At 42.3% G+C, this 60,445-nt stretch overlaps 3 protein-coding genes across 8 annotated transcripts; all 3 read left to right on the top strand.

Moving 5' to 3' along the window:
• Nucleotides 1-3,623: 3,623 nt before the first annotated feature.
• LOC120048262 (arginine/serine-rich protein PNISR-like) lies at nt 3,624-16,368 on the top strand. 6 transcript variants are annotated; one of them, XM_038994103.1, is made up of 12 exons: nt 3,624-3,671; nt 4,478-4,599; nt 4,773-4,955; nt 6,430-6,674; nt 6,771-6,933; nt 7,184-7,377; nt 7,566-7,718; nt 11,058-11,157; nt 11,807-11,860; nt 12,368-12,553; nt 14,354-15,551; nt 16,028-16,368. In XM_038994103.1, the coding sequence occupies exons 2-12, from the start codon at nt 4,512-4,514 to the stop codon at nt 16,056-16,058; spliced, it is 2,595 nt and encodes an 864-aa protein (XP_038850031.1). In that variant the 5' UTR covers nt 3,624-3,671; nt 4,478-4,511; the 3' UTR covers nt 16,059-16,368. The 6 variants fall into 6 exon arrangements, 5 of the variants coding, with proteins under 5 accessions (XP_038850031.1, XP_038850029.1, XP_038850028.1 ...); XM_038994101.1 differs by having other exon boundaries at nt 7,118-7,377; nt 14,357-15,551; XM_038994100.1 differs by having other exon boundaries at nt 7,118-7,377.
• Nucleotides 16,369-18,632: 2,264 nt separating this feature from the next.
• Nucleotides 18,633-34,820, top strand: LOC120048261 (ubiquinone biosynthesis O-methyltransferase, mitochondrial-like). Its single transcript, XM_038994099.1, has 6 exons — nt 18,633-18,880; nt 23,792-23,929; nt 28,340-28,439; nt 31,937-32,188; nt 32,867-33,026; nt 33,340-34,820. Exons 1-6 carry the CDS (start codon nt 18,708-18,710, stop codon nt 33,534-33,536), a joined length of 1,020 nt encoding a protein of 339 aa, XP_038850027.1. The 5' UTR covers nt 18,633-18,707; the 3' UTR covers nt 33,537-34,820.
• A 1,407-nt stretch (nt 34,821-36,227) lies between these two features.
• LOC120047108 (failed axon connections homolog) lies at nt 36,228-58,075 on the top strand. Its single transcript, XM_038992648.1, has 6 exons — nt 36,228-36,475; nt 40,267-40,402; nt 40,638-40,834; nt 47,237-47,454; nt 57,128-57,244; nt 57,723-58,075. Exons 1-6 carry the CDS (start codon nt 36,369-36,371, stop codon nt 58,073-58,075), a joined length of 1,128 nt encoding a protein of 375 aa, XP_038848576.1. The 5' UTR covers nt 36,228-36,368.
• The last annotated feature ends 2,370 nt before the right edge of the window (nt 58,076-60,445 follow it).

Genomic DNA, 60,445 nt, shown 5'->3' with positions numbered 1-60,445 from the left:
AAATGCGATTAAATTACAAGTTGAACTACATGTAGTTCACTACTCCCTTGTAATGTATATAAGGATATGAATTTAAGGATATGAATATATCAATAGCGTGTAAATAGTATTTTTGTTTTCTGTTGGTTTCTTTCCTATATCTAACTTGTTTGATTTTTAAATTTAATGTATATTATGCTGTTCGTCTATTACTGTTCTGTACTTTGTCATATATTTGTACATTTTATATCGATCCCAGGAACAGTAGCTGCTGCATGTGCAGTAGCTAATGGGGATCCTAATAAACTAAACTCCCCAACACTGCCTTCAGACCACCGGTGTGTGTGAAACTCACGATAAGATTCCACCTACTGAGTCCTCTCTCCCTGGGTAGGCTGCAGTATCAACCTCTTAGTCTTACACATAAAAAGTTCCCCACTAGTTTAGTCTATATGCAATATAGAGGTCTACAAACTTACTGACAATAGCCTCCATGGCTGTGGCCCAAATGACACCCTATTCCCTGTAGAGACAATGGCTGCGTTTACACAGGCAACCCAACTCTATTTTTTCACTAATTGGTCTGTAAAAGATCTGATGTGAAAAGATCAAAATCAAATTGTATTTGTCACATTCCCTGAATACAACAAAGTACCTTACAGTAGAATGCTTACAAGTTAAGAAAAATAAGTGTTAAGTAAAAAATTGAAAATACAAAATAAGTAACAAATATTTAAACATCAATAAAATATCATTATGCACATAAAGTCGGAAATGTACATACACCTTAGCCAAGTACAATTAAAAACTCAGTTTTTCACAATTCCTGACATTTAATCCTAGTAAAAATTCCCTATCTTAGGTCAGTTAGAACCACCACTTTATTTTAAGAATGTGAAATGTCAGAATAAGAGAGAATTATTTATTTCAGCCTTTATTTATTTCATCACATTGCCAGTGGGTCAGAAGTTTACATACACTCAATTTGTATTTGGTAGCATGGCCTTTAAATTGTTTAACTTGGGTCAAACGTTTCGGGTAGCCTTCCACAAGCTTCCCACAATAAGTTGGGTGAATTTTGGCCCATTCCTCCTGACAGAGCTGGTGTAACTGAGTCATGGTTATAGGCCTCCTTGCTCGCACATGCTTTTTCAGTTTTGCCCACACATTTTCTATAGGATTGAGGTCAGGGCTTTGTGATGGCCACTCCAATACCTTGACTTTGATGTCCTTAAGCTATTTTGCCACAACTTTGGAAGTATGCTTGCGGTCATTGTTCATTTGGTAGACCCATTTGCTACCAAGCTTCAACTTCCTGACTGATGTCTTGAGATGTTGCTTCAATATATACACAAAATGTTCCCTCCTCATGATGCCATCTATTTTGTGAAGTGCACCAGTCCCTCCTGCAGCAAAGCACCCCCACAACATGATGCTGCCACCCCCGTGCTTCACGGTTAGGATGGTGTTCTTTGGCTTGCAAGCCTCCCCCTTTTTCCTCCAAACATAACGATGGTAATTATGGCCAAACAGTTCTATTTTTGTTTCATCAGACCAGAGGACATTTCGCCATAAAGTACGATCTTTGTCCCCATGTGCAGTTGCAAACCGTAGTCTGGCTTTTTTATGCTAGCCTTTCAGGTTACGTCAATATAGGACTCGTTTTACTGTGGATATAAATACTTTCGTACCGGTTTCCTCCAGCATCTTCACAAGGTCCTTTGCTGTTGTTATGGGATTGATTTGCACTTTTCGCACCAAAGTACGTTCATCTCTAGGAGACAGAACGCATCTCCTTCCTGAGCGGTATGACGGCTGCGTAGTCCCATGGTGTTTATACTTGCGTACTATTGTTTGTACAGATGAACGTGGTACCTTCAGGTGTTTGGAAATTGCTCCCAAGGATGAACCAGACTTGTGGAGGTCTACAATTCTTTTTCTGAGGTCTTGGCTGATTTCTTTTAATTTTCCCATGATGCCAAGCAAAGAGGAGCTGAGTTTGAAGGTAGGCCTGGAAATACATGAACAAGTACACCTCCAATTGACTCAAATTATGTCAATTAGCCTATCAGAAGCTTCTAAAGCCATGACATCCTTTTCTGGAATTTTCCAAGCTGTTTAAAGGCACAGTCAACTTAGTGTATGTAAACTTCTGACCCACTGGAATTGTGATGCAGTGAATTATAAGTGAAATAATCTGTCTGTAAACAATTGTTGGAAATATTACTTGCGTCATGCACAAAGTAGATGTCCTAACTGACTTGCCAAAACTATAGTTTGTTAACAAGAAATTTGTGGAGTGGTTGAAAAACCAGTTTTAATGACTCCAACCTAAGTGTACTTCTGACTTTAAATGTACATGTAGGTAGAGTTAAAGTGACTATGCATAGATAATAAACAAAGAGTAGCCGCAGTGTAAAAGAGGGGTCTGGGTAGCCCTTCGATTAGCTGTTCAGGTGTAAACACAGCCTAAGACCAGCACAACTGTGGTCAGACAAATTCAATTTCATAAAAACATTCACTTTAAAATATTTACAATTACTCTACTAAATCAAATTTGTGACACATATTACAGGCTATTTCCAAGTAACAATTTATCAGAAGAATGACATTACATCATTTCTGCAGAATTGTTTTAACCCTCCTGTTGTGTTCGTTTCATGTTAATTATTTCTGTGTTCCCGGTCCAAAATCACCACCCCATTATAGCTGATTATAAATCCATAACAATACATATATTATCACCTAAAGTTGTGTTCGATCTTTTTCTCAACTTAAGTTCTTGTGAACATTACAAGTTTTGAACTTATATTTGCTGTTTATGGCCTGTAAGGCCTCATTGACCTGAGCTCATACAACTCGTTTGAGTAAAAAAAGCATAATGTATGGATTATTTTGACAATAACAAATACTCAGATGAAACATATTGTTCTATTTATCACAGACTACTTTTTGTCAAAGTTTAACAAGGACTCTCTCCTCCTCACTAGTGTCATGATCAAAGATATGATCAAGAGCCTCGTTTGGTCATTGTGCTGCCACAGAATGAATTGTGAGCAAGGCCTCAAAAAAGCTTTATATACCAGAGTTGCTAGAAAAGTTCTATATATTATTGAATTAATGTTGCAATAGTTTGAGAGAATGCCAACAGGTGTGGTTCCTATGGGGGAAAGGTTCCTGTGGGGGTTGCCATGGAAGCCAAGAAGGGGAGTGAGGTGTATGTGTGCTCAAACACACATGCTTGTGGGGGTCTGGGAGAGGAAGTGTGTCCATCTGATGAATGGGCATGAGCCTGAACTCAATTTTATACACTAATTGTAGTCTCACCCATTAATTTCTAATGACCGGTCATTTTTGACCGGGAACACCACAGGTCTACAAAAGTTAAATAAAACACTCAAAATGTAATGAAAATCATCAAATTTGATTGTGTGTGTTCAGATGTCCTGTGTGGACAAAGTCATGGAACCTTATGACAATCAGATTAAATGAACTACATTTTTCAGAGAGAAAACTTGTAAATCGGTCCAATATGATATTTGGCCCTAATTTACTATCAGTAGGCCTACTTTTGGCCCCATAGAGCCCACAATGGTTTGTGACGAGGGTTGCCTCTGTGGCTGTCAGCCAGACTACTTCCAGGTCGTAGCCATTTTGAGTGCTCGACGGTGAAGAAGAACCAAGTTCGAGAGGTGGGAATCGCTCAAGCGTGTTATGATGTTTAGTTTGTGTCCATTCTCCTGATGCTATAGTAGATGATGTTAGCTGCTGTCCTTTGAAGCATTATTCCAAACTATAGCTAGCAATGTTTTTACTTTCCAACCTAAATCTTGAAAACAAGCACGCTGACGCTAGCTAAGTGTTAGCTGGCTAACGTTAGCCAGTTTAATTTCGCACTGAGCCCGGGGAATTTGGAAAATATTGACTGAAGAAGCAGACGAGTAATGCACAATACTTTAGATAAACATGCTCACGTTATATAATTTTATCTAAATAGATATCACAAATTAAGTGCATGCAATGTAAATTAAATACATTTGTAGCATGAAGTGCAAACGTTCGCTAGCTAGCACCACCCAGCAAACATCCATAGCCAGCTGAGCTAACTTAGCTAACGAACATTCATGTCCCTAACTCCCACTAGCTAGCCACAATTACGCAGATCTCAATTAGCTATCAAGGTTAGCAATTTAGCTTAGCTTTTTTATTAGCTGGTTTCTGTACTGTCAACAAAAAGCATCTGCATCGATATCAAACAAACGTTACTTGTTTGATCCGAAGCCATTTCTAGCCGTTCTGATTTCTAAACAACCGCTGGCTACATAACTAGCTTGCTAACACTTATTTATATTTATTTAACTAGACAAGTCAGTTAAGAACAAATTCTTATTTTACAATGACGTCCTACCGCGGCTATTCATCATGATAATTACAGTTCACATTGAGAATATCATTATTCACTCACAATACTGTCATATCATGCTTCTGTCCCACATAGGCAGGCTCCAGGCGTAGGAACTACAGGGTGAGAGATGTGGGACCAGGGTGGACAGCCCTGGCCACAATGGCCAATGAACCAGCAGCAGTGGATGCAGTCCTTCCAGCACCAGCAAGATCCAAGTGGGTGACATCACCTGTATGCATGGAGCTCTGTTCAAGTGGAAATGATCCAAGATTGGATTGGTGTAACATTGCTTTGACCATGCAGAATGACAGCTCAATCATTGCATTATTTACAATTTTACAAAATGACACCCCAAGCAATGCTTCTCTTGTCTTTCTGTGTTGTGCAGGCCAAGTGGACTGGGCAGCACTGGCCCAGGCCTGGATTGCTCAGAAAGAGTCTACAGGCCCTACAGTGGACCAGCAGAACATTCATCCTAATGGACAGGACATCCCTGGCATGGATCCTGTGATGCCCAATAACCATGGCTCCTTCCAGGGTGACACCAATTTTGGCAGAATGTGGCAACCTGGTAAACTCTAAACATAATTTTCTGGGGATGGAGAATATGCAAGGCTTATGTCCGTGATCTGTTTTCTCACGTTGCAAAACCATCATGCTTGCTATGCTCAGTCTGTACATAATTTGTCTTTATATCTCAGGGATGGTGTGACGTTACCGATGTACTCCAACAAACATGTCATGGGCGAATTTCACATCCACCACATTAACATAGCTGTGCCCCAATCAACTTAGTTCCCCTGCAGTCCAGTAGTTTAATGTTAGAATAGCTTGACTGCAAGTGTACGTTTTGATTTTTGAATGGTCTCTTGTAACACAAGCCTTTTGGTGGGCTTAACCTTTCTAGGACACACGTTCCGCTAGCGGAACCCCCCCACAACATTCCGCTGAAAAGGCAGCGCGGGAAATTCAAAAATATTTTTTTGAAATATGTAACTTTCACACATATGTAACTTTCACACAATACAGCAAATGAAAGATAAACATCAGAAATGTTCAGAAATGCCTCCAAAATATCTGGAGAAATTGCAGAGAGCCACATCAAATAACAGAAATACTCATCATAAACTTTGATGAAAGATACATGTTTTTACATAGAATTAAAGATACACTTGTTCTTAATGCAAACTTTACGGAAAAAGCACACCATGCAATAATCTGCCATGTTGGAGTCAACAGAAATACGAAATTACATCATAAATATTCCCTTACCTTTGATGATCTTCATCAGAATGCACTCCCAGGAATCCTAGTTCCACAATAAATTGTTGTTTTGTTCGATAATGTCAATTATTTATGTCCAAGTAGCTACTTTTGCTAGCGCGTTTAGTACACATTTCCAAACGCTCGTGCAAGTCCCGCATAACGTCGGAAGAAAACTTCAAGTTATATCACAGGTCGAATAAACTTGTCAAACTAAGTAGAGAATCAATCTTCAGGATGTTGGTATCATATATATCCAATAACGTTCCAACCGGAGCATTCCTTCGTGTCTGTAGAAGTTATGGAGTGCAAGACGATATCATGAGGAAAACGTGTGACCAGGAACTGGCAATCTGCCAGACCACTGACTCATTCCCCTCTCATCCGGCCTCACAACACAGCATAAACTTCATTCAACGTTCTACAGACTGTTGACATCTAGTGGAAGGCATAGGAAGTGCAAACAGATCCATATCTTACAGGGATTTGAACAGGCGATGAGTTGAATATCGACCAGCCTCAGAATTTCCACTTCCTGTTTGGAAGTTTGCCTGCCATATGAGTTATGTTATACTCACAGACATAATTCAAACAGTTTTAGAAACTTCAGAGTGTTTTCTATCCAATAGTAATAATAATATGCATATATTAGCATCTGGGACAGAGTAGGAGGCAGTTCAATTTGGGCACGCTATTCTTCCAAAGTGAAAATGCTGCCCCCTATCCCTAAAAAGTTAGAGAGATCTTAATGAACAATAACAATGCACTTGTGTTGTTTACAGAATGGGGGATGCACGGTCAGCCCCCTCCTCCTCCCATAGACCAGGCATGGATCCCCCCAGGAACAGGACCCATGGGGACTGGACCTATGGATGTGGTGGCTCCCTCTGAGGACAGCAACAGCCAGGACAGTCTGGAGTTCTCTGAAGGCCACCACAGGGTCTTCCCCCAGAACAGCCACGGCTTCGGGGGTCAGCCCGACAACTACGCCATGACCCCAATGGCCATAAACCAGTTTGATTATCAGGTACACACACCACACACTTACAGTAGAGTTCCATGGCTGCTCTGTCATTCAACTAGTTTGGATGGTCCTCATTTCTCATTGTCTCGCTCTCTGTAGCACGGGGCGGCTGCCACCTACGGCCCCACTCCCACAGGGTTCCACCCGCCATACTGGCAGCAGGGTCCCCCACAGAACAGACGGGACAGGCCCCCAGGATTTAGGGACCGCCAGAGATCCCCCATCCAGATCCTCAAACAAGATGCTCCTGCTGCTGCCCTCGGTGAGCATCTTCACCAACACTTTGGTACAAAAACGTCCTCATTAAATGGGTGGTGATCAGGATTTCATCCTTGGACACTTACTGCTGTAACAGAGGCACAGGGTTGCTTCAACTCTCTTGCCGTTCATACCCACACCATCCAAAATGTTGTATCTCAGTGTTGCTCTCTACTTTTTTTAATTAGCTTTCCCAGGCACGCAGGAAAACAGACACGCACACACATCATCCAATGACCTGGCTCTCCTCTCAGATGCGGTGAAGAGGCGCACCCTGCCGGCCTGGATCCGAGAGGGCTTGGAGAAGATGGACAGAGAGAAACAGAAGAAGCTGGAGAAGGAGCGCATGGAGAAACAGCGTGCCGAAATGGCTAAAGATGAAGACAAAGAGAGCGACACAGTGGACGAGGGAGGCGATGGGCCTCGTTTACCCCGCAAGAGTAAATTTGTAAGCATCAACCTTTTTGTTTCCATGGCGTCATGAATCCCATTAACCTTATGAATAATGAGTTTAAAAATCCCCAAAATAATTTCATTATATTCCTGTAAAACTGTGACACTGGTGAACTTTCAGGAGGTCCTGTTGTCGTGTCTTTGTATATCTGACCTACCACCCCTTTACCTCCCCTGTAATAGGATAGTGATGATGAAGAGGGTGATGAAGAGGAGAGGGAAGATGAGGACCGGGTCCTGACCAGGAAGCAGGAGCTGGCCAGCAGGAGCCCGTCACCTCCCCTGGAGGACCAGAGCGAACCAGAGATGACCGAGGAGGAGAGAGAGTTCCAGCTGGTTAGTTTTGGCCTACAGCTACCATTCTGACACATTGGGGTGGGTGTAGGGCTGGGCGATATATCAAATTGATGTTCTTGCGCAATCTTCTAAATGCCTGCATCGCAAGAATCTATTTTTTTGTAGGCTACTCGTGTCTTCTTCTTTTTTTCCGTCTCTTTTGCTCCTGTGCTGTGTGCACCTTCCCATTTACACCAGAGATCTGTATATAATGACGAGATTCTCATGTCTGCTCCCTAACAATGGGAATCGTCCCAAGGGCGGGAAGGCATGTGACAAGCTTATGTCTAAAATAAGCCCATAGTAACGCATTGGGCTGATTTTGGACAGAGCGAAACCTCTCGCTTCGCATCTTCCTCTGTGTTTACACACACACACCAAGCCCCTCCGCCAGCCACTCACAACAACAAACATGAGCGGTCACTTCTTCCTCTCTGACAAGCGGTTTCAACTTACTATTTCGATATGAGGTTTGGTCTGACAGAATCGGTCATATGGACACCGAAACACATTATTTTACTGTAATATAGAAGTTAACCTATCTAACAATAACCTTTTTATGTCTTAACTCCTCAAATTGCATGTAGACTACTAATTAATTGAATTAAAACATAAGTTAGTTGAAATCAAATCAAATAATTTAAATATAGTTAGACATTGTTAGTTTGGCAAAAAAAAAACTAAGCCAACATATTTGTGGGTTACATCTTTTGTCCAATGGAAAATAATTGCCAAAAAGGCAGATGACCTATGTAGCAAATTAGGCTAAAGTATCATTTGAGGGTTCACAAATTAATGCTCAGTATGTAGGCGTGGCATTGCGGTATCACTAGCAGCATTTTAGCCAAATACCATTATACTAACTGTCTAGTCTGTGTTTTATACATTTGCAATAAGCATAAAACACTAGTTATATTACAAATTGGCAATTTGTTCTCATTCTGAGAAATAAGGTATGCCATTCTGAACAAAATGGACAGGCTAGCACGCTGTTCAAACATTTGGAGACGGACAGACGTGTGTTTATAGCAATTCAACTGTTCTGCATTGTTAGCTAGAAAATAGATCCAAGTTGACTTGAAATAGAAAGATGAGCTAGCTACTCACTAGCACGTGGGCTTGTGCTTGAGACATTCTTTTAGACCTGCGTTCATTTTCTATAATGCCTGCTACAAGAAGTTAGTCATTTTTAGTGAATGTTTATTATGCATGGTTCTGGTTAAATTTGTAACAAAAATGACATTTTAATAGACAGACTTGAACGCCAGATCAGTTATTATTGCAGAAAAGCAAGTTACACTCTTGATAAAATATTGAAATTATTAGTGGGTTGTGGAAGGCTTTACATTTAGCCTAGGTATAATTTCACAAGCCATGAATTCATTAGATCAATGTATTGGACCTTTAATTGTGCAACAAAGTTTATTTGGAGAAAACATAAACAAAAAACAACTAGATATACAGTTGAAGTCGGAGGTTTACATACACTTAGGTTGGAGTCATTAAAACTCGTTTTTCAACCACTCCACAAATTTCTTGTTAACAAACTATAGTTTTGGCAAGTCGGTTAGGACATCTACTTTGTGCATGACGCAAGTAATATTTCCAACAATTGTTTACAGACAGATTATTTCACGTATAATTCACTGTATCACAATTCCAGTGGGTCAGAAGTTTACATACACTAAGTTGACTGTGCCTTTAAACAGCTTGGAAAATTCCAGAAAATTGTGTCATGGCTTTAGAAGCTTCTGATAGGCTAATTGACATAATTTGAGTCAATTGGAGGTGTACCTGTGGATGTATTTCAAGGCATACCTTCAAACTCAGCGCCTCTTTGCTTGACATCATGGGAAAATCAAAAGAAATCAGCCAAGACCTCAGGAAAAAAATTGTAGACCTCCACAAGTCTGGTTCATCCTTGGGAGCAATTTCCAAACGCCTGAAGGTACCACGTTCATCTGTACAAACAATAGTACGCAAGTATAAACACCATGGGACTACGCAGCCGTCATACCGCTCAGGAAGGAGATGCATTCTGTCTCCTAGAGATGAACGTACTTTGGTGCGAAAAGTGCAAATCAATCCCATAACAACAGCAAAGGACCTTGTGAAGATGCTGGAGGAAACCGGTACAAAAGTATCTATATCCACAGTAAAACGAGTTCTATATCGACATAACCGGAAAGGCCGCTCAGCAAGGAAGAAGCCACTGCTCCAAAACCGCCATAAAAAAGCCATACTACGGTTTTCAACTGCACATGGGGACAAAGATTGTACTTTTTGGAGAAATGTCCTCTGGTCTGATGAAACAAAAATAGAACTGTTTGGCCATAATGACCATCGTTATGTTTGGAGGAACACCAACCCAAAGAACACCATCCCAACCGTGAAGCACGGGGGTGGCAGAATCATGTTGTGGGGGTGCTTTGCTGCAGGAGGGACTGGTGCACTTCACAAAATAGATGGCATCATGAGGAGGAAAATGATGTGCATATATTGAAGCAAAATCTCAAGACATCAGTCAGGAAGTTGAAGCTTGGTTGCAAATGGGTCTTCCAAATGGACAATGACCCCAAGCATACTTCCAAAGTTGTGGCAAAATGGCTTAAGGACAACAGTCAAGGTATTGGAGTGGCCATCACAAAGCCCTGACCTCAATCCTATAGAAGATTTGTGGGCAGAACTGAAAAAGGCCTACAAACCTGACTCAGTTACATCAGCTCTGTCAGGAGGAATGGGCTAAAATTCACCCAACTTATTATGGGAAGCTTGTGGAAGGCTACCCGACACGTTTGACCCAAGTTAAACAATTGAAAGGAAATGCTACCAAATACTAATTGAGTGTGTAAACTTCTGACCCACTGGGCATGTGATGAAAGAAATAAAAGCTGAAATAAATCATTCTCTACTATTATTCTGACATTTCACGTTCTTAAAATAAAGTGGTGATTCTAACTGACCCAAGATAGGGAATTTTACTCGGATTAAATGTCAGGAATTATGAAACTGAGTTTAAATGTATTTGGCTAAGGTGTATGTAAACTTCAGACTTCACCTGTATATGTTGTGAATCGCCTATAAATTTGAAAAAAAAATCTATATATAATTTTTCGGCCATATCGCCCAGCCTTATGAGGTTTGTCTTTTGTTATACATTTTTTTCTGTTATGTTATAGAGCCCTGATGCTCAAATGGCAGCTCTGAAATTGGTGGCCCTGTTCACTATTTTCAATATATAAGAACCATCCTATTCAAGACTGCAAAAATAGCCCTCTTGACAAACAAATGATTAACATTAACTCATGTCAGAGCCTTTTCTCACATTTCTCTCCAAAGATGATTGTGACTAAAACTCTGCTGACGGAAATCCTACTGGAGGTCACCAACGAAGAGATCCAAACTGTGGCCAAAGAGACTCACCGCAAAGCCACCAAAGGTCTGCTTACCTCCGTCTCCTCGAGCCCACGCATCATCTGTGCCTTTCACAAAGACATGTTTAAGCCTGTTTTATGTAGTCTGAAAACGTCACTCAATTCATCTCCGTGAGTCAGGGTAATTGTGTGGCAAACTTGGGAGTATTTTCAAAATGTGATCATATGCATCTTCAACCATTCTCTGCTAATGCAACGGAAGACAAAGAAAATGTCCCTGGTAAAAAAGACAGCAGAGCAGCTGGTGTATTTAAAACAAAACAACAGTAACCTAAACGGTTTTCCCTGGTTCCTGCTCCTGAAGGTCCTCCTGAATGACTGTGTTTCTGAACCCATTGACTTCATAACAAATGCTCACCTAAAGATCAGATTCAAGTGACTTGTCCCTGTTTATCTGACACTAGTGCATTAGTACAGAGTGGTTCTGATCCCCCATTCCAACTGTTGACTTTGAATGTGTGTGACAGACGTTGTTTGTTAACCCCTTCTCTTCTCTCCGTTTGTCTCCTTTTTTATTTTTTGGGGGCCAAAGACCGCTCTTGTGAATAGTGCATTATCTGTGCCCCCTTCTCTAGAGACTTCTCTATGGTGGCTGTCTCTATGGTGGCTCTATGTGTTTTAACATGTTGTTCCTGTTGTTGATGTGAATCAAAGCTCCTGCCAAACAGCTGGCACAGTCAAGTGCACTGACTTCTCTGATCGGCATTGGTGAGTTCCCCCTCTTTTCTTCCAGGCGGGGGGGGTAAGAATCAGAGCTCAAACCCCTGTCCCCTCACTGCTTTAGTAGCTCAGAAGAGTGACTGAGGCAGCCGAAGGGAAGGGTCCACCTCACAGCTAGGGTTGCAAAATTCCCAAAACATTTCCAAAAATATATATTTTTTATTCCAGTTGGAAGGGAATAAGCTGTCTGTGAGGGAATCCTCCTACCTGGAATTGTTCTACTGGGACTTCTGATAAAACTGGGAATTTGGGGAACGTTTCTGAAATTTTGCAACCCTTCACAGCACAGTTTGAGTGTCTTAGCCTTACTAAGTCATTTCTTATCAGAACACTAAAGAGCATGCCATCTCACAGTAAGTGGAGTGTCAGTGGGTTTCAAGTGTGTAGTTAAGTTGAAAACATAGACAGTGGCTGCGTCTTTGACGGGAAGCTTGGTTGGTTGTATGGCTAGTTGCTGCGGTCTTGCTCAAAAAGCTGGGGGCTCTGTTGTGGCAGGTGGACTTGGCGACTATGGCTCGGACTTGAGTGAGAACGAGGAGGAGCACAGCGCCCAGGCGTCCGAATCCTCCGACACAGACGAGGAGGAGCTGCACCACCGTATCCGGGAGAAGATAGACGCCTTCCGACGCAAGGAGAGGGAGCTGCAGGAGAGACAAGCGCAGGAGGCGCAGCACGCACGTGGTGAGGGAACTAAACTAGAGGTCGACAGATTAATCGGAATGGCCGTTTTAATTCATGCCGATTTCAAGTTTTCATAACAATCGAAAATCGGTTTTAAAAAATGTACACCTTTATTTAACTAGGCAAGTCAGTTAAGAACACATTCTTATTTTCAATGACGGCCTAGGAACGGTGGGTTAACTGCCTTGTTCAGGGGCAGAACGACAGATTTTTACCTTGTCAGCTCAGGGATTCAATCTTGCAACCTTACAGTTAACTAGTCCAACGCTCTAACCACCTGCCTCACGAGGAGCCCGCCTGTTACGAATGCAGTAAGTTGCTAGCTAGCATTAAACTTATCTTATAAAAAACAATCAATCAATCATAATCACTAGTTATAACTACCCATGGTTGATGATATTACTAGTTTATCTAGCGTGTCCTGCGTTGCATATAATCGATGCAGTGCGCATTCGCGAAAAGGACTGTCGTTGCTCCAACGTGTACCTAACCATAAACATCAATGCCTTTCTTAAAATTATACACAGAAGTATATATTTTGAAACCTGCATATTTAGCTAAAAGAAATCCAGGTTAGCAGGCAATATTAACCAGGTGAAATTGTGTCACTTCTCTTGCGTTCATTGCATGCAGAGTCAGGATATGTGCAACAGTTTGGGCCGCCTGGCCCATTGAGAACTAATTTGCCAGAATTCTACGTAATTATGACATAACATTGAAGGTTGTGCAATGTAACAGGAATATTTAGATTGATGGATGCCACCCGTTAGATAAAATACGTAACGGCTCCGTATTTCACTGAAAGAATAAATGTTTTGTTTTCGAGATGATAGTTTCCGGATTCGACCATATTAATGACCTAAGGCTCGTATTTCTGTGTGTTATTATGTTATAATTAAGTCTATGATTTGATAGAGCAGTCTGACTGAGCGATGGTGGGCACCAGCAGGCTCGTAAGCATTCATTCAAACAGCACTTTCGTGCGTTTTGCCAGCAGCTCTGCTGTTTATGAATTCAAGCCTATCAACTCCTGAGATTAGGCTGGTGTAACCGATGTGAAATGGCTAGCTAGTTAGCGGGGTGTGCGCTAATAGCGTTTCAAACGTCACTCGCTCTGAGACTTGGAGTAGTTGTTCCCCTTGCTCTGTATGGGTAATGCTGCTTCGAAGGTGGCTGTTGTCGATGTGTTCCTGGTTCGAGCCCAGGTAGGAGCGAGGAGAGGGACGGAAGCTATACTGTTACACTGGCAATACTAAAGTGCCTATAAGAACATCCATTTGTCAAAGGTATACGAAATACAAATGGTATAGAGAGAAATAGTCCTATAATTCCTATAATAACTACAACCTAAAACTTCTTACCTGGGAATATTGAAGACTCATGTTAAAAGGAACCACCAGCTTTCATATGTTCTCATGTTCTGAGCAAGGAACTTAAACGTTAGCTTTTTTACATGGCACATATTGCACTTTTACTTTCTTCTCCAACATTTTGTTTTTGCATTATTTAAACCAAATTGAACATGTTTCATTATTTATTTGAGGCTAAATTGATTTGATTGATGTATTATATTACGTTAAAATAAATGTTCATTCAGTATTGTTGTAATTGTCATTATTACAAATACATTTTTTTTAATCGGCCGATTAATTGGTTATCGGCTTTTTTTGTCCTCCAATAATCGGTATCGGCGTTGAAAAATCATAATCGGTCGACCTCTAAACTAAACGCAAGATCAATAAGCAGTGGTGACGTTGTCTTTGAGTTTAACAAATGTTTTGTTTTCTGTGTGTCTCCCAGAAGAGATGGCGCTGGACAGAGTGAGCAGAGAGAGGGGGGATTATGACGAGGGCCAGTTAGAGAGCCTCCACAAACAGGAAGTGAGAGAGAGGGAGGCGGAACCCACAGCAGAGAGACGCAGATCCCGCAGTGAGCCTAAGGTTATCAGCGAGGTCAGGCAGGCGGGCCGGGGTAAGGAGCGTGGCGCAGGGCGGGGCACCAGTGGTTCCCCCAGCAACGAACGCAGCAGCAGCTCCCATTCCAGCTCCAGCAGCGCCAGCAGCCAATCGTCTTCCTTCTCCTCATCATCGTCGACCTCCACACGTTCCTCTTCGCGCTCCTCCTCACCCCGGAGGAAGAGGAGGCGCAGCCGCTCCTCCTCACACAGGGCCCGCGGTGGTGGCCTGCGTAGCCACAGTCGCAGCTCCCACAGACGTCACGGGGAGCGCAGCGTCGACAAGGCCCGAGAGAGGAGGAAGGGCAGCCGGAACCACAGCACAGAGCGCTTAACCCGCCACCGGAACCGTAGCCACTCTCGAGAGCGAAGGGTCAGCAGAGGAGGCAAGAGCAGGTCCAAGGACAGGGCCAGCCACAGCAAGAGCAGGGACAAGGAGAGGGACAGAGACCGGAAGAGGAGTAGGGAGCGCAGGGACAGTCACAGCCGCAGCAAGAGCAGGGACAAGGAGAGGGACAGAGACAGGAAGAGGAGCAGGGAGCGCAGGGACAGCCGCAGCAGCAAGCACAAGCAGAAAGCCTCCAGCAAGGATAGGGACAGGAAGAAAGACCGGAGCGGCAGCCACGACAAGAAGGAGAGAGAGAAGGAGAAAGAGTCAGATAGGAAGAAGCAGAAAGCCAAAGAGAAAGAGAGGGAAAAGGAGAGGGGGAAGGAAAAGGAGAGGGGGAAGGAGAAAGATAGGGAGGTGAGATCTGTGGTGGCGGAGGAGAGCAACGGCAAATCCAAGAAAAGGAAAGAGAGCAGCGATCACACAGACCCTCAGGGTGACAAGCACTCCCATCAGGGTAGCAAGGCTAGCAAGAAGGGCTCTGCCAAATCTAGCAAGAGGTACTCTGACTCGGAGTCGAGCAGGTCCCCCTCCCCCGAGCTTAGCAAGGAAAAGAAGTCTAAGAAATCCAAACGTAGTCGCTCAAGATCAACGGAAAAATCTCACAAGTCTGGTAAGAAGGCAAGCCGCAAAAACAAGTCTAAGTCACGATCAAGGTAGTATTCCATTTTTTACCATCTCTTTTTCTGTTGTATCATGTTGTTTCTGTTGTGTGCGTGTCGTATTCGAGGCCTACTGCCCAGTAATATTTCCTTGTTTTCTGTCAGGGCTCAAGGCTACCTTACACAGTGAAATAATAAATATTTTCATGATGTGTTAAAAAAAAAATAGGAACCATTTGTAGCCACGTTTCTGTTCCTCAGACTGTCTCCATAGTGCCCACTGTTGGCCATGTGCAGCATATCAATCCATTTGAGTGCCTTGTTTGAATGTAGTAACTGTTCTTCCCAAAGGAGAGTGACCAAGTTCATTCAGGAATCAATGCAATATATTGTCCTCATGATGAGCTGATGTTAACAGGGCCCCAGTGGGGGTGTGTGAGTGTGTGTTTATTTTGCCTGTGTGTCATTTTGCATGAGTGTGTGAGAGTGGTGCAGCACCATTAATGTTCCCCTTTGCGTCTCTGTTTCAGGTCCACGTCTCCCGCCAGGCGCAGGCGTTGAGGAGCGCAGGGCTCCCTGATCTGTGCACTTACATTTAAATTCCATGAGTTTAACAGGCTTGTCTCATTATAGAGGCAACGGTGTAGGTGAACTCTCCACTCCCCCCCCCCACCTTCTATCTTTGTAAATATGTGATTTTTAAGTGCAAGTCGGCAAACAGGACATTTTGAATGCTAGGTTTTTGCCTTCTATCATGCAAAGCACGGAGGCTTTGTAGTCAGTAGAATCTTGGAAAGATGTGTCATTTTAAAAAGCTTAACATGATAAACGTATTAATGTAAATTGTCCAATAAAACTGAAATGATCCCTTGTTCTGGGTATTTTCTTTGTCTACTGTATAACTGTTCCCCAATGATGATGATGAACTCATCCAGGACTGCATGGGAAACTCAATTTATGTACCACACTAAAGGCATGACTGAAGTGTTGAATGTCACTCATTTGTTAGTGGAGTAGATGCATTTATTTAAAATAAAAATAAGATTGACATGTGTGCAACTGACTTTCAAATCATTACTGTTTTAATATGATTTTTTGAGGGGTATCATTAAACCTGCAGTAATTTGGATTGAGTGCAATTGATAACATGCCATTATCAATTGCGTTTAATTCATATTGATAATTTGGAATGGTCTTTTAGAAATTCTAATGGAAGAGGATTTTGTTTTAGTTCAGCTATATGAACACTACAAATTCACCATATTTTATATGTACTGAACAAAAATAAACAACATGTAAAGTGTTGTGTTTAGAGTTGAAATAAAAGCTTTTCTCTCATTTTGTCCACAATATTGTTTACATCCCTGTTCATGAGCTCCTTAGCCAAGATAATTCATACACCTGACAGGTGTGGCATATCTAGAAGCTGATTAAACAGCATGATCATTACACCGCTGCGTCTTGTGCTGAGTACAATAAAAGGCCACTCTTAAATGTGCAGTTTTGTCACAACACAATGCCACAGATGTCTACATTTTGAGGGAGCGTGCAATTGTCATGCTGACTGCAGGAATGTCCACCAGAGCTGTTGCCAGAGAATGTAATGTTAATACAGCCTTTTTGCCTATGCCCTTCCAGGTCCACACATGGCTGCACTCCTGCCCTGTCATGTGAAATCTATAGATTAGGGCCTAATTTATTTATAAGGAAATCAGTCAATTGAAATATGAACTGTAGCTCAGTAAAAGAGTTGAAATTGTTGCGTTTATATTTTTGTTCAGTATATATTACTGGCACAGTCCAATTTCAGCTTTATGTTATGTATGAAATATACAACAATGCAGTACCCAAGATTGTGTTATATTATCCTGAATTTCTGTAGGTGGCGATATTGACTCGTTTAATCTTACCGTCCAAAGGGAAGGTATGCAGCCGGCTATACACTTATCCCCCGTGGACCGACAAGTTATTACATAAAACTTTCTCCATTCAGCTGAAACAACTATCGCCATCTGCCGGTGTTTGATTTAGTGTTATACACTATGTGGACACCTGCTCGTTGAACATCTGATTCCAAAATCATGGGTATTAATATGGAGTTGGTCCCCTCTTTGCTGCCAATAACAGCCTCCACTCTTCTGCGAAGGCTTTCCACTAGATGTTGGAACATCCAGCCGAAGCTCTGCATTGCGCATGGTGATCTGCGGACCACACTGCTAACGCCGTGTCCACGGGCGATGCAAAATGCTTTCCATTTGTGACGCTTGAAGTACTGCAAGTCCCGCCTCTCATCTCCTCATTGTTTTTTAGGAGCATATACCCACGTGGGTGATTGAAAAATGAACTGAGATCCACACTCCAGTCCAGTTGGTAATGGTAATGCACCTTAAAGTTGGTTGCCAACCACCATATAAAGTCCAAAGAAGAAGCCTGAAGGAGGAGAGATTACTAGAAAAAAACCTTGGTTTACCCTTTTATCTGTGGATTAATTGTCGGAGTAGAGGACCTTGTGCATTTCTGGTAAAATAACAACCCAATGTTGATATCCCAGGACAAATTAGCTAGCAACAGCAAGCTAGCTAAATTGCTATAAATGTTTAATGCTTTTCGACCTGTCCCCAAATTGATATAGTTGGTTCAGAGTTCGTTATGCGCGAGATGGCGGCTTTCTGTGCTCGGCAGACCTGCTTCGCTGGGGAGCTGTTTCTCCTAGAAGTTTCCACCTTACAATAACAGCACGTACAGTTGACCGGAGCAGCTCTAGCAGGGCAGAAATTTGATGAACTGACTTATTGGAATGGAGATTGCATGGCTATGTGCTCGATTTTATACACAATGTCAGCGACGGGTGTGGCTGAAATAGCCGAATCCACTCATATGAAGGGGTGTCCACATACATTTGTATATCTTCTGTATCTGTTCAACACACTAACACCAATCATCAAAATGTATAACCCCCACCTTACTTTACAACAGGCTACGTTATAATTGTGTTTAATCGTTGATATATTACTGAACTCATAGTGTTGGCTTAATTGAGCTTTAATACACTAATAATTTGGGACTGGAGTAGATTTTGCCCGGGAACCAGTAGCCAGTAGGAACTTTCTATGCACAGCAGTGTTTCCACTCGAACAGTAAGAGAATGAGTACACCACGGTCACATTGAACTGTCGATACAGAACACAAATATAAATGTAAAAAACAGACATGTTTTCAAAGAAGTTTGGAAGTCTCATCTTAGGGTTTTGTACCCGCTGTTCAACAAGTGTGGTGAATGGCACTCCTACTTCAACTCGGACTACAGTCAGCTGGACTTCAGTATGTAAACATCACACGCAGTTTCTGGAGCGTCGCTCTCAAATGGGTTTCGCGCATGTGAGGTATGGTTTTAGTTAGCAGATGTGGTATGAGTGTCTTAGCGATTGCACGTGGACTCAGTTTCTCTAACTAACTCCATGCTAACGGAAAATGGTTTCGTTCCATGTCGTCTTTTTGCAGTCGTACTGAGCATCTCAGAAGGGCGCTGCGTGGGTTTTCATCACTAGACAAGAATGCAAACGGGGAGGGGCCTACGTGAATAGAAACTAGTTTTCGTTGCGAAACGTTTTGCTACTGTGTGCACTAATTATTACATCCCAGGGTTGTATTGACAATTGCAAGCATTAGAAAAACTGATTATTCCGAATACTCTCCAGTGTTATGTAGACTGTTTAGCTTCTGTGTGTGCCATGCCCTACGGATAAGTTCGACACGTCATGTAGATATAGTGTTCACGTGGTGATCGCGTCACGTGTCAGTTTGCTTGTAACATGTTGACCAGACCTGACAATTTATGCACGAAAGCGCACGTGGTTTGGGTTCGGTGTAAGTTTATTATGAATGATCTTATCATGAGCACGTGTGCGCTATCGTGCATACGTTTATTTTGTCCCCCTACACCAAACGCGATCAAGACACGCAGGATAAAATATCAAAACAAACTCAGAACCAATGACATTAATTTGGGGACAGGTCGAAAAGCATTAAACATGTATGGCAATTTAGCTAGTTAGCTTGCACTTGCTAGCTAATTTGTCCTATTTAGCTAGCTTGCTGTTGCTAGCTAATTTGTCCTGGGATATAAATATTTAGTTGTTATTTTACCTGAAATGCACAAGGTCCTCTAATCCGACAATTAATCCACACATAAAACGACCAACCAAATCGTTTCTAGTCATCTCTCCTCCTTCCAGGCGTTTTCATATTTGAACTTATATGGTGATTGGTGTAACGGATGTGAAATGGCTAGCTAGTTAGCGGGTACGCGCTAATAGCGTTTCAATCAGTTACGTCACTTGCTCTGAAACCTAGAAGTAGTGTTTCCCCTTGCTCTGCAAGGGCCACGGCCTTTGTGGAGCGATGGGTAACGATGCATCGTGGACGACCGTTGTTGATGTGTGCAGAGGGTCCCTGGTTTGCGCCCGAGGTCGGAGCGAGGGGACGGTTTAAAGTTATACTGTTACATTGGCATCTACACTTCCATAGTATTACCACGACAACCGGCAAAACAGTTCGTCTTTCAATCACGCACGTGGGTATAACCAATGAGAAGATGGCACGTGGGTACTTGCTTATATAAACCAATGAGGAGATGGGAGAAGCAGGACTTGCAGCGCGATCTGCGTCAGAAATAGAAAGGAGTTCTATTTTAGCCCTTGGCAACGCGAGCAGTGTGGGTGCAATAATTGAATAACATGGATTTCTAAATTTATTTTGCAACGCTTTTATTTTGCGACGCTTCAAAATTCAAAAAACAAGTCTAAAACTTTTCACATACACTGTTGCCATCTAGTGGCCAATATCAAAATTGCACCTGGGCTGGAATAATACATTATGGCCTTTATCTTGCATTTCAAAGATGATGGTACAAAAAATAAAAATAAATTCTTTGTATTATCTTTTACCAGATCTAATGTGTTATTCTCCTACATTCCTTTCACATTTCCACAAACTTCAAAGTGTTTCCTTTCAAATGGTACCAAGAATATGCATATCCTTAATTCAGGACCTGAGCTACCCAAATCTAACTGCCTGTATGTCATTTTAGGTGAAAAATTGGGGGGGAAAGGGTCCAATCCTAAAGAGGATTTATTAAGTCATGTTAATAAAAAATCAGAGCGGTAGATCTCGGCATGCATTTTGACTCAAAGTGATCTTGACTCAAAGGTTGATGACTACTGCTATAGTACAATGGCATGTAGGAGTAGTGTATTACAATGTAAATAATATTGCTTACGTGTGTATATTTTCATTTACAATTTAATTCATCCATTAAATAAATAATACTAGCACATCAAATTACGTTATTGTACACTAGCCTACTCCGCTATCGACACAGTAAATAATATTGCCTATGTGCTTTCGACAATACGTTATCAACTCAATATCAACAAAATTATTATTTTCAAAAACCAAATTTGCCTTAACACAGTAGACCTAAATATTTACTAACGATATCACAACTTAAATATAGCCTACTTACTCCTCAATTGGATCAAGGACATCTTGGTAATTCTTTTCATCGTCTAAAAGGAAAATATCTGGGGCAGACACTCGAAAATCGCTTCTGCAACTTGTAAAATAAAAAAAGAATGTCTATGTTGCCGTCTAGCTCTCAAATACCGTGCCAGACTCTCACTCTATGAACGTTCACTGCTAACACTAAACTTAATCATTTTACATGTATAGTTGGTGGAGACATCCCAAGGACCCAGATTTGCAAGGACCATCTGGAAAACGGCTCTATTCGACTGAAGGGACATCCCAAGGATCCCAAATAGCACCTTTTGAACTCCTCTATTCTTCTGAAAGCCATGGACACAACTCTTATTGGTTGTCAGATGTAGGCTACTGGGAACTGGTAACAACACAGTCTGATTGGCTAACAACATTTAGATCCGTATACAGCGAGATACCATGCCATGAGGTGTTGAAGGAAAGACAGATTACCTATAGATTGGACATAATCTTTTCTAGGCCATTAGCGATTAACAGGAAATACACAACCGTAGGCTACACTATAGCTCAAGGTGGTTACATCGGAATGTCTGCTTGCACGGAAAAATAGTATGTTTCTAACATTTATGGTTGAGATTTAATTAATATAAATATATACTATGCACATTATGACTTTCATTAACACACGACGCAGACGTTAGTAAGACGTGTCATGTCAGTCAGACGTTCTTTGCTAGGCAACAGCCACATGGCTGTACAGTTGCCCAGGCTTATGTCTATTATCACCCCCCCCCCCATAGGTTTCCATAAAAAGCAGGAGAAAACGCTTCTCATCTGTGGTAGGCAAAGTGATACGCCTCCGCCTGTAATTTTTGATTTGTAAGGGCGGTGTCATGTTTACCATCGAAGCTGCTTCACTCAACTCTTCTCTTCTAGCTTCTTAGCTAGCTGTAACAATGTTTATTCGCCTTAGCCTATTTAGCTAGCTCAAACCAGCTGATCTGCCACGATGGATATCAGAAATTGGCGTTTGCCAAAGTACCCAAACAAAGCCAAAAGGAGAAGGAGAGTAATGAGCAGCAGCGTCAACCACTGAGGCCGCCGCCAAGCCTAGCAGCAATGATGGTGTCGAGCTCCACATGCAGAGATTACCCACCCTTCCACAAGTGCCACCAGGATAACGGCTCCACAGCCCCTCCACCTCCGACTGTTCCTGGTGATCTTGAACAGAGTAGAAAGCCAAGGTTAGCTTAGAATCCTACCCAAGCTGCAGGTTTTCAATCCAAAAACTTTAATTTAATAGCAACTGGTTCATAGGAAGAGAGTGGCTGGAATACTCGGTTACTGCAGCTGCGTCATTTTGTTTCCCATGTCGAAAGTTCTGTGTTGGGTCCAATGCTAACGCAGACAAGGCCTTCACCCAAGCTGGGTATTCTAACTAGAAGCATGCTATTGATGGTACCAAAGGATCTGACACTGCTCGCCCAAATATTTATATATTCTTAATTCCTTTACTTTAGATGTGTATTGTTAGATATTACTGCACTGTTGGAGCTAGAAACACAAGCATTTTGCTACACCCGCAATAACATCTGCTAAACATGTGACAAATACAATTTGATTTGATTTGCAAGGCACGCATTAAGCAAAGAGCATTTGAAATGCACTGTGAAAAGAAACAATTTTGAAGTGCTATGGGAACATTGGTGTCAACACTTGTTAGTGACGGGCAGCTGGCAAGAAATCGCACAATTTTGTCGATTTGTGGACATAATTGACTTCCTTAATTCAAACCAGTAACCACTGAGGGGGACATTGAACATAAGAGTCGAGTAGAGGGTGGCAGTGGACTTTGTCTATGATGGAATATACTCTCCGAAAGACAAGGAACTTGGCAAGGTGTTTAGCACCATAACCCACAACGCCACATACACGTCACACAATATTCAAAATGAAATCACAGGGCTCATGAGGGGGGCTACATCCACTTTGACAAATGTGTTCAGTCAGCACAGAAGAAGCATGCTACACCCTAGGAAAGTTCAACTAATCCAACTGGCATTTCAGGGGAAAGATTTCGGGTAGAATAGAATGATCGATTACTCATCGATTACTCAAGTTCCACAGAGCGTCACAGAGGCTGAAACTCTTCTAAAAAGGTAAACGATCTAGCTGGTTGGTTTTAATAAAAATAATGGTTGTGTAGCCAGTGGTGTCATTTCAGCAAATGGGTTTTCAAAGGTCTTTCTGTAGTGTGTAGGGCGCTGTCCATGGTGCTGATAGAGCGCAGCGGCGATTTCACACCAACCTGTCACTTCTTTCAGCATTTAATTTGCATTATTTTGGTAAGACATTCACATGGGCTGTTTGTAATGGGTGAATTACCCTGTCTATCTTGTAGCCTATATTTATGACCAAAATATCCTTGTTTAAGTGTGTAGGGCACTATCCATTGTGCTACTATAGTCCAACGGAGATAGGTTGGTGCAAAATCTGTAGCCTGTCACTTCAAAAGCACTCAATCAATGGTCTCGGAGTCTCAGCATTTTAACTTGATGTTGAATGTAGTATAGCGTGAGCAGAATTCAATATAATTCCAATGCATGAACACTCATTGTGCGCCCTCACTGCCCCCTCAGTCAATTTATCCTGCTGTTGGGTCTGGTGTGTTCACTAACGAAAATGCATTGTGAGATGTACGCTGTGTGACTGCAATAGAGACGACCTGGGACGTCCCCAATGTCTAATACATGTCAGTATTTGAGTGCTTGGTGACAATTGTTTTGCATCTGTAGGATTCGCTCTGCCTCCAAGACCACTGTGGACCCAAATGAGGTGAAGAGGTTCCAGCTTCTCGCCAACAAGTGGTGGAACGAGCAGGGAGACTTCGCAGCCCTCCACTCAATGAATGACCTCAGGGTGCCTTTCATACGGTGCGTGTGTTTATGCCTGTAGTTTATTCACCCAATTGCATATTAAAGATGCCACACTCATCCACTGATTTAGGGCTACTTTAGACGTAGAATCTATGTCAGAGTCAGTTACAATTCTTCCCGGATCCACCTGTACCCGAATCCCCGAGACCTGAGCGGGTCTGGCTCCATAATTCTAAATAATGTCATGGGTCTGATATTATTGTCACGGGTCTATGGTATGTGTAATTTGAACTGACTTGTCCGGAAGAGCCCATGCAGATCCGAACAGTGCTGAGAGAGAGAGATTTGTTAAATTATGCTAATGCTCTTGCTTTTCACAAGAGTGGCATGTGTAGCTTGTTGTTGGCCAACCATAAATCATCAAAGCAGCAATAAGCTACAGTCATAGAGCCTATTTTTGTAACTGTAGGATGAGAAAGCGCATGCACTGCAACCACAGTTAGCCTAGCTAGCTAATGTTAGCTAGCTTAACTAGCTTCTCCCGGTTTGATGCAGTTACAACAGGTACTACTTAATCATTGCTATGGCAGCTATTAGTCTACTATAGTGAGTCGGCTTGGTTGGTTGCTGTCTCCCTCCTCCCCGTGTCACTCACAGTACGGCCCCTCCCCCGCCTACTAGAGGGGCACCTCTCTTTCACTGATGACATTCGTTACGTGAGCTAAAATGTCAGAGCCAGGCAGTACAAGTTATTGACAGACCCCAGTTGATCCATGTTACATTGAGACAAAAAGCTCAGAAGTGAGAAATGCCTGAAGTAGGTGTGAGGTCAAAAATAAAAAATAAAAATATTTTTTTATGTTTAGGGATGGTACAAGGGCAGATGATATGGAAAGAGTTGATTCTGCTTCGGCAAATCTGAGGGTATTTTGATTGATAAGATATGCTATATTCTTCACAGCTAATCCAGTGCATTATCATTCATCCAGCCTATAGTAGCAAATCCCTTTCCTTCCTGTCTGTCACCTGGCGGTGATGAGTCTGTGGTGACAGTGTGACTGAGGGATGTCAGACTCAACACTGATGTGTCTCTGCCCTCAGGTTGTTTAAACGAGGGGACAACAGCACTGATTGATTTGGTTGGTTTAGCATCAGAATCCTCCTTTTTTGGGGCGGATATTATTTATTTTATTTACTTACGCTAGTGTAGCTTGCTAGCAGAAACCAGAAGGAAGCGCAGCGGTAGGCTACATGGTCCCTCATCAAAAGCATTGGAGTTGTGTGGTGAGATGGGCTGGATGGGTAGTGTTAGTTTCTGAAGGGCATCCAGGCTAAAGCTCTCTCCCTGCAGCCCACTCAGGCTTTCTCTCCCGCTCTCTGTGCCAAGGCTGTGGGAGATCCAGTGGCAGGGCAGTAATGAAGGAGACACATGTGACTCCTCGCCCGCTCCATGTACATCTTGCCTGGGGGGACAGCAGCCAGAGTGTAGGGGATGGAGATGGTGGGTCAACGGAGGGGAATGGAGATGGAGGGGATGGCGCTGTGAGATTCAAGTTGTAATTTAGCTGGGGGATTATTGGAGGGCGGCGTTTGTCCTGACGACTGTGTAGCCAAGGGGATTGTGACAGTAGGAGGTGTGGGGAAACATGGAGAGCACACACACAAACAGACTAGGGATAGGCAGGAATTTGACATTTTTTGACTGTTCGAGTTCTTGAATGGGAGAAAAGAAATCCAGATGTGTAAAGCTGATTGACATACCCAAGACGACTCAAAGCTGTAATCGCTGCAAAAAAGCCTTCTACAAAGTATTGACTCAGTGCCGTGAATACTTATGTGAATTCGATATTTCTGTATTGTCAAATGTGCACAAATTTCCAAAAACATGTTTTAATTTTGTCATTATGTCTCAATTCTTAAAAATCCTTCTTTAACCTGTCTCCTCCCCTTTATCTACACTGATTTTAAGTGGATTTAACAAGGGACATCAATAAGGGATCATAGCTTTTTGTTAAACATATATATTTTTTAATTTAGGGGGTAGATCAGCTTTAATATTGCAGATTGTGGCTTCTATCAGTAATTCTCTGCATCATTTCCAATCCCCCATGTATTTTTCTTGGTGAATATACAGTACAAGTCAAAAGTTTGTACACACCTACTAATTCACGTGTTTTTCTTCATTTTTTAAACTATTTTCTACGTTGTAGAGAATAGTGAAGACATCAACTATTTAATAACACATGGAATCATGTAGTAACCAAAAGTGTTAAACAAATCAAAATATATTTTAGGTTCTTCAAAGTTGCCTTGATGACAGCTTTGCACTCTTGGCATTCTCTCAACCAGCTTCACGTGGAATGCTTTTCCAACAGTCTTGAAGGAGTTCCCACATATGCTGAGTACTTGTTGGCTGCTTTTCCTTCACTCTGCGCTCCAACTCATCCCAAACCATCTCAATTTGGTTGAGGTCGGGTGATTGTGGAGGACAGGTCATCTGATGCAGCACTCCATCACTCTCCTTGGTCAAATAACCCTTACACAGCCTGGAGGTGTGTTAGGTCATTGTCCTGTTGAAAAACAAATGATAGTCCCACAAAGCACAAACCATATGGGATGGCATATCGCTACGGAGTGTGGTAGCTATGCTGGTTAAGTGTGCCTTGAATTCTAAATAAGTCACAGACAGTGTCACCAGCTTGTCACTCCGGTACCGCTTGCTGTGTGGTAGCAGAGAAAACAGTCTGACTAGGGTGGCTGGAGTCTTTGACAATTTTTAGGGCCTTCCTCTGACACCGCCTGGAATAGTGGTCCTGGATGGCAGGAATCAAATCAAAGTTTGTCAAATGCGCTGAATACAACAGGTGTACCTTACAGTGAAATGCTTACTTACAGGCTCTAACCAATAGTGCAAAAAAAGGTATTAGGTGAACAATAGGTAGGTAAAGAAATAAAACAACAGTAAAAAGACAGGCTATATACAGTAGCGAGGCTACATACAGACACCGGTTAGTCAGGCTGATTGAGGTAGTATGTACATGTAGATACGGTTAAAGTGACTATGCATATATGATGAACAGAGAGTAGCAGTAGCGTAAAAGAGGGGTTGAGGTAGTGGGTGGGACACAATGCAGATGGCTAACCGGGCTAATGTGCGGGAGCACTGGTTGGTCGGCACAACCTTGGCCCCAGTGATGTACTGGGTCGTACGCACTACCCTCCGTAGTGCCTTGCGGTCGGAGGCCGAGCAGTTGCCATACCAGGCAGTGATGCAACCTGTCAGGATGCTCTCGACGGTGCAGCTGTAAAATCTTTTGAGGGTCTGAGGACCCATGCCAAATCTTTTCAGTCTCCTGAGGGGGAATAGGTTTTGTTGTGCCCTCTTCACGACTGTTGGTGTGCTTGGACCATGTTAGTTTGTTGGTGATGTGGACGCCAAGGAACTTGAAGCTCAACCTGCTCCACTGCAGCCCCGTCGATGAGAATGGGGGCATGCTCGGTCCTCCTTTTCCTGTAGTCCACAATCATCTCCTTTGTCTTGATCACGTTGAGGGAGAGGTTGTTGTCCTTGCACCACACGGTCAGGTCTGACTACCTCCCTATGACATTTTGGCCAATGCATTAAAAATAAAAACATACCTTTTATTTACATACGTATTCAGCCCTTTTGCTACCTGACTCGAAATTGAGCTCAGGTGCATCCTGTTTCCATTGATCATCCTTGATTGGAGTCCACCTGTGATTAATACAATTGATTGGACATGATTTGGAAAGGCACACACCTGTCTATATAAAGGTCCCACAATTGACAGTGCATGTTGGAGCAAAAACCAAGCCATGAGGTCGAAGGAATTGTCAGAGACAGGATTGTGTCGAGGCACAGATCTGGGGAAGGGTACCAAAAAATGTCTGCGGCATTGAAGGTCCCCAAGAACACAGTGGCCGCCATTCTTAAATGGAAGAAGTTTGGAACCACCAAGACTCTTCCTAGAGCTGGCCGGCTCTTTTAGTGGCCCATCCAGAGCCTGGACTTGAACCCGATCGAACATCTCTGGAGAGATCTGAAAATAGCTGTGCAGCGACACTCCCCATCCAACCTGACAGAGCTTGAGAGGATCTGCAGAGAAGAATGGGAGAAACTCTCCAAATGCAAGTGTGCCAAGCTTGTAGCGTCATACCCAAGAAGACTCGAGGCTGTCAAAGGTGCTTCAACAAAGTACTGAGTGAAGGGTCTGAATACTTATGGAAATGTGATCTGTTTTTTATGGGGTGATATCTGTTTTTTTATGGGGTATTTTGTGTAGATTGAGAACAAACAATTTAATCAAGTTTAGAATAAAGCTGTAGGGTAACAAAATGTGGAAAAAGTCAATGGGTCTGAATACTTTGAATGCAATGTATGGCTTTGGGGATGGGGTGGAAAGAGTGGTAGTGTGTGTTCATAGCATGGCCTCTGACCTCTTTCAGGGATAATCTGTTGAACGCACATGGCGGGCGGCGCCCGGGGAAACCCCTGGCAGGGCTCAGAATACTGGACGTAGGCTGCGGAGGGGGGTTGCTCACTGAGGTAAAATGTGTGTCTTTTTGTGTGTGTATGAATGAGATAGATAAGCAGTCTGATGCCGCTGTGGACAACAGACTCCTATCCCCATACACTTGCTTGGAAATTATTATTATTATTTTTTATTGCAAGCTATCAAATCAGATTTAGCTTCACTTTGAATGTAGCCTGTACAGTACAATTCTGCTTGTGATGCAAACCTTTTCCTTGCTCTACCAGTTGCTAATAATGTTTGAAATGTAAAATACATTCATATTTCTTCTCAATTTCACTGGTCAGGGTTTGGTGGAAAAGGACAGCTGGTCGTTTGTGTTTGATAACTTCACATTGACAAAGGATTGCATTTGTTTCCTTGCTCGTACTTGAAGTGAACACATACCAGCAGTTTTGTTTTGATTTGAGGAGACAACTTCAGGTCCGACACAACTCTCTATCACACAGACAAACGCACACACACACACAGTCTGTTAGACTATGGACTGTATGAGTCCGTCTCAGAGGATCGTGTAGTTAGGGAAATTATTTTCAGAAGAGATCAGCTGTGGAAGGATGGAGATTGGCTGCGGGCGAGCAGGCAGCACTAAGGTGTAAACACGGGTGTCAACAGCATACAAAAATTGACTACCCTCTCTGTACCCCACACATCCAATTATCTGTAAGGTCCCTCAGTCGAGACGTGAATTTCAAGCACAGATTAAACCACAGAAACCAGGGAGGATTTCCAATAACTCGCAAAGAAGGGCACCTATTGGTAGATTGTTGTAAGTAAAATAAAAAAAGCAGACACTGACTATCCCTTTGCGCATGGTGAAGTTATTAATTACACTTTGGATGGTGTATCAATACACCCAGTCACTACAAAGATACAGGTGTCCTTCCTAACTCAGTTACCGGAGAGGAAGGAAACTGCTCAGGGATTTCACCATGAGGCCAATGATTTTAATGGTTGTGATTGCAGAAAACTGAGGATGGATCAACAACAATCGTAGTTACTCCACAATACTAACCTCAATGACAGAGTGAAAAGAAGGAAGCCTGTACAGAATCAAAATATTCCAAAACATGCATCCTGTTTGCAATAAGGCAAAAAAAAAGAGGAGAGCGGAGTAGCAGAAGTGGCAAAGAAATTAACTTTTTGTCCTGAATACAAAGCGTTATGTTTGAGTACCACACATCACTGAGTACCACTCTTTATATTTTCAAGCATGGTGGTGGCTGCATCATGTTATGGGTATGATTGTCTTCGGCAAAGATTAGGGAGTTATTTAGGATAAAAACAATTAATGGAATAGAGCTAAGCACAGGCATAATCCTAGAGGAAAATCCTGGTTGTCTGCTTTCCACCAGACACTGGGAGAAAAATGTACCTTTCAGCAGGACCATAACCTAAAACACACAAGGCAAAATATACACTGGAGTTGCTTACCAAGACGACATAGAATTTTCCTGAGTGGCCTAGTTAGTTTTGACTTAGATTCTCAAGCGGATTTATGGCAAGATATGAAAATCGCTGTCTAGCAATTATCAACAACCAACTTGACCGCGCTTTAATCATTTAAAAAAGAATGGTTAAATATTGTACAATCACGGTATGCAAATATCCTGAGGACTTACACAAAAACACTCTCAGCTGTAATCGCTGCCAAAGGTGATTCAAACATGTATTGACTCAGGGGGTTGAATACTTATTTAATCAAGATATATTAGTGTTTTACTTCAATTCCACAATTTATTTATTTTTTCTTTGGCCTTGGTATACAGTGGGGAGAACAAGTATTTGACACACTGCCGATTTTGCAGGTTTTCCTACTTACAAAGCATGTAGAGGTCTGTAATTTTTATCATAGGTACACTTCAACTGTGAGAGACTGAATCTCCAGAAAATAACATTGTATGATTTTTAAGTAATTAATTTGCATTTTATTGCATGACATAAGTATTTGATCACCTACCAACCAGTAAGAATTTCGGCTCTCACAGACCTGTTAGTTTTTCTTTAAGAAGCCCTCCTGTTCTCCACTCATTACCTGTATTAACTGCACCTGTTTGAACTTGTTACCTGTATAAAAAGACACCTGTCAACACACTCAATGAAACAGACTCCAACCTCTCCACAATGGCCAAGACCAGAGAGCCGTGTAAGGACATCAGGGATAAAATTGTAGACCTGCACAAGGCTGGGATGGGCTACAGGACAATAGGCAAGCTGCTTGGTGAGAAGGCAACAACTGTTGGCGCAATTATTAGAAAATGGAAGAAGTTCAAGATGACGGTCAATCACCCTCGGTCTGGGGCTCCATGCAAGATCTCACCTCGTGGGGCATCAGTGATCATGAGGAAGGTGAGGGATCAGCCCAGAACTACACGGCAGGACCTGGTCAATGACCTGAAGAGAGCTGGGACCACAGTCTCAAAGAAAACCATTAGTAACACACTACGCCGTCATGGATTAAAATCCTGCAGCGCATGCAAGGTCCCCCTGCTCAAGCCAGCGCATGTCCAGGCCCGTCTGAAGTTTGCCAATGACCATCTAGATGATCCAGAGGAGGAAGGGGAGAAGGTCGTGTGGTCTGATGAGACAAAAATAGAGCTTTTTGGTCTAAACTCCACTCGCCGTGTTTGGAGGAAGAAGAAGGATGAGTACAACCCCAAGAACACCATCCCAACCGTGAAGCATGGAGGTGGAAACATCATTCTTTGGGGATGCTTTTCTGCAAAGGGGACAGGACGACTGCACCGTATTGAGGGGAGGATGGATGGGGCCATGTATCACGAGATCTTGGCCAACAACCTCCTTCCCTCAGTAAGAGCATTAAAGATGGGTCGTGGCTGGGTCTTCCAGCATGACAACAACCCGAAACACACAGCCAGGGCAACTAAGGAGTGGCTCCGTAAGAAGCATCTCAAGGTCCTGGAGTGGCCTAGCCAGTCTCCAGACCTGAACCCAATAGAAAATCTTTGGAGGGAGCTGAAAGTCCGTATTGCCCAGCGACAGCCCCGAAACCTGAAGGATCTGGAGAAGGTCTGTGTGGAGGAGTGGGCCAAAATTCCTGCTGCAGTGTGTGCAAACCTGGTCAAGAACTACAGGAAACGTATGATCTCTGTTATTGCAAACAAAGGTTTCTGTACCAAATATTAAGTTCTGCTTTTCTGATGTATCAAATACTTATGTCATGCAATAAAATGCAAATTAATTACTTAAAAATCATACAATGTGATTTTCTGGATTTTTGTTTTAGATTCCGTCTCTCACAGTTGAAGTGTACCTATGATAAGAATTACAGACCTCTACATGCTTTGTAAGTAGGAAAACCTGCAAAAATCGGCAGTGTATCAAATACTTGTTCTCCCCACTGTAACAGGATATTGTGTGTAGGGATCATTGACAAAATTTGACACTTAAATATATTTTAATTCCACTTTGTAACATAACAAAATGTGTAAAAATTCAAGGGGTGTGAATACTTTCTCAAGTCACTATGTATAAACTCACTTTCTCCCAGCCCTTGGGTAGACTGGGGGCAGATGTACTAGGCATTGACCCGGTGGCAGACAGTATTGGGACAGCGGAGGTACATGCGTGGCATGATCCAGACCTGCGTGGCAATGTGCGCTACCGTGCCATCACTCTGGAGGAGCTCTCTGAAAAAGGGGGGCAGGGAGCGGGGCAGTTTGATGCAGTGGTGGCCTCGGAGGTGGTGGAACATCTGGCTGACCTGGAAACCTTCACACTCTGCTGCAACCAGGTGCTCAAGGTGGGTCATGTGACTCGTCTCACATTCTACACACTCATGACTGTTCTCTCGCTTCATTGAGTTATCCGTGGTGTTTGGGTGTGCGTGATTTGTACTATCGACTATCTTTTGGGTTGACCTCTTTATCGGTCCGAGGGCCAGATGCCTCCAATCTCCTGGGTCAGTGTGTTGGGAGGACAAATTAGTTGAAAAAGCACAAATCTTCCTAATCTCCTCTAATACCATTGCATCCAGATTCTCACTCTCTCTGGCCCAAATCTCTCAGCTCCTCTTTTAACACTGACCATCATAAATTATAATTTGTTCTGTACAATGTCATGTTTAAAATAGCTTCATTGGTTGATATGTAAACCAGCTCTCATCTCTCCATGTTACAGTTGTGTGTACAGTCTCTGTGTTAGATGAAGCATTCAAAGCCTGTCCCCTTTACCTGATCTTTCAGTAGGTTTTTAAAATTGAATTCTTATCTATCAAACTTGTGTTGCTGCCTCTCAATTGACAATAATAGAGCCATCCGAAGCAACACATCTGTTGGATCACATTCATTAGTGTACACAACAACAACAAAAACATTTTGCAACGGAAAAGGAAAATGAGCATTTCTTATTGGACCAGGTACCAGTCTAGGTAGTCTCTCGTTACAACCCTAGGTTGTAACGGTCTCCCTCCTGTGTGCAGCCAGGAGGCTCCCTCTTCATCACCACCATCAACAAGACCCAGCTGTCGTATGCCCTGGCCATCGTGGCAGCAGAGGAGGTGCTACGCATCGTGCCCAGCGGGACCCATGACTGGGACAAGTTTGTCAGCCCCATGGAGCTGGAGCGCCTGCTAGAGTCCAGTGAGTCTGCCTGCTCTTCATTCACATGCTGCTACTTCTCTTCCACACTCTCCTTTTAGCTCTTTCTACTGTGCCTCTTTTTGAAGGCATACTGGTGTCTATGTTTGGCTGTCTCGTTTTTTCATTCTCACTTTCCAATAGGAGGTTGTGTGTGTGTGTGACCCTCTCTCTTGTTCTCTTTCTCATCCATTCTCGCTTTCTGTCTTTTCAATTGTCCCATTTTCTTATTTCGCATCCTCTTTCTCACCCATTCTTTCTCTATCCCTCTCTATTTCTCTCTGACCTATTCCTCTCTATCTCTACTCCGTCCCAGATGGTTTCCATGTGGAGTCTATCCGAGGGATGCTGTATAACCCTCTGTCAGGGGCCTGGAGCTGGACAGAGAGCACTAGCATCAACTACGCCCTGCACGCGGTCAAACTCGAGGAGGAACCGAACCTTGACGAGGACGACCCCGAAGACCCCACCGTGATAGTGGCCCAAGCTAAGGCCAGACGCTGGTACAACTGACTTGACCGTGGGAGAGAGTTGTCATAAGTGGTCAGCTGCAGCACAGATCCTCTGATCTCTGAAGGAAAAGGCAAAGGACCTGAAAAACACAAAGCATTTGAGAAAGTTATAGTTCAGTGCTTGATACAAATACATGGTGTTTTCTTTCAGCCAGGCCATGATTGTTATGTGAGTTCACAGCATAATGAGTCCCTCTGAATTGCGTGAACTGTACAATGTCATCTGTAATGGTAGAAGTGTTCATCGCCATGATTGACATCTCAGGTCTCTGATTTACTATTGAGCAAGATGTTTTCTTCAAATACAGTCACAATGTCTGTTCATCAAAATCCATTGTATGGATATTGTTTGTCTTGACATGCTTATTATATCCTCCATTAGGAAAGAAATGGTTTCCTTTAAGATTCTCTGATCTGATGATTATTCCTCTCTAGTGTCATTTCAACAGTGTGAAGATATAGTCCAAATCAGTGATGTGGTGTTTCAGTTGTAAATCCTGTGCTGAAATTCAGGATCTGAGGGCTTTTTATATTAGAAAAGTCTTTAGATTTTCTGTCCAAATATTTCCTGCTAATCCCTGAAATATAGGAGGGGGAGATCAGGCTGCTTCGGCCTTGTCTTGCTCTCTTTCCCTCTACTCTGTAGCCATGGTGATTTTGAGATTATAATTGGCTTATTGCTGAACTATTACATAAGACCCAAACAAGCCTCCAACTAAAATCATGCTTGCGAGTTATTATTCAAAACAGACGCAATCATTGGCCGGATGTTTCAAGAAGTGCAGTCACAGTAGTGTATTTGATCCTCCACAGATGGACTGTGTTTCTGTCATATTTTTCCGTTTGCCCTTATATGTAGACAACGCCCAGGACTATGTGCTGAAATGCAAAAAGGTATGTTTTTTTCCCCTCATGACACAAATGTTGTTATTCTAGTCACATGCCCCACTGGCTTCTAACAAATTGCATTTAAAAGCTGCTCATTTTATGTCCAAACTTGGATTATGGGTCGATGTAGGCTATAGAACAGTCCAGGGCTGGTTTTCAGTCACATACTTAAGCAGAATAAGATTGCTCTGCCATAAATTTAGCAGACCCAAGTTTGAACAGGATGACCATGTACAATTTGTCCAATAAACTGTAGTCTACCTCCAGTGACGTGAGCGCCCACGAAGCCGCTGGAGTGCACACGCTTGCAGTATGGCTGTGCAGTAAGGATATTAGGCTGTATAAGCAGGAAGCTATAATAAACGGATTATTGAATACGATTTCAGAACTACAATGAGTCTGTTTGAAAAGCATTTATTATGAGGTGCGATGCTGACCCCGAATCGGTTTGGGAAAAGCAGAGCGCACGGATGCAGGCGGCACTGGGTTGGCACCAATGATTTATATATATACACTAGATGACTGATAGGCCCCCATGCCTCCATCTTGGCACTCCCACCGTTGTAAAAAAAATATATATATTTGGAAGCTATAGAAATGCATTAATTAATGTATACATTAGTGTTTGCCACGTTTATTCTATTACAGATACCGTAATGCACTTTTAAATTATATTATGTGAGCTGAACATAAAAATAACATTTTCTTCCAAGTATAATTTTTTTGAGATTAATGTTACTGTCCCCACTACAACAAAAAAAAAATACTTGTCATTTTGTTCTTCACATTAAATTGAAAGACTGTAGAATTCCATTCATTCATATGGAGGACTGCTCCTACTGGGGAGTGCCAATTTGCCCGACCGGTGGCTTCAAAGCCTCTCAATGGCCAAAACATTGCATTAGCAATCCAGGGTTTATATACATTGTTGGTTGGCACTAGCTCAAGACAGAGGGGTACCAGTGATGTAACTGACCTTACGCTATAGAATTCTTACGAAAGCGCGGTCCCTTTTTCAAGCAAAGTTTCGCAACATTAGGCATGGTCCACACAATCACAACGGAAAGCACATTGATCGCATGTATTCTCCGAGATGAATGGCTTTTTACACGTCCGAAGTTACTGCAGAGTGAGTATAACCGACCATAGCTAAAGTAGCCAAAAGCATGCACCTGCTATGCAAGCATGTTGTTGTTAAACATGCACCAGTAGTTATAGCACGCGAAGAGTGTGTTGTGCAGTCAATAGTGGCTAAATACTAAGCCTACTGTATATAGGTAAATGTTGCTATGGAGATATTGCAGGACTTAGTGACAATGAATAGTGAAATTGCCCATATAACATTGCTCCAAGAAAACAACACAATTGCTTGATCCATTGAATTTGCATTTAGAAATCAATGTAAATACAATGTGTTTTACAGATTTCTTTATAATCGTGATATAAGGCCTTGCCTATTGCCCTATATTAAAGCCTTTGATTTCAAATAATAAAAAAACTTAAACAGCATAAACCCAAACTATCCTCATCAACTTGTGTGGTGGTTTTGTTGTCATGAGGCTCAGATGTTAGGGGAGTACTCACCGTCTGCCACTCGTTTCCATTGGAACAGACAAAGGCTCCGAGGGCTGGCGGAGGATGCCGAGCCAGGCCGGAATATGTATATTTCTATTGTTTGGCAGATAGCATATATTAAATAGCATGTCACCATGCAACATAGGACTGTTGTGACATATTGATGAAGCCGAGAGTCGTGTGCGGGAGGACGCAGGCGCCACGCGGCGATTGATAGAGTATGTGGGGGTCTGGTTTCGCCTCGTCCCGACCGTGTGTGGTTGAACTCGGGCGGAATCACAGCCTGCCCTTGGGGATATGTGGCTCGGACGAGACTCACTCTCTTTATGGCTATATCGTCGCAATCCCTTTACAGGACTACGGTGGGACCATGTCGGGATTGGGGTCGGATTCCTGGTGGAAGAAAACCATCTATATCACCGGCGGTGCCCTCCTCGCTGCTGCTGCCTACCTATTACACGAGCTGCTTGCCATCAGGTAGGCTACAATGGCAAAAAAAAAAAATGCTCCAATGACACAATCTGCAAGGGTATTGGTTCACATGATCAAATGTGTGCATTTGTGTGATGCTTAGGCTGTGTTTGCGTAGGCTTAATCTACAATATTCACAATAATGATCTAACATTATAAAATAATTCATACCCTCGGGGATGGGCTGGATGTGTGTGGCTGGGGGTGCGCACTTGCTGTCACTTCTGAACAGCTGCTCTTGACAGATCTCTGAAAAACAGAATATTGCTGTCCTTTGTTTACATTTGTTCATATATTCGCGGAATCATCTCTTCCTGCACTGTAGGCTAGATTGTGCAGCTGTTTGATGATATAGTTCTCCCCCAAGGAGGCAAAGACAGGAGATATCGGAAAATATTGGAATGTGGAAAATTACGCGTCAGGTCTTGTGCCATATCTTGAGCGTAAATATGAATTTCTCTAGCACTGCAGCAATGGTGTCAGAATTACCTTTACTAACCTCTCACGTGAGCTATTTTAAGATGTATGTTTAGTGAAAGCGGACGTTTGTAGCCTACTGTTGAATTAAATGTTTTAATCTTTGAGAAGGAAGATAAATCCAGGCCTATTGTTAACGTAATGAATGGCCCTCCTGTCCCCACACAGTCGTCAGTCAAGCATTTAGGCCTATGGTACATTCTGTAACAGTGGCTCCATATAATCTGTCACAGGACTGGTTTTGCATTTCCTAATTTGGAAACATTGCTGAATCACGTCGCATAAGCCTACTATTATCATGCTTCTACCGTAGAAAACTACATTTTGACAGTAAATCTGCAGCATGTGTGTTCTATGCCACCCCTTTGAGTAATTCTTCTCAAAGGAACTCCCTGTATCTAGGCCTAAATACAATAGTGTTTCTTTTGCACGGTCCAGAATTTCCGCACCATTGAAAAATGGACTGCGACGTAGCCTACGTCGTTTCGATGGTTTCAGCACCACGGTTGTATGGACAGCGACATTTTGTGGGAATGTGAGTTGTTTACTCTGTCGTAGACTGTCCTGCGCAAGACCATTGTACCGAAAATCTAGCCTACACATTTTATTAGCCCAAGTAGCCTATCATTTATATACATGCCATGTTTATTTCCATAAATTAAAGTCGAATTTCAAGGTGTTATAAAATGCCTGCTGATGTAACTGACTTTGGATGGAGTCCATTCCTGCTCTCTTGGACATATGTAGGCTATAATTCATGAAATTAATTTAGGTAAGAACTAGAGTAATTGCAAGGCAGCATGCCCCTGTACTGTAGGCTATGTTTAATTATTAAAGCCAAATTATATGTCAGTGTCCGTCACCCACCATTAAAAACTGTGGGGTGGAAATGTAAGGACTCTATCAGATTTTCACAAGCGTGATTAACCTCATAGGCCTTGATTTCAAGGGTAGTAGAGGATTGAAATAGAAGTTCAGACAAATCCTAGAGTTTTTTTTCTGCTGTAGGCCCATTGAATACCATGGAGTCAGTAATATGATGATGAGTTTATCCTCTCAATATATGTCTCATTATCTTAAAATGGTGTATTGTATCTGTGTATACTTGTGTGCGTGAGTGTTTAGACTGGTGACTTAAATATAGTGAAGGGACGAATTGTTCTAGGGCAATTCAACAGTTACAGAATAATGCTTTGACTCAGATTACACACACACACTTCTTGGAAGACTTCCCTGCACCAAAAATAAATACCCAATTTGCAGTTTGCCTAGGCCCTGGACTTACGGGAAAGAAGAAGTCATTTTAAAATGTATGCCAACCAAAAACATTCATTTCAAAGTTTAACAAACCATACAACTCTATGCACAAAGACTACTTTGAACAATTTACACAGAAGATTTCACAAAATCACATTTACTGGAAGAACCTGTGCAGATGCAAAGTTTTCTAACAGAAAAATCTCCCTCAGTTTTTAATGCGACCATGTTTTCCAAAAACGGTTAAATATCTACTCAGAATTAAGAAAAAAAATATTCTGCCGATAGAATGAGGTGTCAGCTATGACATGACATGACACCTTAAGTTAGAATTGTTTTGTTTGTTATTGAACTACAGTAGGTGAAGTGGATTTACAACTGGTAATATAATTACGGTAACTAAATTACATCATGGGTCCATGATCTGTACTATACAAAAATGGATAATTATGGATATATGAATATCATATTTTCATGGTGCTGTATCCTGAATAGGTAAACAAATGTAGAAATATGCAATATCCTTCTTTTGCATATTTGGGTATTATTCTACACACTGGGTATTATTGTGTTGACCTCCACCCCCAAACAAGATCACATTTGGTTGGTCCGGACCAGACCAAATCTGAAACAATCATAGACGTCTATGTTTGGACATTACAGTAGAGCACAGCACATTACACTAGAGTTCAGCACAGTACTCGTGTGCTCTACTGTACAGTACAGTGCTCCGCTTTTCTTTACTGTACTATTCTGTACTCTACTGTTCTCTGCTGTGCTGTACTGTGCTGTCCAAACTTGTGAAACAGACATCTTTGATTGGTTCAGATTTGGTCCGGCCAGGGCGGACTGACCAAATTCCAACTACTTTTCAACGTTCAATGAGGATGCTTTATACAGTAAATAGAAAGAGGGTAGGTGGTAGCTTTCAGTAAGAGCCGGGAGATGTGACATTAACTGGAGAGAAAAAAATAGATTGAGAGCAGCAGAGAGAGAGGGGGGGGTTGTCCAGACTGTTTTCACAGTCTTGCTTTGACCTGAGATACTGTATATAATGACAAGATGGTCTTGTCTCCGCCCTAACAATGAGAGTTGTTGTCCCAAAGGCGGGAAGGCAGGCAGTCTGCTTATCGGTCTGCTTATCATGGACAGATTTTGACAGGAGTAAACCTTCTCGCTTCGCCTCTTCCTCTCTGATTTGACCAACAGGTGACAGAAAGGGGAAAACACAGTTATGTGCTGAACATAACAGTATGCCAGTTGAAGGGAGGACAGTAGCAGGTGACCCAAGTGTGATGTGTGACTAGTATGATTTCCCATTGTAGCCAATTCAATTGCAGTAATTCCGTTACTGATTTTGCAATAATTCCGTTACCGATTTGGTAACAGAATTACGAGTTTTAAATGACTTAATTCATAGACAAACTTGATATCAGTAAAAACACTATAACTAATTGGTAGGTCTACCTTTACTTGTTACTTCTGTGAAATGTCATTATCCTCCCTCATTATGGAGAGAAATTAGGAAACATCTTAAAGATATGTGGGTTTTTGGTAACAGAATGTATATATGCCTTAATTTCTCAAAAATATAGTCTTCACTTTCATTTGACAAACCATTTGACATGCTTCTATGAACTTCACATGTTGGTGCTCATCGGTCCTTGTATGGAAATGCCCTTTGTAACACAGAGCTCAGGGAATTGAAGAATAGTTCCTCTCGCTGCTGTGTCACCATTATATAATAGGCACCAGGTGAGACCCTATCCTCCCAGTGAGATTACTAAGAGCCTGAAACAGAGATGCAACTAATCCTACTCTCTCCTCTCTGATCTCCTCCAATCAGGGCGAGTTATGATATTGTTCTCACAACACAAACTGACCTGGAAATAGCTGTACTGTTGTCACAAACTTTGATGACTTTTAAAGTGGCTGCCACAGAGATAAAACAATTGTTTTGAAGTATTGTATCTCATGGGGCTCCCACCTGTGTTCTAGTTTGCTGTTGCCTCAGTATAGCACATCTTTTCAGTTGGCCTTTTTTCTCCCCGGGTGTTTTCTAGGAAGGAGCAGGAGTTGGACTCTAAAGATGCCATCATCCTCCACCAGTTCTCCAGGCCAAACACGGGGGTCCCCAGCCTCTCACCATTCTGCCTCAAGATGGAGACCTACCTACGCATGGTGGACCTGCCCTACCAGGTACAATAGTCTGTGTATGATAAAGTAGAACTTAAAAAGTAGAACTGGTTTCCTGCACACAGATTAAGCTTACATTCCTGAACTAAAAAGCACTTTAAATGGAAATTCTCCTCATGCATGTTTTTTTATGTCCAGGGATTAATCTGAGTCTGGGAAACCAGTCCTACATATTCAGAAACAACTAGAGTGTGTCAATTTCCGAGTGCTGAACCCCATTATGTTCTCCCCCTTGCAGAACTACTTTGATGGGAAGCTCTCTCCGCAGGGCAAGATGCCATGGATTGAGTATAACAGGCAGCAGGTGTCGGGGTCAGAGTTCATCATTGACTTCCTGGAAGAGAAGCTGGGCGTCAACCTCAACAATAACCTCAGTCCCCAGGAAAGGGCTGTGTCCCGGGCTGTCACCAAGATGGTGGAGGAGCACCTCTACTGGTGACTCAGTCAATTAATATACCCCCTTGTCCTCCACTGCTACATTGGTGACTCCATATATGTCACAGCGGTTTACAAATTGCTCCCTACCCTCCCCCTTGGCCCTTAACCCTTGATGTTAGCATGTCTGAAGAGTCTAGATAGGTACACTATATATACAAAAGTATGTGAACAGTATGTGAACCCCTTCAAATCAAATCAAGTTTATTTTATATAGCCCTTCGTACATCAGCTAATATCTCGAAGTGCTGTACAGAAACCCAGCCTAAAACCCCAAACAGCAAGCAATGCAGGTGTAGAAGCACGGTGGCTAGGAAATGAGTGGATTCAGGGATTTCAGCCACACCCATTGCTGATAGGCGTATACAATCGAGCACACTGCCATGCAATCTCCATAGACAAATATTGGCAATAGAATGGCCTTACTGAAGAGCTCAGTGAATTTCAACGTGGCACCGTCATAGGATGTCACCTTTCCAACAAGTCAGTTCGTCAAATTTCTGCCCTGCTAGAGCTGCCCAGGTCAACTGTAAGTGCTGTTATTGTGAAGTGGAAACGCCTAGAAGCAACAACGGCACAGCCGCGAAGCGGTAGACCACACAAGTTCACAGAACAGGACCACCAAGTGCTGAAGCTCGTAAAAATCGTCTTTCCTCGGTTGCAACACTCCCTACCGAGTTCCAAACTGCCTCTAAAAGCAACATCAGTACAATAACTGCTTGTCAGAAGCTTCATGAAAAGGGATTCCATGGCCGAGCAGCCAAGACTAAGAACACCATGCGCAATGCCAAGCGTCGGCTGGTGTGGTGTAAAGCTCGCAGCCATTGGACTCTGGAGCAGTGGAAAAGCGTTCTCTGGAGTGATGAATCACCCTAACCCATCTGACAGTCCAACAAACAAATCTGGGTTTGACAGGAAAATGCTACCTGCCCCAATGCATACTGTCAACTGTAAAGTTTGGTGGAGGAGGAATAATGGTCTGGGGCTGTTTTTCATAGTTCGGACTAGACCCCTTAGTTCCAGTGAAGCTAAATCTTAACTCTACAGCATACAATGACAATTTAGACGATTCTGTGCTTCCAACTTTGTGGCAACAGTTTGGGGAAGGCCCTTTCCTGTTTCAGCATGACAATGCCACCGTGCACTAAGTGAGGTCCATACAAAAATGGTTTGCCGAGATCGGTGTGGAAGAACTTGACTGGCCTGCATAGAGCCCTGATCTCAACCCCATTGCACACCTTTGGGATGAATTGGAACGCTGACTGCGAGCCAGGCCCAACATCAGTGCCCAACCTCACTAATGCTCGTGGCTGAATGGAAGCAAGTTCCCGCAGCAATGTTCCAACATCTAGTGGAATGCCTTCTCAGAAGAGTGAAGGCTTTTATAACAGCAAAGGGGGGGGGACAACTCCACATTAATGCACATGATTTTGGAATGAGAAGTTTGACGAACAGGTGTCCACATACTTTTGGTCATGTAGTGTATAAGCAGTGTAGTGGTAAAGCTTCCACCATATTGCCTCCACCTTCAAGATCTGCAAAGTTTGAAGGGTTAGGGCCAAGGGGAGGGTTGGGAATGAATTGGGACTGGCTAAGGTCACTCACTATAGTATTCCCAAGTGGTCATCCACAGATACATTACGGATTTACTTACAGTAAATGCCTGGGAGTCTACATTATCGGTGAGTCACTGCTGGGCATCTGTCCTGGTGAGGCTTCTGCTGGGAAGTCACTGATAATGCATTCCAAATGGCACCCTATTCCTGATAAAGTGCACTACTTTGTAAGGAATAGGGTGCCATTTTGGACGCAGACTGAGCCTTTCCTGGTTGGGGCCCAGGGAGAGGTAGTCTGATGAATGACACATCTAAAAGCATTTGTTTCTGTGCATGGATGTCAAAGAAAAGAGGAGTGAGTGCATACTTGCTCATCAAGCTCTTTTCCGCAATATTTACAGGGTGAGAAATCAATCAGTAACATGTTTCTGTGCATCAGATCTTGTGAATCTCATTCAGAACCAGAGCAATGAATTGGGGGGGATCCATTATATTGCTCTGCAGCTGTAGAGTAAGGGTCATTCATATAACTCTCATTTCCACTCCCTTTCTCTCGCTCGCTCTTTTCTCTCTGTTTTTCTCCTGTCTTCTTTTTCCCTTATCACCTCCTTCTCTAGTCTCTCTCCTCTTAACCCCCTCCCGCTCGCAGGCTAGGTTTACTATTGATTACGTTATTTATGGCTGTGCAGGACTATTGGGCTGCTTGTTGCTCTGTTTGGCCAGCTGAGGTTAGCAGCATAGGTTACAGCATGCTGAGATCATCATATACAGCTCTTCAGGCCGGTAAATGATTGATGTTGCTATGACAACATGGAGAGGGAGGCTGCTCTGTGACAGAGATATGCCTCAGGGCCCAGATTCACAAAACCTTCTTCTTGACTGCAATTTTTTCCTTAGCTATGGACTTACGAAGAAAGTTAAGCAAAGTTGATATTCCTCAAAAAGGTTCTTGGAAATTTCTTGCGCTATTTCTTATAGCTAAACCCTTGTCTTAAACTCAGGGCAGTGAGTTTCATAAGATCATGAAAGCAATTGAACATGTTTAATTCACGCACAAACTTCATCTGAAAGTTTCAGTATTGATTATTTTAAACCCAAGAACATGTCTTAGAACAGTAATCGCTGTAGGAAATATGTTAACGTGATTGCCATTACGAGCTAGATAGCTAGCTAAATCGGTTGCCTAGCAACAAACAAACGAAGGAGATATTTGAGAAGTTCGCAAGAAAATCATCACATCTAAAGATATTGTTGAGGAATTGCACTTACGAATTATCTTATGAACTTCTTATTTTTTTCTTAAGAAGCTTCTTATGTTTTTGCGTAAGAAGTGTTTGTGAATCTGGGCCCTGGTCTGTGAGATTGTGCTGTTTGTCACAATGTACGTGTACTGTATATTAGGTTCAATGTCTGGTTTAGTAAAAATTGTCATTGGTCTTCCATTCCTATTGTGTAGAGCTCAAGTTGTAATAAGTAAGGGCACTGTTTAATGGTATTGATGGTAGTCATTTAAATAGTTATTATGATTTGATCTCAGGTTTGTCTGGTTTAGCCTCTGAAGCAAATTTTCCCTCGGATCCTTTTCTAGACAGCTCAATCTTTTTTTGACTAGAGAGCTGACTGTTAATTATCATAATACATTCATTACTTTTGTCCTGATAACTGAAGGTGAAAGATTAATTCAGAATGTCTCTGATCTCATTGCCTTAGAGTGGTGGAGCAGGTGATGGAGTTGGTATGGTAAAATAAAAAACAACACATTATACTGTGGCAGCAAAGGTTTTTTTAGAACTAACCCAAGATAGACCACAGCCTGTCGTTTCCAATGGGAACAAATGAGTCATAGTGGGCAGAACAAGCAAGTAGGGGGTAGATCCAAGCACGAGATAGCAAGATCCTGTTGGCGCGTTCTAGCATGTATTTGCATATTTCCGTTAAGGAACGCCTACTCTGTAAAGTGCAAGTGTGCAATAACTCAATTTGCACTCGAACTCCTTATAAACAATGCCATTTTTTAATACTTTGGCAAAGGGTCAAATCTAAAAAACAAACAGTCCACTCTGTTTGTAATAGATTCTAGTTTTGGGAACAGAAAACTGTAGACCAAAATTGGTTAAAGAAAATTATGATAAAGAAAAATATATACCAGTTTCATTTAAGGATCAAAACATTTACAGCTGTGCCATATATAATGCAAAATACTTTTATTTATTATATATATATATATTTATTTAACCTTTATTTAACTAGGCAAGTCAGTTAAGAACAAATTATTATTTACAATGACGGTCTACACTGGCCAAACCCCAACCTGGACGACACTGGGCCAATTGTGCGCCACCCAATCACGTCCGGTTGTGATACAACCTGGAATCGAATCAGGGTCTCTAGTGACGCCTCTAACACTGAGATGCAGTGCCTTAGACCGCTGCGCCACTCGGGAGCTCAAATGTTGGGAAGAGATTTTCGATGTAGCGAATCCATTGCACATGGTTTATGAATTGACACGCAAAACGACGCCGGATTCAAAACTTAGAATTGTTCAATTTAAATGATTATACAAAATTCTTGCAACCAATAGAATGTTATATATATGGGGGATACCACCATCCCAGCTCTGCAGATTTTGCTGCGAGGTGGCAGAGTCATTAGATCATTTATTTTGGTACTGTCCAGATGTAGCTAATTTTTGGTCACAAATCCAGGAATGGTCGAAGAATTGCAACATTTACCTGGAGCTAACTCTGCAGATAGCACTGCTGGGTGATTTGAAAAGTCGATCAAATCGATTAATAATACTTTGTAAAACATTTTTGCTAAATCTGTCGAAACTATGAGAATAGAAAGTTTCAGAACTTTGTGAAACATCACAGCCCAGTTGAAAAATATGGCAAATAGAAATCCAATATAGATGGTGTTAAGAGATAGAGGGGAGGGGTTGAGTGAAGCTGAAGGGTGGGACTAATAACAACAAGATAACCAATGTAAAATATACTGTGTCTGTAAAATGTGTGTAGGTTCAGAACTTTTGTTAAACAGCACAGTTAAAAATATATGACAAATAGAAATCAAACTGGATGGTCTTCAGAAATAGATGGGAGGGGTTGAGGGTAGCGGAAGGAAAACAAACAATAGATAACTATTGTAAAATAGTTTGTGTCCATAAAATGTATATAGTATGTTTAAGCTGGAATTAGAAGCCTAAGTGTTGTTGTTCATTAGTTTTCTTCAATTAGGGGAGCGGTGGTACGATTAGTGGAAAATAATCAAGGAAAATTGTCACGACTTCCACCGAAGTCGGTGCCTCTCCTTGTTCGGGCGGCGCCGGTCTACTAGCCATCGCCGATCCACTTTTCTTTTTCCTTTAGTTTTTATTCTTTGTTTTCACACACCTGTTTTCCATTTCACAATTATTTGTTCCTGTATTTAAACCCTCTGTTTCCTCCATTGTGTTGTGCGGGATTATTACATGTTCAGTTATGTTTATTTTGATGGGTGTTTTTTTTGACGGGTGCAGTGTTCACCCGTGCGTTATCTTTACCATCTTGTTTTGGTCAAGTGTAATTGTTACCTTGTGCCTTGTTGAGTAAAGTACGTTGCTCACTCATTCAGCTCTCCTGCGCCTGACTTCATGCACCAGCTACACTCACCTTCTGACAAAAATATATTTTAAAAAGATGTGTATATGTATATACAGTACCAGTCAAAAGTTTGGACACACCTACTCATTCAAGGGTTTTTCTTACTTGTATTATTTTCTACATTGTAGGATAATAGTGAAGACATCAAAATTATGAAATAACACATATGGAATCATGTCGTAACCCAAAAAGTGTTAAACAAATCAAAATATATTTTATATTTGAGATTCTTCAAAATAGCCACCCATTGCCTTGATGACAGCTTTGCACACTCTGTGCTTGACGCCATCTATCAAGCATGGTGGAGGCAATGTGATGGTCTGGGGGTGCTTTGGTGGTGGTAAAGTGGGAGATTTGTACAGGGTAAAAGGGATCTTGAAGAAGGAAGGCTATCACTCCATTTTGCAACCCCATGCCATACCCTGTGGACGGCGCTTAATTGGAGCCAATTTCCTCCTACAACAGGACAATGACCCAAAGCACAGCTCCAAACTATGCAATAACTATTTAGGGAAGAAGCAGTCAGCTGGTATTCTGTCTATAATGGAGTGGCCAGCACAATCACCAGATCTCAACCCTATTGAGCCGTTGTGGGAGCAGCTTGACCGTATGGTACGTAAGAAGTGCCCATCAAGCCAATCCAACTTGTGGGAGGTGCTTCAGGAAGCATGGGGTTAAATCTCTTCAGATTACCTCTACAAATTGACAACTAGAATCCCAAAGGTCTGCAAGGCTGTAATTGCTGAAAATTGATGATTCTTTGACAAAAGCAAAGGACACAATTATTATTTCAATTAAAAATCATTATTTATAACCTTGTCAACGTCTTGACTATATCTGCAATATTAAAGCAGTTATTGAAACCGATGGAGGGTTTTCTTCCTGTTCTGTACTTTCTCTCTGCTTCCTGTCTCCCTACCACCCTGTTTTAATGCCTACTGGGCTGCTAGAGGCCTACAACAGTGTATATCAGCCAGCCTGGATTCACCTGGTCAGTCTATGTCATGGAAAGAGCAGGTGATTCTAATGTTTTGTACACACAGTGTATGTGTTTCCATATGATTATACTATACTACCACTGGGTTAATAACCTGTATTATGTTTGTGTAACTATACAAGATGATAGCTTACTGCCAGTAGACAACACATCTGTGTGTTTCTATATAAGACTGTACTTTAACCTGTATATTTGTGTTTCTATACAGGACAATAGCCTATTGCCAGTGGGTAGACAACCTGGAGGAGACCCAGAAGATGCTGTCAGTCACTGGTCCTCTCAGTGACATGCTAAAGTGGATCCTCGGCCACCTGAACAGCAGCATGGTGCAAAGGGAGATGTACGGCCATGGCATCGGACGCTTCTCCAAGGAGGAAGTCTACAAGCTGATGGAGAAAGACATGCGCACACTGGCCGAACTGCTCGGTATGTATGGAGGGGTACAGGGGGATGGGAGGGTAGGGGTAGACAGAGGGTTAATCCCAAATCAACCCTTAGACACTACCCTTAGGCCTAAGCACTTGTGTAGATATGAGAGGATCGGACAGGTGTAAGCAATATAGCGACAATTCTACCTTGGCCTATCAGAGAGCAAAATGGAACAACAACCATATTGCTTACAGTGATCCAATCCTCTCAAATCTACACAAGTGCTTAGGTGGTAGGGAGTAGGGTATGATTTGGGATTCAGGGAGAGACTAGGGGCAACTGAAGAACAACTGATGATGTAGCCAATTTCTGAGTGCTCTCACAGTATTGTCAGAGTGTTGAGGAATTGGCTACTGATGATGGAGATATGAGGAACAACAGGTTAAGGAAGGCTTCCTAATCATCCGGTATCAATTATAACATGGGGTCATTTGAAGTTCACTGTAAGATTTACTTTGTAGTGGGGTATGTCCTTTATGCACAGATCCATTTGACCCTCTTCCGCTCTAGTGGTGAGATACTGTATATGCACTGTGCTTCCAACTACAATATGTGTTTCAAATGTATTTTAGTAGGGAAAAGAGCAGGGAATGTCTATTGATTATTAGCGTAACATTTTTGCACGGTCGTAAACTATAATGTAATATGTGCGATCTGAATTTACTTTAACGCTTTGAATATAACTACTATAACGTCAAACTGTTCTCCTGGTTGGCTGGGTGTTTCTCTGTGGGTATGATGGCAGTTGGTTAATAGTTGGTGTTGGTTGGTGTTGATAGTTCATTTTTTATTGAATATTTAAAACATACAATATACTTGCAGTGAAGCCGTTCAACAACTACATCACGTTAGTCATCTAACAGCCTCCCATTCAGAGCGCCACACAGAAGCAACCAGGGTCAATGCCCCTGCTCAAGGGCACGTCGACAGATCTCCCACCAGCCCTCCAAGATCCCGCCCACAGTTCCCCAAGAGCTGCCCCTCAACCATCCAAGTACCCCCCCCCCCCCCCCGAGAAAAAAAGTTATCAAATAATTCCATTCACCACCCCCAAGACCCCCACCCCCCCCCAATGCACCAACAACCAACAAAAGAGAAAAAAATAGAAAGACAAAGGAAAACAACAATGCAAAAAACAAAAGACATCAAGGACAATAAAAATCATAACAGCAAGGCCAACTGAATATGTTTGAGTGCATGTATGCCACTATTTACGTGTGTGTGTCCGTGTATGTGCACGTGTGCATTTGAATGAGAGTGTGTGTATATTGCATGTGTACAAACACCTGTACAGCATCAAATCAACGTTTCTTTGTCACGTGCGCCGAATACAACAGGTGTAGAATGCTTACTTACAGGCCCTAACCAACAGTGCGATTTTTTAAAGTAAAAATAGGTATTAGGTGAACAATAGATATGCAAAGAAATAAAAACAACAGTAAAAAGACAGTGAAAAATAACAGTAGCGAGGCTATATACAGGCACCGGTTAGTCGGGCTAATTGAGGTAGTATGTACATGTAGGTATGGTTAAAATGACTATGCATATATGATAAACAGAGAGTAGCAGTAGCGTAAAAGAGAGGTTGGCGGGTGGTGGGTGGCGGGACACAATGCAGATAGTCCGGGTAGCCAATGTGCGGGGGCACCGGTTAGTCGGGCTAATTAAGTTAGTATGTACATGAATGTATAGTTAAAGTGACTATGCATATATGATAAACACTGTAAAAACACTGTAAATGTTTTACACTGTAAAAACACTACCCCTCAGTGTCATTCAAACGTACTTTTTGTCATGTTTTATTTTGACTTTATTTTTTACAACTTTTATCTTTGACCGTCACTCTATCCCCCGCCCAGCAACTCCACTCCCACTTGTCTCCAATTCCACATCCGAACCCTCAGCTTCCCTCAACCCATCCCACCCATCTCTGCTGGCAACCTTCTTCGGATTTCTATGCACCATATATCTTTCAAATATGCTGTGATGTTTAACATACAATTTCAATCTATCTAATCGAATAGAATCTGGAATCGGTACATCAAATCTCTTCCCAACTATTTTGCAATCTGTATGGCACAGCTGTCAACATCCTGGTTCTCAAATGAAACTGGCATACTTTCCTATTTATGCTATTTTTTTATTCCTCCGCCAGTTTTGATCCTTTATATTGGGCAGACAGACCAGTTCCCTACCTCCTCCTGCTGCCACCTGCTTCTTCCATTTTTGGGGTAATGCTGTAATCAACCGTAATCAACCGCTGTAATCAACATAATATTTGTTGTAATATTCGTTCTCTCTTTTCAGGGGGATGAAATTGAAATTGTAGCCAGTTCAATGCTTGTTTGAAAAAGAGAGATACTTTGAATTTTTTTTTTTTTGAATTTTCAATTAATCGAAAATGAGACATGGCAATCTGCACAAAGGCAAAAAAGCAAACAAGCTAACAATGGAGCTTTGAGTATATCAAAAAAGGCTTGATATACCTCTACCAGTATGCCATCAAACCCTGGGGTTTTTCCAGACAAAGGATTCAATAGCCTCAAAAAGTTATTCCTTTGTAATTTGGCCTATGCACTGATCCTTCTGTACATTTGTTCATTTTCCATAATTTTTATTATTTGAAAGAATTCCATACAGTAATCATCATTCAGTGGGTGAGGATGAGAAGGAAAAGAGAAAATCTGCTTAAAATATTTAGCTTCCTATTTTAACATTTAATTTGGAGAATCATAGATGACTCCGTCTTCAGTAACGAGTTTCTGTAAATAATTTTTCTTAGTGTTCCAGTGTGATTCAGGAATAATTTGGTGCATTTTTCTCCATATTTCATTCAGTTTGCTTTATTTTTGTAATAGATTACATTAGATTGTTCTTGAATAAGTTCCTCCAGTTCTTTTTGTTTTTCCTGTAACTTATTTTGTATCTCTGTAGTATAATTTTTATTGCTATCTACCTGTACTATTAGTTCATGTATTTCCCTTGTTAGTCTTGTCTCTTTAGCCAGAAACTTATTTTTTGTTACTGATGAATATTGAATTGAATTGCCTCTGAAGGTACATTTAAAGGTATCCCAAACAATACGGGGATTTGCTGAACCTATATTGTACTTGAACATTTTATTATAAATAATTAGTTAAAAATAAATTGTCATCCAGTAAACTTTGATTACATTTCCAATATCCCCGTCCACGTGGAAATTCTGTAAGAGTTATGTGAAGGCCAATTAGATGATGGTCTGATCACATTCTGTCTCCTATTAATACTTTTTTAACCTTTGATGCAAGAGATAAAGATACAAGAAAGTAATCAAGACGACGAGCTTGATTAAGTCTCCATGTACAGTATATCTCACTAGGTTGTGGTTTTTTAGTCTCCAAATATCCACTATTTCTAATGTGTCCATAATATTTGTGATTTCCTTAAAGGCACGGTGATGATAGTTTGTAGAGTGATTTCCTTTACGGTCCATTGAGGTACTTAAAACTATTCTAGTCTCCCACCATAACGATTTGATCATTTGTTGCCTTTAAGTTCAATAATTTGGTATAAATATTTTCAAAGAAGTATGGATCATCCTTATTCGGACCCTATAGATTAATGAGCCAAATCTGTTTTTCATGCACTTTCATATTCAAAAAGATCCACCTTCCTTGCAAAAACTTCCTTACTATTTGCACATTCAGAACGACATTTTTGTTAATTAATATCATCACACATTTTGAGTTCCTTTGTCCATGACAGAAAATTATTTCACCACCCCATTCCGTTTTCCACACAACTTCATCTAAGGAGTGAGTTTCCTGTAAACAGTATATGTGTCACACCCTGTGTAACGTCGTTCGTCTGAGGAAGAAGGAGTAGACCAAAGCGCAGCGTGGTACGTGTTCATGATGTTTTAATATAGCCTGAACACTGAAACAAAAAACAAAAGTGGAACAAAACGCAACAGTTCTGTCAGGCACTCACACAAAACAGAAAACAACTACCCACAAAACACAGGTGGGAAAAGGCTACCTAAGTATGGTTCTCAATCAGAGACAACGATAGACAGCTGCCTCTGATTGAGAACCACACCCGGCCAAACACATAGAAATAGACAACATAGAACAAAAACATAGAATGCCCACCCCAACTCACGCCCTGAACAACCAAAATAGAGACATAAAAAGGATCTCTAAGGTCAGGGCGTGACACCCTGATCTGTTTCACCTGTCTTTGATTGTCTCCACCCCCCTCCAGGTGTCGCCCATCTTCCCCATTATCCCCTGTGTTCTCTGTCTGTTGCCAGTTCATCTTGCTCGTCAAGTCAACCAGCGTTTTTGTGTCTCAGCTCCTGCTTTTCCCAGTCTCTCTTTTTCTCGCCCTCCTGTTTTTGACCATTACCTGTCCTGACTCTGAGCCCGCCTGCCTGCCCCTACCTACCGACCTGTACCTTTGCCCCACCTCTGGTTTACTGACCCCTGCCTGCCTTGACCTGTCTATTGCCTGCCCCTGATGGATTATTAAACCATTGTTAATTCGATGTTGGCATCTGGGTCTTACCTTCACACCTGATAATATGTTATAATCCTTTTCTCTTAGCCACGTAAAGACTGATCTTTTTTTTTTTTGCTAAACCGTTACAATTATAACTGGCTATACTTATTTCACCCTTTACCATAACTACATACCATTCTCAGTCTAAATTTACCATAATTAGTCCTTGTAAAGTTACTGCCATAAGAGGTATTATGACGGTCAAAATAGAGATTTCAAATGTCTGATATTTAGAATTCAAGAAACAGGTTTTAGCAATATTTGTTTCATTCCTTTGCCTGTGAGCCAATGCCATAGATGTTAGAAAATTGAGCCAAGATATGTGTGTAGTAAATCTAAGTAGGTTGTGTATGGCCCTCAACCAATCATGAGGGCCACTACCATCTCCTATGACCGAAAAGAGCTTCTAAACATCGAAACTGGGATTGCTCACCTCAAACTGGACGAAGAGTACTTCTTCAATGAGTCGGACGCGAGGGATATACTGTTGACACCTGACCAGGCCCCGATCCCCATGATTCGCTGGAGAAGGAAATTTAGATTTTGAGGCAAAAAATCAGGGTGCCTTGTGAGGACCAGGCAACGAGTGGCTAATCTGCCCTTGCCCTCTGTTCTGCTAGCTAACGTTCAATCGCTAGAAAATAAATGGGACGAACTGAAAGCACGTATAACCTACCAACGGGACATTAAAAACTGTCATATTTTATGCTTCACCAAGTCGTGGATGAACGACGACATTAAGAACATAGAGCTGGCAGATTATACACTCTTTGGAAAAGACAGAAAAGCAGCCTCTGGTAAGACACGGGGCGGGGGCCTATGCATTTATGTAAACAACAGTTGGTGCACGATATCTAAGGAAGTCTCAAAGTTTTGCTCGCCTGAGGTGGAGTATCTTATGATAAGCTGCAGACCTCACTATTTACCCAGAGAGTTTATCTGTTTTTTTTCATAGCTGTCTATATAACACCACAGAGCGAGGTTGGAACTAAAACCGCACTAAATGAACTGTATTCCGCCATAAGCAAACAGGAAAACGCTCATCCAAAGGCGACGTTCCTTCTGGCCGGTGACTTTAATGCAGTGAAACTTAAATCAGATTTACAGAATTTCTATCAGCATGTTAAATGTGCAAGCAGAGGCAAAAAAAATTCTAGACCACCTCTACTCCACACACAGAGACATTTGGCAAATCTGACCATAACTCTATCCTCCTGCTTCCTGCTTACAAGAAAAATTAAAGCAGGAAGCTCCAGTGACTCGGTCTATAAAAAAGTGGTCAGATGAAGCAGATGCAAAACTACAGGACTGTTTTGCTAGCACATACTGGAATATGTTCCGGGATTCTTCCGATGGCATTGAGTACACCACATCAGTCACTGGCTTTATCAATAAGTGCATCGAGGACGTCGTCCCCACAGTGACTGTACGTACATACAGTACCCCAATCAGAAGCCATGGATTACAGGCAACATTCGCACTGAGCTAAAGGGTAGAGCTGCTGCTTTCAAGGAGCGGGACCCGGAAGCTTATAGGAAATCCCGCTATGCCCTCTGACGAACCATCAAACAGGCAAAGCGTCAATACAGGACTAAGATCGAATCGTACTACACCGGCTCTGACGCTCGTCGGATGTGGCAGGGCTTGCAAACTATTACAGACTACAAAGGGAAGCACAGTCGAGAGCTGCCCAGTGACACGAGACTACCAGATGAGCTAAATATGCTCGTTTCGAGGCAAGTAACACTGAAACATGCATGAAAGCATCAACTGTTTCGGATGACTGTGTGATCACGCTCTCCGCAGCCGATGTGAGTAAGACCTTTAAACAGGTCAACATTCACAAGGCCGCTGGGCCAGACGGATTACCAGGACGTGTACTCCGAGCATGCACTGACCAACTGGCAAGTGTCTTCACTGACATTTTCAATCTGTCCCTGTCTGAATCTAATACCAACATGTTTCAAGCAGACCACCATAGTTCCTGTGCCAAAGAACACTAAGGTAACCTGCCTAAATGACTACCGACCCGTAGCACTCACGTCTGTAGCCATGAAATGCTTTGAAAGGCTGGTCATGGCTCATATCAACAACATTATCCCAGAAACCCTAGAGCCACTTCAATTTGCATACCGCACCAACAGATCCACAGATGATGCAATCTCTATTGCACTCCACACTGTCCTTTCCCACCTGACAAAAGGAACACCTATGTGAGAATGCAATTCATTGACTACATCTCAGCGTTCAACACCATAGTGCCCTCAAAGCTCATCAGTAAGCTAAGGACCCTGGGACTAAACACCTCCCTCTGCAACTGGATCCTAAACTTCCTGACTGTTACCTACTCCATGGTAAGGGTAGGTAACAACACATCCGCCACGCTGATCCTCAACACGGGGTCCCCTCAGGGGTGCGTGCTCATTCCCCTCCTGTGCTCCCTGTTCAATCATGACTGTGCGGTCAGGCACAACTCCAACACCGTCATTAAGTTTGCTGATGACACAACAGTGGTAGGCCTGATCACTGACAACGATGAGACAGCCTGTAGGGAGGAGGTCAGAGACCTGACCGTGTGGTGCAAGGACAACAACCTCTCTCTCAATGTGATCAAGAAAAATAAGTTGATTGTGGACTACATGAAAAAGAGGATTGAGCACGCCCCCATTCTCATCGACGGGGCTGTAGTGGAGCAGGTTGAGAGCTTCAAGTTCCTTGGTGTCCAAATTAACAACAAACTAACATGGTCCAAGCACACCAAGACAGTCGTGAAGAGGGCACGACAAAACCTATTCCCCCTCAAGGGACTGAAAAGATTTGGCATGGGTCCTCAGCTCCTCAAAATATTTTACAGCTGCACCATCGAGAGCATCCTGACGGGTTGCATCACAGCCTGGTATGGTAACTGCTCGGCCTCCGACAGCAAGGCACTACGGAGGGTAGTGCGTACGGCCCAGTACATCACCGGGGTCAAGCTTCCTGCCATCCAGGACCTCTATACCAGGCGGTGTCAGAGGAAGGCCCTAAAAATCGTCCAGCCACCCTAGTCATAGACTGTTCTCTCTGCTACTGCACAGCAAGCGGTACCGGAGCCACAAGTCTAGGTCCAAGAGTATTCTAAACAGCTTCTACCCCCAAGCCATAAGACTCCTGCACAGCTAATCAAATGGCTACCCCCCCCCCCCCACGCTGCTGCTACTCTCTGTTATTATCTATGCATAGCCACTTTAACAACCCTACCTGCATGTACATAATTATCTCAATTACCTTGACACCGGTGCCCTCGCATATTGACACGTTGACTCTGTACCGGTACCCCCTGAATATACCCCCGCTATTGTTATTGCTCTTTAATTATTTGTTTTTCTTTAAATTATTTGGTATTTTCTTAAACTGCATCGTTGGTTAATACGGGCTTGTAAGTAAGCATTTCACTGTAAGGTCTACCTACACCTGTTGTATTCGGCGCATGTGACAAATAGAATTTGATGTCTGGATAAGAGTAAGACTATAATGTGTTATGTCCAAATAAATAATAACCCAGCCAATTTGCATGGTTGAGTGTCTATGTGTGTAACATGAAGTGCATATAGCCTTAATATTCAGGATGATGCGTGTAATCCCTATCCTATCACCATCATAGTTGCATCATAAGTACCTTTAACATAATTGTCATTGAAAAACACATCCCAGCATTTCCATTGCAATTGACGTTTCACATGATCATGAAAGAGACCTTGCATTACCATAGAGATGGCTTCACTACAGTACAAATGTATCCCGTACAATATGTTATTATTCCCCAATGTCCCTATTCTGATATCTTTCCCTTGCTTGTTGTAAACATAGATAAATATGTAGACAAAGACATATAAAAGATAGATAAACAAAAAACGAATTAAATTATAGAAAAGTTCAACAATTGAGAGGGGAGAAGAGAGAGAGATCAAGTGTGTGTGTATGTATAAATCCGTATGTGTAAGCGAGCATGTAATTGATTGCGTGTGGGTTCATATCAACTTTGTAGTGTTCAGGTATTTTTATAGTCCCATACTTTTTTTTCGTAACCTGACGTCCCCGTAGAATTTAGTACAGCCATGGTGTTATGAAACTGTCTTGGAAGAGCTGTCCATCTATAAAGAGTTTGTCCACAATGAGAAAGGCACGCTTACCCCTCTCCCGCCTCTGCTCTGGACAGGATACAGCCTCTTGCAACTTTCGTTTGCCTCCCGGGGAAATTGGTCTTTGAGACAGAATTTGGTCCCTTTAAGCTCACTTCCCCTGCTTTTGATCAGCTCCTTTCGTTGGTAGTGTTCAAACTTTGCGATGATAGGTCGGGGGACTCTTGGTCTTGTCAATCCAAGTCTGTGCACTCGCTGGAAAGCCACCTTGTTTACAGTCTCTAGAGAGGAAGTTTCAAGGTGGATTGCATGAACTCTCAGGAATCCCATAAAATGTTAGATTTTCACGCATGCTAGAGCTTTGTATGTCTAGTGGCGACTCCCTAATCACCCTGTTTTCCCTGAGTAGACAATCCATGTTGGAATCGAGGATTAACTTGGCTATGAGCGCCTTGTTCTCTCCTTGGAGCGTGAGAATTTCACTCTGGCTGAACTCCGAACTCCCACGCAGCCCTGCTGATTCATATCGCGTGATTTCTGATAACGTTCTCGATTATATCGACTGATTGGTTCTGTATGGGGTGACTTTTCAAGTGTTGCATGGATTCCAGCAAGAGCACTATCCTCTACTTAAACGGTAAGTAAATCGTCCTCTTTTTTTTGTTGGGTTAGAGTTATTTTGTGAGTTAGCCGGATCTTTCCACGATGGAGTATGTTGTTCCTCCATAGCATAAAGCTGTTGATACTCGTCGATTTCCCTCAGGATCTCCTTAGTATCCAAGTTAACTCTGAACCGCAACCAGTTGTCTTTCCCACGACGACAGAAGATGTAGTCATGAGTTGCAAAATACGCGATCTTAAATACAAAGTTGCTGTCGCTGTTTTGTTTGTAATTTACAGGCTGCTCCGTGAAGAGTCTGAGGCACTCAGCAGGCTTTTCTTACGGTATTCTCTTGACTGATAGTTGGTTGATATCTGTTACCGACCCCAGCTGTTCATCTGTCCTGCAGGAGATAAGAAGTACTTCATGGGGCCTAAGATGTCGACAGTAGATGCTGCTGTGTTTGGTCACCTGGCCCAGGCCATGTGGACACTACCCGGCACACGTCCTGAACAGCTCATCAAAGGTCAGTTCAATCTCTCAGCCTCTTGTTGAAGTGTTTTACTCATTCTCACAATACCAAAGCATCATAATTGATTGATTTTAAAAGTTTGCATTGGGATTGTGTTATTATTGTGTTATTATGTTGTTATTAAGATTGTATAACAAATTATGTACCTAATGTATTGTTCTATAGATTTAAAGGCATGTGTAGAATAAGATGCAATGTCCTAATTTTTTTTATCCACTTCTTCCACTAGATGACAGTGAAAGACTGTAATGTGCAGTGTTGTTGCACATTTACTAGTCATGGTTTCAGTCTTTAGAGAACAGAGACAATCGGAGACAAAAGACCAGTCTCTTTTCATTTTCGAACTGTACAAAATCTGACAATCAACGTCTGAGTATGAAATCAAGACGATGCTCTGACACTGATGTAAATGTTCCTTGAGTACTGACGTTGGAACCTGTACTTCCTCTGTCCCCTGTCCACTGTGTTTTAGGCGAGCTCATCAACCTGGCCATGTTCTGTGAGCGCATGCGGAGAAAGTTCTGGCCTGAGTGGTTCGTGGACATAGAGGACGTGTACTATGACGGAGCAGACACTGACAGCAGCGAGGGCTCTTCTACAGGCCTGATGGACTTTGGCCTGTTCTCCCGGACAGACACCATGGAGGAGAGTGAAGCCTCTGACAAACACACACACTCACACACTCACTCCCCCGATACGGACCACTCGCTGTTCGACTCGGACGTGGGCACGTGCTCGGACAATGGGCCGCAGCTCAAGTGTGACCCTCCTAGTCTTGACCGTCCTAATCCTGCCCCTTCCAGTCCCAAACCTCCCAACCCTTGACCCATCCTTATCCAGGGAGGTGGGGTGGGTTTGCCTGAGGCAGTCAGACGGCCGGGAACTACAAACTAGTCGGGGCGCTGCTATCTGGATTGACATCAAAGAGCTGCGGAACACAGAGGCACAGTTCTCGCTTCTGCTGCTGCCCCTCCCCCTCTTCCAGAGATCTGTGCTCACACACGGAGGCGCAGTTATATTCCATGATGACTGAAAACTATATCCTAACAATGTAATATCAGTGCGCTCAGACAAACTGTGCATTTGTATGCAGAGCGTATAAATCGAACCCCATGTTACATGTGTTACAATGTGATTTCCTCACCCATAGTGATTGTGACATTGCCAATATGGCACCATCACAGACATTGCCTTATTTGTGCCAGGTGTCCAAGGGTCAAGGCTAGTGTAAGACGTGATGAGAGAGATTGTTGGTTGAACCAGTTAGTGGTGTATCTGTCCATGGAATACAGACAACATGGCTGTTTCTTTAGAAATGTAGCTGGTGAAAGAGAGACGATGATGATGGTAGCAGAAACATGAAAACACTGGATTTTAGAGAAAACTGAGGTCAGTCATTTGCTATGACTTGGACACATTGTAAAGAGTGATATATAAAGAGTCTTTGACTTGGGTGGCTGCTCTAGTCTGTGTCTTACTAACAGTGGGCTTTTCTACCAGTAGTCCTATGGTTTGTGGCTTGCTGCTGAGCATCAGCCATAATCACTGGCCTTTCCATCAACCCTGTGTCTAACTTCACTCTAGTAAAGGAGATTGGGATACGCAAAAGAAACTGGAGATGTGACATTCTTGTCGGAGTAGAGCCGACTCTTGTATCTCACCACTAGAGGGTGCTGTATCTATACATTCATCCTGCTGTCTATTTAGCTCTATGGTCTGAGTCCTGTCAGTTTCTGCCACTTGGAATGTTAAAGGCCCAGTGAAGTCAACGTGATATTCCTGTGTTTTATATATATTTCCACACTATGAGGTTGGAATGATATTGTGAAAATTATGATAATGCCCTTTTAGTGTAAGCGCTGTTTGAAAAGACTGCCTGAAATGTCAGTCTGTTTTGGTGGGATGGAGTTTTGGCCTGCCTGGTGACATCAGACCAATAAGAATAGACCATTAAGAAATAGAGTTCCAAAACTGTGCCAATAACAGCTTAGTTTTCAGTTTTCCCCACCCAGACCACTCCCAGACAGTCCTAGCTACATTTTTGCTTGAGAATTTGCTCTCTGCTAAGAAGCTGTTTTTCCTTCTTTTTGACCATTTTAATTGAAAACAGTCACAGTAAGGTACTTAAATGTTACCCAGAAATGATTTGATATTGAGATAAAAACAGCTGCATTGTTTAATGAAATAATAACAATAATACAATGCATTCGTTTTCACTTCAGTATTAAGACCATACTAATACAGAAAGTTTCTGAAACAGAATGGAAAGGCCCCTTTGTAGCAAGTAGTGTTATCCCTTTACGTGTGTGTGTGTGTGTGTGTGTGTGTGTGTGTGTGTGTGTGTGTGTGTGTGTGTGTGTGTGTGTGTGTGTGTGTGTGTGTGTGTGTGTGTGTGTGTGTGTGTGTGTGTGTGTGTGTGTGTGTCTGAGAGAAAGAGACCGGAAAGATGATAGTGGGCTGTAATATGACTACATTACCAGGTATGATATAAGCCGTAGTGCACAGAAGTTATGAAAAGAGGGGTTGAATGTGAATGCAGATTGATTTTGCTCTCTTTACTCAGTAACTCACAACTTATTTGAAAACAGTGCCAGCACTTTGTTTTTATTTGTGATTAACTTAAGTTTGCGATGTTTTATCGTTTGTATCTTTATTGCTCTCAAGGAGAGATGTTTTTTTGCGTGTTGTTTAAAATGGGCAAAACTAATGCACCTAGGACGCTGGGGATTGTCGTGATAAGATGGTGAGGCCAAATGGATGGAATGAGACATGTACATCAACGACACAGGTCACTGGATGTCTGTGTCGTAGCTAGGCATTCAAGTTGAAATATTGATCAGTGTATCAGGATGACCTTGAGAGAAGATCATGTTTATTCGCAAAGTTGCAATGTCAAAGTAAATAGTTGTTTGCAAAGGCACATAGACAAAAGACCAAATAAAAGAGTAAATTGTCAATCTGCTAGGATTATACTCACCCTACCTCCCAATGATGAAAGATAAAATGACAAAACAATGGGGACCAAGACATGGATCTGTCTAAACCTTTTCTCAACTGTCTTTTAAATAGACTTTTTGTGTCTGTAATTGAGCAAATATCTTTGAGGGTGTTTGATTGAATTGCATTGTCTTATTGTTGAAATTAAAAACATTTTAGAAGCATGGGCAGACCAGACCTGCAATGAGACAACAGCAG

The sequence above is a fragment of the Salvelinus namaycush genome, chromosome 5, assembly GCF_016432855.1.
Source record: "Salvelinus namaycush isolate Seneca chromosome 5, SaNama_1.0, whole genome shotgun sequence".
NCBI classification, from domain to species: Eukaryota; Metazoa; Chordata; class Actinopteri; order Salmoniformes; family Salmonidae; genus Salvelinus; species Salvelinus namaycush.
The sequence above is the reverse complement of the archived record's forward strand: the minus strand, read 5'-3'. Positions and strand labels throughout refer to the sequence as shown.

Bases quoted from the DNA above. Each gene is read 5' to 3' on its own strand.
- LOC120048262 (XM_038994100.1), top strand. From the start codon at position 4,512: ATGTGGGACCAGGGTGGACAGCCCTGGCCACAATGGCCAATGAACCAG. The intron at 4,956-6,429 runs GTAAACTCTAAA...TGTTGTTTACAG, and splicing joins TGGCAGAATGTGGCAACCTG to AATGGGGGATGCACGGTCAG. The intron at 12,554-14,353 runs GTGAGGGAACTA...TGTGTCTCCCAG, and splicing joins GGAGGCGCAGCACGCACGTG to AAGAGATGGCGCTGGACAGA.
- LOC120048261 (XM_038994099.1), top strand. From the start codon at position 18,708: ATGTTTTCAAAGAAGTTTGGAAGTCTCATCTTAGGGTTTTGTACCCGC. The intron at 18,881-23,791 runs GTATGGTTTTAG...TTGCATCTGTAG, and splicing joins ATGGGTTTCGCGCATGTGAG to GATTCGCTCTGCCTCCAAGA. The intron at 32,189-32,866 runs GTGGGTCATGTG...TCCTGTGTGCAG, and splicing joins GCTGCAACCAGGTGCTCAAG to CCAGGAGGCTCCCTCTTCAT.
- LOC120047108 (XM_038992648.1), top strand. From the start codon at position 36,369: ATGTCGGGATTGGGGTCGGATTCCTGGTGGAAGAAAACCATCTATATC. The intron at 40,403-40,637 runs GTACAATAGTCT...TCCCCCTTGCAG, and splicing joins TGGTGGACCTGCCCTACCAG to AACTACTTTGATGGGAAGCT. The intron at 40,835-47,236 runs GTGACTCAGTCA...GTTTCTATACAG, and splicing joins GTGGAGGAGCACCTCTACTG to GACAATAGCCTATTGCCAGT.